We start from the raw sequence: 72,089 nt of genomic DNA, 5'->3' as shown, positions 1-72,089 counted from the left end.
CAACACACTGGGATGTCCCTGCTCTGAGCTGGCTCTTCTGGCTGAGCTTGCTCACTTAGCATTGCCTTGAATTATTCATCAGCTCTTGCTGGGGAACAAAAGGCATAGTTATTTCATCTCCAGGACTGCCTGTCCTACTCCTTGACCTCAGAAAAATCTTAAAATTCACCCCCAAAGGGGCCCTATCACCTTCCCTCCTCACACTGGCGGGGTCTTGTGGAGCAAGTACCTGGCTACACAGTAGTCTTTTCAGTTATACTTTGTCTTTTTTTTTTCTCATTGTTCATTAGAAGAACAATGGTAGTCAAGATTTCCCATTGGATGACTTTTATAATCTGGACAATTTCCTGTCTCCAACTAGGAGCCACCCTTAGCCTCCAAGGTGTCTTTGCAGAAAAGCTCCACACTCAGTCTGGGGCAGCTGCTTCATCAAATAACCCAAAATGAGAGAACTTTCTTCCCATTGTCATTGAATTTAAGCCTCTACCACCCACTTTGAATCCTACAGGGAAATCCACCAAGTGGCAGGTCTGTTTTCCTCTCTCTGCTTCTAAGCAGTCCTTTCCTCTTTCCATTCTTTGAGCCAAGGAAGAAAGTCTCCTTTTAAAGCCTGCTGTCTCTAACTATGCCCTAGATCTTCTTATACTGAAAACCCCCTCTCCTTGTTGATCCCTGGCTTCTGTTCAGTCTTCTTACAGAGAGGCAGTGTGGCATGAAAATTAGGGAGCCAGGGCCATGTTACCCACATCTGAGTGTTCTAGGACAGTTAACAGACTGCCCTAAATACTTAGTAGGTATGCATAACCTCTGACATCAACGGTAGAACAACCCCAACAATCTTCTTCATAGGTGTCTATTCCATGACTGTGAATGCGAGATCAAAAATACTTACATTTGTTTGTTTTCATACTGTGTTCCACCCTGCTGTCTTCTGGCATTTCAACAAGCACCTTGATATCAGAGCCACCTATCTGAGATTTCCACCAGCCATATAAGATTGCAAAGAAGGAGATTGATTGGTGGGTGTGCCACTTTGGGGTGTAGATTTCTGATTAGTGTAGATTTCTGATTAGTAGACTTCAAATAGTAACTGCCTACCCCAAGGGCTGAAATTAAATTATGTATACTGAGGCGACACTATGGTTTATGTAGAATTGTTTCAAAGTAAATTATCACTCAATGAGAATAGCAGCAAAGTCCTTAACTTCCCTAGGCTCAGTTTCCTTCTTCTGAAAAATGGCAATAGTACTGGCATCTTTCTTATAGATAAGTTGAGGAATTTAATGAGTTACTATATTACACATTTAAGAGAGAGCTCAGCACACTGGAAGCATTGTTATTTTCTTTCTCTAAACATACTCGTTCTATCACCTATAATAGTATCCCTTCAACTTCAGTTGCCTTTCCATTGTTTATCCCTCTTTACTGCTAAGTATCTTCAAAGATTAAACATTCACTCTATGTCACTACTTAAATCAGTTCACATATATATATACATATACATACATATATGCATACATATACATACACATATGCATATGTTACACATATGTATACATATGCATATACATATATGCTTCGCAGCTGTCATGTGGCAGGCAGCTTTGCTCCATCAAACCCTGTCCATACAAGCCACCCAGCCACCACAGACCCAAAAAGAAGAGGGACAGCTCATCACTGACTGAAATAAACCTTTCCTCTGTTATCTCAGATACTTTGTTACAGTAGCAGAATGCTAGATAATGCATCAGAAGAGCAAATATGTCATCATATATCATAAACTGCCCAAAAAAACCCTCCACAATGCAGCGGAGAGAGAGTGGAAAGAATGACCATGAATGTGCATCTCTGGTATAACCATACCAACAGCTTTGACCTTGCTGACCTCAGATGACCTTCAGAACTGATGGTCTCAAAGCCTGTTACTCACATAGATGGTTCCAGATTGCAGTGCAGAAGAATACATTACATTCACTCAAGATGCTATATCCAGTTCTCAGTTTTCTTCCTCTTCTCTCTAGCACCACAGGAGCCATGGCTGTAGAAGCTATGAACTCCCTTCGTTCCCATGTGTCCTGCTTGCTGCTGCCAACAGGGTGTCTCAAAGGACCTCAGATCATCCTCCCACCTGCCCCGTCCTTTCCAGGGCAGTCCTGGAGCCAACCCTCAAGGTACAGTCTGTCCTTGTGAGATCTGGGTACACCATGGAAAATAACTCTTGCCACAGCTTGGAACCTAACATTTGAAGGGCTACCTTTTTCTTAAGCCAGAGAGCCCAGTGTGCCTTTCTTCCAACAGAGTTTTCTGGCAACCATCCTATGCAAGTGTCTAGACCGTGGGAAGCTTCTGGGGAAGTAGAAGTGCACTTTGCAGGCAGCATTGGGTGGGAAGTGTGGAAGGGGGAGAAACAGTCACTACCTATGACAATATAGAAACAATTCTGTCTTGGAAGCTGAGCTACAGAGAAGCTGGATTGGGTGCTCAGCATCATCTTGGGCTCTAGACAATGAAGGATAAGATAGAATGATCCGTGTATCCTATACATTCCAACATCCTTTTTTAATGCTACATCTTTTTTGTTTGTTTGTTTGCTTTACCAAGATTTTAGCATTCTGGACAGGCGCAGATTATTCTGCCGCTGTAAGAGCATAGTATGGAGTCACGGAGACACCATTATTGGCCATTATAAGAGCAACTGGCACATTTCTCTCAGGGTCCATCTGCTTTGTTTTCTCTTGGAAAGCCAGACAAGACCTCCTGGCAGCAGGCAAAAAGAATTCAGAGATGGCATAATGCCACCCCCATGTAAAATTTCAGTGAGGCCCCGGGCCGCCTTCATCCCTTTCTCTTTCTGAACTTTATATCCTACCTCTTAGGGCAGAGAGCTATAAAAGGCTTACTTCTGAGACTCCCTAACATTTTTGAGAAAATTACATCTCCCTTCTACTTCACACATTTTTTAATTAATGTGTAGAATTTTATTGCAAGTTTGAATAATTAAAAAGGATAGATCTTCTGGCACACTGACTTATTCAATTAAGTGTATTGAAAAATCACCCTCATCTATCCCAAAAGCACCTGACAAGATCTTTTATTAACAGCCAGAAATTTTCCATCATTGCTTTCCTTCCTGAATTCATATCCCCATCCTTCATTACCCACAGAATTTTATCTTCTGTTACTATGAGATTTACATATTACTAAATAAATATTCTGAACTGATTTATCATTATAATTTGTATTGGTACATGATTGGATAAAATAAAATTAGAAAGGTTTAAATACCATTCGACATCAAAAGGCCTTTTATAAAAGATTAATTGATATATATGTGAATATATTATGTGTTTTGGGGTCTTTTTTGGTCAGTTGTGGGGCTTGAACTCTGGGCCTGAGTGCTGTCTCTCAGTTCTTCAGCTCAAGGCTAGCACTCAACCACTTGAGCCACAGTGCCACTTCCAGATGTTTGGTGGTTTATTGGAGATAAGAGTCTCGCAGACTTTCTTGCCCAGGCTGGCTTTGAACGGCAATCCTCAGATCTCAGCCTCCTGAGTAGTTAGGATTACAGGAGTGAGCCACTGGCACCCAACTTGATATGTTATTAATGAATATTACTTATTGCAAAAATGACATTGTTTTGATAAAGCAGAGAGGCTATTGGGCTACTAATACAGCAGAAAAGTTGAAGCCAATTGCACCCAAATTAAATAATAAATATGGATTTACAATAATCCTAATCTTTTGGCAAAAGCTCAAAGATATTGTTCCACTACCAGTTTGATTAAATATTTAAGAAAATACTGCATACTTTAACTTGACACAATAATCTTAATCTTTAACCTAAAGGCATCTGTCGTTCAGGTTGAGCCTTTCAGATAGCCTGAAGTCGCACCTCTGGTAGACTGTCTTTTCAAAAAGTACCACCACACTGTAGGCATTCACACAGTGGCGGGAAGAAAAGAAACGAAGCATGACGTTCAGCATGTCTCTACGGGGTGATCTGTTTTCAGAAAGACCACAGGGAGAAGCTAAAATCTAGATTGATTCTCTTAAAATGACTTACTTCTATATCCCCTTGGTTAGACTGGGCATCCCCCAACTCTCGGTTGTCTACAACACCCTCTGTCTGTCATCAGGTGACACTCCAATATCCATCGCCTTAGTGCCAAGGTCTAAAACTCTCATTTCAAAGGCCAATTAGAATGGTTTTCCTCCATGTTCCAGATCCTCATTTCCTTTTCCTCTCCTCCCACTTTTGATCTTCCAGATTCCTCCATCCTATTTCTGGTTGTTAGAAAGATGTTCATACTAATGCCTGTGTCTGTCTGGGTGTATCACTGACAAATAGGAGGTGGATCTTCTTTACAGGCCTTTTCTCTTGTTGGTGATGTCAGTGAGAACACTTGGTTCTCTTACTTCCTGCCTTCTTTCTGACTTCTTTCTAACCTATCAGATCGTTTCAGTATATTATGGTTACCATACACAATCAGCTATAAATACCTAAGGCAACTGAGCACTGGTGACTCACCCCTGTAATCCTAGCTACTGAGGAGATTGAGATCTGAGGACTGTGGTTCAAAGCCAGCCCCGGCAGAAAGTTCATGAGACTCTTATCTCCAATTAACCAGCAAAGAAGCCAGTATGGAGCCTAATGGCTCAAGTGGTAGAGTGTTAGCCTTGAGCGTAAAAAAGCCCAGGAAGAGTACACAGGTCCTAATTCAGGACCAGCACCAAATAAATAAATAAACATATACATAAATAAAATGACCAAGGCACCAGCCAGAAATGCATCTTAAATATATCTAAATTTGGTTTTCTGGTCAATTAGCCTGGTCCAGTATCTCTGAAGATTCTGCAAAGTCCAGTTTCTAGAGGGAGAGATGGAGGAACAGGAATGGAGTTTCCTAGATGTGTCTGGAATGAAAGTAGATATTGTACAATGTATGAGCGGCTGGGAGACAGAACAAAGGAGCCCGCTGTTTGCCTTCAACCCTCATTCTTACCTCCCACTTGCTCTTGCCACTTCCGAAGAGCCACAGCAAAATAGAACTAGACTGGTGACTGGACAGCCTTTAGCTCTGTGTCCCATGACAAGGCAAGAAGGAAAGACCCCATTCATCTCCGTGCAAAACAAGTTTTCCTTGGTACTAACATACCTTTCTGTCTCGGTTTCCCCAATCCATCCCATCTCCTCCATTGCTTCTTTCCTCCATCCCATGCAGGTTTTTTTTAAGTTGAGGGACCACCTGGCTGGCAAGCGGAACTCCCAAACACCTGGACCCCCTGCGGTTACCCAGCTCAGGAATCCAGGAGTTCCTTCTCCTTCATGCCTCAGCCTGATAATTGAAGAAGTGTCAAGAACTTTCTAGAAGTGAAGGCAGCTAACCTATTTGAATGAGTGGTGTGTTGAATAATTTTGCAGCTCTGAAAGAATCTATTCACCTATAATTTTATCAGGTTAGAGTTTATAGCCTGCTTAATAAGGCTGTTAGCTATATTAGAGCATGTTATGCTTACCAATATCTGTAATGACTCCTGTGAATTAACAAGACACACATTGAGTGTGATTTTGGCATTATCATTCTTTTTTTTTTCAGGTAAGGGATAGGTTTATTCAGTAGACCTGCTGGGACCAGGCAAGGTTGGCACTCCACCTGGCTGGGAAAGGCCTGGGAATGAGAGAGAGCTGGGAAAGAGAGGAAAGAGAGATGACAGAGCTAGAAAAGAGCAGAGAGAGTAGAGAGAGAGCAGAGACGCATTATTATTATTATGTTACATGTAAGAAATAAGTGATTTCCAAATTCACAGCCTAGAGGTTAAAAGGGGACCCTAGGAAAAAGCAAAGGCTGCTTTGAGCCACCTGAGTAAGGTCATCCTTCTGGTAATGGCTTTTCTTTCATCCTTCTAAAAGTTAAAGGAACAATTAAAAGATTGTATACCAACATTTATGTTTGTGTTTCTAACCTACAAGGCTATAAACTTCTGAATAGCAGAAGCCTGGTCTAGATGTATCCATCTTTGGATCTTTCACATTATCTGCACATTCTTCATAGGTAGCAGTCAGTCCATAGGACATTCTCAAAAATGGATCGTATCCTGAGTCACAAAGCAAATCTCAACAAATTCAAGAATCTCCATTATCTTCTATATCCTGTCAGACCACACCAGGTAAAATTAGAATTCACCGGCAAAACCATCACAGAAAATACTCAAATTCATGGAAACTGAATCACACATTGTGGATTGGGTCATCAAAAAGATGGGAAATTCAAAACTTTCTGGAATTCTATGTAAACAACCATATAATATACCAGAACTTCTGGGACCTAGGTAAGGCAGTACTTAGAGGAAAGTTTATAGCTATGATTAGAGAAATCACAAATCAATACTTTAATAATGCAATTCAAGCTTCTAGAAAAACAAGAGCAAGGTTTTGAGTTTTATAAGGTGGTTTCTAGTAGATAGCCAAGGGCTTCTAAGAATTGTAAGGTGTTTCACAGTTAAACATGTCCAAAACAGAGGAAGGCCAATCAGAAAGAACAACACTTGAAGATTGGAAGCATGTTGTAGGATTTAGTAAAAATAGAAACCCCCATGTTGAAGAGAGTTTTACTGAAAACAAAACAAAACTAAAGCAAGCTATATTACTTTGGGATTCCAAAAACACAAAACATTCTTTTGGGTCCCCAGCATTTTAAGTAAGAAGCAAGCTCAGAGCAGTTCACCTGCTAACAGGAGCTCTTTCTTCTAGAAGAGCAAGGCTGTCTGTCTGTCCTCAAACAACCTTTTCAGATGGCAAACCAAGAGACTCTTAGAAAAACCCAAGGCAGTGGAGAATGGAATGAAGAAGTTCCCCAGGGAGAAGAAATATATCTCAGAGTCTAGTTTGTGGAAACACATACCCACCAGGAGTCTAGAATTCTTATGAATTGCTGATTTTTCTCTTTCAAGTGGAAGTATTTACTGTCATTCTCCTGTCCTTGACTCACCACTATTGTTTGAATGTGCAAAGCTTTAGTTTAAAGGTTTCTGAATTCAGATGAACCATAGCAAAAGAAGGAGGAGGAGGAAGAGGAGGAGGAAGAGGAGGAGGAGCAGGAGGAGGAGGAGGAGGAGGAGGTTCATCTTAATTTGGACCTTTGAATGGAATGCTGTACTCAAATGTAAATTGTGAGGCTCCTGGAGGGAAGTAGTATATTTCTGTGTGAAAAGGCCATGAATATTTGGAATTAGAGGAAAGACAATAATCTACTTTTCTTTTAGTTTATCTCTTTCGTAGTTGTACATAGGGATTTTTTCATTAAACATGTCAGCTTATGAATACAATGCATTCTTGAGCCATAAACTACTTTTGTAGCAATTGTCACCAGGAAGGGAGGAAGAGAGAGAGAAAGAGAGGGAAGGAGAGGGGGAGAGGGAGGGAAATAAATAAGGGAGAGGGAGTTTATAGCCTACTGCAAAGCAATAAAGTCTCAATCTTTGAAAGTCAGATCTAGGTGTTTTTAAAGCCTTCCAAGATGATTGAATTATGGAGTGGGATTCTGGAAAAGATGGTACAATTCCTAAACTAAGAGCCCAACAGGTAGGTTTCTGAGAAATGGGAAATAAGTGCAGAAACTCTGAATGTCCTCATTTCCATTATTTACTGATTGATCTAACTTCTATTAACCTCCAAGATCATGTTAGGACTTGGTGACTAATGGCTGTTTCTGAGTCAAAATGAAATAGCACTTATTTTCATGATGTAATAAAAAGTCAAGTGAACATTAACTCAGACCCCATGAATCAGTGAATATGATCATTTGAACAGAGTCTGGTCTGGTTTTCTATATAAATACATTTTAAGTGATCATATAAGCCTTCAAGATTTTGTTAGAAATGCTTAAACTATGTTTACAAACAGAGAGAGAGAGAGAAAAGAAAGACAGAGAAATCTGATGATCAAATGAGTAATCCCAGGCTGGTATCTGAGACAATAAGGAATAATAGTGAGACATGACAAATTAGATTTGGTAGAATAGGGAAACCCTTATGCTAGCCAAACAGTAAAAAACAAAGAATGAGGGCATGGGTGACACTGTTCAGAAGGAAATGTACTCATTGCCTGACTTACATAACTATAACCCCTCTGTACATCATTTTTACAATAAATATTTACATAGCATGTATTCGCTATATTCATAAAAAAGAAACAAAAATTTGAAGGTAATATAGCCCATAAGTTGCCAATTTATGAACATTAGAAACATTATAATAGAGAACACTAGAAACCATTATAATAGAGAAATGATCCTAAGTACAGAATTACAACAGATAGAATTACAATGGTCAGGAAAGTTCTCAAAGCAGGGATGACCAAAGAAACATTTTAAAAGCTGAAGTTTTTTTTTCAACTTCTAATTTATGTCTAATTTTATTAACTTTTTAATTTGCAGTGATTTTGTATACAGACACAATATAAATATTGTTACAGACTTTATATTCTTTACTAAGGTTTTTCCAAATATTAACATCTACCATCACCTCTAGAGCAAAATGAAGAAATTTTCTGATACAATACTACTATCTGATCCATAGACCATACTCATGTATCATCAGTTGTCCTACCAGTGAGCTTTCTGTGGTTGAGGACCTAAAACAGGATCACCCTGACATTTGGTTCTTATGCTTCCTTAGCATCCTGTAATCTAGAATGGTTTTACATTGACTTTCATGACCTTGACATTTTCAAAGAGTGTTGGCCACTTGTTTTTATAAATTGGCCTTCAACCTGGGTTTGTCAGATGTTTACTCATGATTTACATTCAGGATTTACATTTTTTAAAACAAATTCTATGGAGTATTGTTGTATCCATTTTAGTGTATCCTAACCAAAGGTGTATTATGACAGTTAAGATCATTAGAGTTTAGGAAATTTGACCACTAAAATAGTGGGGGTGGGAGTCTGCCATATTTCTACATTATAATGTAACCAGTTTTCCTCTGTAATTAATAAAGAAGATAATTTTGAGATTACACTGGTATCCTGTTTCCTCTTATACTTTTTGTCCACTGGTTTTAACATTCACTGATAAATTCTGCCAGAAATAGTAACTGTGGTGGTTGCCAAATGACAATTCTTCTAATTTCATTATTTTCCATTTGTTAGTTGGAATTCTACAATTCTTTTCTTCAATTTTTGGCTATTTACTTGGTTTGTTTCAGTCCCATGGATTATATTTTATGGTTTATAATCCATTATTATGGGGGGGGGCATTGCTTAATTTGTCCCAGATTGGACTATTGAGTTCCCTCAAGTACATTTCTGTGTCCTTTTGAAATAGCCCTGTCATTTGTGCTTGCTTAGTTTTTTTTTTTTCAGTAATTCTCTGTTTCTGGCATCAGAAGACATTTCATAACCATTTGTATTTTCCCTTTCTCAAATCTAGAATCAGCCAATCCTCCAAGGAGCTTTTAACAACTTTTGTTGGGGGTATGGCCAGACACCAGGACCTGGGCAATTACTGTGCTTATTTATTTTTTTAATATATTTTTGTTGTGAAAATACTGTACAGAGGGGTTACAATTACATGAGTAAGATAATGAGCACATTTCTTATCAAGCATTGTAACCTCCTCCTTTGTTTCCCCTTCCCATCCCTTCGTATCCTCCCACCTCCCATCCCCCCATCCCCCCACCCAAGTTGTAAAGTTCGTTTTTCGACATAACAACTTGTACATCTCGTTGTTGCAATGGGTCCTCCTGTATCCCTGTTTTAACAATTGGTTTTTTCCCTTCCCCTCCACATATACCAACATCATATATAGTGAAAGCATGGGTCGTAGCATGGGGGAGGGACATACAAGGCATACTGTGTTTATTTTTAATGAACTCCTACTTCTGAGGTCTCTCTGCAGATAGAGCTAAGATGTGTGTGTGTGTGTGTGTGTGTGTGTGTGTGTGTGTGTGTGTGTGTGTGTATGCTAGGATATCTATATGAACATATACATATTTATTTCTATTTCTAAGTAGGTCTATAGATAAAAATTATCTATAGATATAATAGATATAATATAGACATATATAAAATGTATATAATGTCTAGGTCTATAGATAGGTAAAAATTACCTCCAATGCTACGCCAACATCACAAGATTTTTTCCAGCTTTCTCTTTTTTCTTGTAATTCTCTTCTCTGGTGAGAAATCTGGCTGTCATTGTCCATGACATATTAATTTATTTCCTCAAGCTTACAAACATGTGAAGCGATTTCAGTTTGCCCTTTCAGTTTTATACACTTATCTTCCCACACTTCATTTTCAAAAATATTCACAGAGTATACACACTTTATCCCTTGAAATAGATAAGCAAAGTATCATCTAAATATTACATTCCTTTCTCAGTCTGGATGTAGCTCTTCAAGTTTAAGCAAACTATGGCCAAAGCAAAACATAGTTATTATATAATAGATGAGAAAGAATAGGGCCAGTTACAGTAAAACAATTCCAGCTACAAAGAGAAGAACTGGGAAACACACACACTCACTCACTGGACACCACTATATACAAGACAATGCTGCTGGGATGGGTGTGGGATGAGAACATGACTTAGTCTAGTCAGGGTGAATTTGGAGACCAACTGGGAAACACTTATACTGAAGACATTCTTTCAGCATTATGGTCTGGTGATGCTTTCTTAGTGCTAGGTATATGAATCAATCTATCTGGCACCTTTAGGTTTCCTTCTCTAAAAAATTGTTCATTGACCTCCATAGTCATAACTGGAGAAGTTCCCACTTTTATGGGTTGCATACTGTAATTGCTTGAATATTGGGCAGCAAAGAGCATGATTGTCCAGGATTGTGATTTCTTCAGCAATAAAACTCCTTCACAGATGTACTTGCCATTAGAATATGTGATTAGTTATTCTTATGGGCTAGAAACTATAGCGAATACTTATCTCTGATCTTTGTTTTTGAGTCTAAGAATTTCTACTAACAACAGGCTCTTAGTTTATTGTCATCCCCATGGGACTTAATGTAATGACTACAACTTTTATCTTGGCCTCTGTTTCTGGGAAGTTCTGACAATCACTTAGAATAAATTTATTTCTGCTCTCATCTTCTCCCCCAGCTGCACTTATTTGCTTGGGTAGGCTAAGACTGCTCAGTAGAAAGCACTTGGGAATGGCTAAGGGGTTAGACTTATTTTCTCCCCCAATAAGTTTGCCTCTATACATCTTACCTTGGCAGTTGGTCTTTCCTTCTAGAGTCTAGTCATTCTAGATCTCAGACCATAACCAGAAAGAACCTGGCTAATCAAGGTCATACTTTCTCCTTCAAATGGGTCAAGCCATCCTAACACTGTTTATTATCAGACCTTCCTGTAGTCTAGAATCCTGCCTTTCTCTTTCATTTTCCCTGATATACCTTGTAGACTCATTGCCCAAGTCCCAACAGAGCACATCTCTTCACCCAACTTCACCTGTGTAGACAAGACCACATTTTAGACTTTATGTCGATTTCACCCACTCCTGGAGCCAAATTCTATAGATCAGCTAGAAGATTCTTTGGCTACAATATATAGAAGACTTGAATAAAATCAACTAAGTCATAAAGAGATGTATTAGCTTTTATCACTACAGTCACAGACCAGACAAGCTTCTTCTGAGTGGGATTCTTCAACTGCATCCTACTCTTACATCACCTTATCTATAAATTCAGTCCATCCTGCTGGCAACACGTTTCCAACAGCTCCTATATTTACATAATCACTCTCTGATTCTGAGAGACAAACAGCATGAAAAGGTTCTAACACAAACACTGAAATCCAGAGTTCTGATTGAACTCTAGGGTACTAGGCCAATTTGCATTAATGAGAAGTTGAATAGCTGTGGCCTGAGCCAGTGACAACTATCTCATTGGCAGTGTTTGGTCCACTTTTAATTGAAAAGAGGGTACTATTAGAAAGGGGAAAGGATATTCTGGTTGGCATTCAGTAATATTACTCATTGTTGTCAGGCATTTGAAAAAACAGGTTTCTATTCTATTACATTAATCTGCATCTGAATTGATCTTTCATGGCTTTGAAGAATCTCAATCTCCATGAGAACAGGAACCTTATGTGTAATTCTTAGTACAAGGCCTAGCATTCAAAAATATTTGCTCCATAAATGAATAAGTGAATGCTTCCTGTTTATTCTGAACAGAAACCTTGACACAGAATGTCTCAAACCTCCAGGGCATTAATACTTCATTTGAGATGTTTGGACTTCAAGCTTCGCAGCTGGGAAGTAGATGGCCAAAACCTGGACTTGGGCTTGCTGACTCCACATCTCTTCCACTTCCAGCTAGTCCAAGCTGCTCTAATGTGTTAAAATAAACCCACAGAATCTTAGCACAGCTGTGTTCAGAGAACATTTAGGGAATGCATAAAACATTCTAACAGCTAATACTCAAAATAGTCCTTTGAAATATTAACAAGAGTCTAAAACTGGCATGAATTTTTGATATTTGCTTTTCTGATCTGGAGCTATCAACAACTCCACGTTTAAAATCATCTACTGCCTAATAATAGATGAACAAATGGAAAGGACCTGTTGCTAGCATCGTTTCTCATTTTGTGTTGGCAGCATGATTGGGCATATTATTATTTTGCTTATTGTGTGTTATCTCTATTAAAACTAAGCCCTTTGTAAGTGACACTTGAAGAGAGACCATCAGTAAAGAAGGGAAATCACAGAAACTGATTGTCCACTATGAGCTTTATTCACTCCTTCATTCACTTATGGTTTTTTATTTGCCTCTATTCACTCATGTAAAATTTTCATTTGTATTGTTGCAAGGTGAATCATTCCAGAAGCCACATTTTAAAATGTAGAATATTGGAGTCTTATTATAGTTTACAGGCTGCAGACAGTCAGTTTATACAAAGGCCTGCAGCATGCAAATACACATAACACAGCTGGTAAACATGCTAAAGAGGAAAAAAAGAACAAAAACAATACTAACAAGCCAATTCAGCTCCAATGGAGAGCTGAATTGGGATGCCATGATGACTGGAGATAAGCCAGGAGACAGGACCAGATCACTGAGACATATATTTGGATGGCATCCTGGTGGTTAGGCTGGTCTGGGCCTAAATAGGTGGGTGCAGGGGGCAGATCCACAGGAAATTCCCAGTCCCAGGCACTAGACTGACAGATTCAGTAACCTATCGCCAAGTGCCTGCCCCTGCCTCCAGGGGTCTGAGCACACCCATTACTTGGGAGGCAGGTGATGGGGTGGGGGGGAGGGGTCCTTTCCCCCAGTATAAAGACAAGATGCCAGACCCATCCACCATGTGGCCAATATGGCGCTGGCACCGGCCTCCTTACTTCAGTGTTATATACCAGGGGCATTTAGCACAAACTGGAGAGACACAGTAGTACATTAATTAAGATAATGAACTCTGTACAAAGTGAAAGTTGGATAGCAGAAGAAAAAAAAGCGAATTGCCTACAGAAAAGAAATGATAGCCATCTAGCTCTAAGTGTAACTTCATGGCAAGAAGATTTCTTGTGTCTGTTTTCATCTTTGAGCCTGACAATAAAAGCATTTACTTAAGAGAAAAAGGAACTGTGGAGTCAGAAATACATAAATTCAATTCCTAGCTTTGCTATAGCCCATGAACTCCTGGCATACACAGTTAATTTACCTGCCCTTCCTCTCTTTGTCATGTACACTGTTGCTTTGTAAAGCTTAAGAGAGACAACATGTTGTTGTACTTGCAAAGTCTAGTACAGAGCCTGACATCTAGTAGTTACTCAGATCACTGGTTTTTTGTGTTAATAAGGTCCCTATCCTCGAGTTGCTTACAATAAAGTAGAGAAAACAGATGTAATTCTTGACATTTAATTCTCCCTCAAATGCTCTGAGATAAGTGTTATTTCTCCCATGTTGCAGGCAGGAAATTGAGAATGCCAATAGCTCATTCAAGGCTTTCATTAATGAGTAAATGAGCCAGCATTTAAGTCCCATGATATTCTGTCTGAAGCTTATGTTCTCATCAACATTGAGGATGAGAAACTGAGAGATAAGAGTTCCGGTCCTGACTTTAGACCAGTATCAAAGCTCTGGAGAGCTTTTATAAAACATCCAATGCCAGGGGTCTTTCTTAATTTACTTTAATCAGAATATAAAAATCAAGGCCTGGATATCAAGTTGTTGTTTTTTGTTTTTTTTTCTCCAAATATCCCCAAGATACTCCAATGGGCAGCCATTGCTCAAGACTCTTCCAACCTTCACAATCTGATCCCTGTATAGATGGCAGTGATGTCAGCATTAGACTGCAGCTGGCAGAAGCTGGGTTGCTCCAGGGTTTTTCTCCATGGCCACCACTGTGTGCTTTAGGAGAAAGGCCAACACAAATGGTGCTCTCTTTCCTGAAAGTCATTGTTATGGGGTTGTGAGCCAGTGGAGTACCCACATGCCCTCTGAGGACATGGCAGGAATCCATTCTCCCTGATCTCTGTTGGGTTGACAGAGCAAGAGCATCCATCACACATGGAGGAAGGAGCAGCTTGGGAAATGTCCCAAACAGATGCAGCTGTTCTTTGTTTCTGGAGAGGATGCCAATAACATTTTGTTCCTTAGGGTTCTTAAGAATGAAAATGCGTGCATAGCTATAAAAACAAACCAACCCATAGGGATAATTATCCTATTAACCAATATGTCATATTGACATTTAGTTAAGTTCATCTATAATAACATATATTTTGGCCTTTAACCTGACTTTATGTTGAAGTAAAGAAGACTCGTCCATGAGGCATTGGATGCTCTTAGGGACATTTCAGTTACTCGTAAGTCAAAGCTTTTACTGCTTCTTACGTGGAGCTCATTTCAGGCGCTCATCCCAAAGGTAGTTCACAACATTCTATATAACCTCATCTCTATTCTGCATGATGCATGCTGGGCATGACGATCTCCATTCATCAGAGTTGAAAACCATGGCTTAGGAAATTGTGCTCAAGACTGACACTCTAGTGTCTGCTTATAAATGCAATTTATTCATCTGAGTTCAGAAGAGATTATGCTATTCTGGCACATGGTAGACTAGAAACCAACCCAATGAAAGTAGAGATGGTCTAGAAAATTCACAGGTGTTAGATACTGATTTGAAATTACATATTTCTGACTCCATTGTTCATTTTCCCCCTAAGTATCTAATTTGCTACTGGTAACTTATGGCCATATTTATTTTCCCCCTTCCCTGAGATCCAGGAAGAATCTACATAGGTGTCAGCAATACTTCATTGCTTTTTCTCTGCATGTCAGCTTCAAGCAGCAGCAAGTATACTGCTGTGCCTCTGTGCCTCCAGCCTGCAGAACAGCCCCAATAACATGGTCACTTAAAAGACTCTGAAAAGCAAAAACAATCCTTAACAGAAAGAACAGTGCTGGAGGAATATCAATACCAAATTTCAAACTCTATTACAAAGCCATAGTAATCAAAACATCTTGGTACTGGCACAAGAACAGACCTCAGGACCAATGGAATAGAATTGAAAACCCAGAAATGAACCTACAGACCTATCGCCATCTAATCTTCTATAAGGGAGCTAAAAAAAAATAGAATGGAAAGAAAGACAGCCTCTTCAGTAAATGGTGCTGGCAAGATTGGTTAATTACTTGTAGAAAACTAAAGCTAGATCCTTATATATCACCCTGCACCAGAATCAACTCCAAATGGATCAAAGACCTCAGAGCAAAGCAGACACTCTGAAAACATTACAAGATGGAATAGGAGAAACCATAGGTCTCCTTGGCACACGCCCAGATTTTCTTCATAGAGACCCAGAAACACAACAAATCAAGGAAGGTTTGACAAATGGGATTGCATGAAGCTGCAGAGCTTCTGCATGGCAAAGGACATAGCTAGCAAGATCAATAGAAAGCCCACGGATTGGGAGAAGATCTTCACTAGCCATACAACAGACAACGGTCTCATATCTAAAATATACTTGGAACTCAAAAAATTAAATCCCCCAACAACAAATCCTCAAAGAAATAACTGCCCAATAAATAAGTGGGCTAAAAACTTAAAGAGAAACTTCACTGAAGAAGAAAGAAGGATGGCCACTAGACATATGAAGAAATGCTCAACCTCTCTAGACAGAAAAGAAATGCAAATCAAAACAACATTGAGATACCACTTCACCCCAGTTAGAATGGCTATAATCAAGAACTCTAATAAAAACAGATGCTGGAGAGGACTGGACAGAAGGGAACCTTACTGCATTGTTGGTGGGAGTGTAAACTTGTTCAACCACTTTGGAAAGTAATACGGAGGTTCCTCAAAAGACTCCACATAGAGCTCCCCTATGGCCCAGCAATCCCACTTTTGGGCATTTACCCAAATGTTCACAAACAAGACCATACTAAAGCTACCAACACGACTATGTTTATTGCAGCATTATTTACCATAGCTAAGATATGGGACCAACCCGGATGCCCCTCAGTAGATGAATGGATCAAGAAAATGTGGTATATATACACAATGGAATTCTCTGCCTCCATCAGAAAGAATGACAGTGCCCCATTTGTTAGGAAATGGAAAGACTTGGAAAAAATTATGTTAAGTGAAGTAAGCCAGGCCCAAAGAAACATAGGTCCCATGGTTTCCCTTATTTGCAATAACTAGCATATGTCTGAGTCAAGCAGAAAAGGTCAGATAAGTTGATGTTAGGGGAATGAATCCCAAGATAAGTATTCAAATGTTTTTTCCTCTTTCATGCAATTTTTTCTAACATATTTATAAGATGATTTCTATGTTGCTTTGTATGTCCCTCCCCCATGGTATAACCCCTGCTTTGATGTTGGTATAATTTGTGGAGGGGAAGGGCAAAAACAAATCGTTCAACTAGGGATACAGGTGGACCCATTACAACAATGAGATGTACAAGTCATTATGTCGAAAAATGAACTTTACAACTTTGGTGGGGGGGGGGAGGATCGGGCGGGAGGAGGTGGGATGGGAAGAGGAAACAAAGGAGGAGGCAACAATGCTTGATAAGAAATGTACTCATTATCTTGCCCATGTAATTGTAACTCCTCTGTACGGTATTCTCACAATAATAAAAAAAATGGTCACCTATGAAAAACGGTTTCAACAGGGACTTCTTAGAAACAGGTTCAAGAATTCCTCAGACCAGTACAGGGTACTGGTAATGTAATACAAGCCACATGTACATTTTTTAATATTCTGATAGTTTTCATAGAATATTTTAATTGGCCCAACATAGATAAAATATATAAAAGTATCATTAAAATAGTGCTCATGTACTAAATCTTTGAAATCAAGCATACACTTTATACTTCTAGCATATATCAATTCTGACTGCTACATTTCAGGAATGACATGTACTTAATTAATACCGTATTGGATAGCACAGATATAAACTAGCTCTATAATTATTAGACTACTATACTTAATATAAATAGACAATATATACTTTTTTCTGATGCTTTCTTATTTGAGGTTTAATTTACAGCAAGCTGCTCTCTGATTTTCCATGAAAAATAACTCTTCACTTGGTAAAGCAGTAGAGTTTTGCTGTTGTTGTTTTAATTGTGAAAGTACCATACAGAGGGGTAACAATTACATGGGCAAGGTAATGAGTACATTTCTTATCAAGCATTGTTGCCTCCTCCCTTGTTTCCCCTTCCCATCCCTTCCCATCTCCCCCCCCACACTCCCTCCTCCATCACCCCCCACATTCCCCCCTTTATCCACCCCTCCCCACCAGCAGTAGAGTTTTTGTTGAATAATATTATTACCAGACACTGTGTTTGCCTCTGGGAGTATGGAGGTGATCAAAAATGGAGTGGGGAATTCTCTAAATGGAGATACTTAAGAAAGGAGGAACTGTTCATCCATCTGAAATACTAGGAGTACATGTATCTTCATAAAAGATCATGGTATGCAAGAAGAGATATTTAAACAAATGAAGAGGATCTGAAGTTAAAAATCAGCGTGTATTTGAGATGATTTTCTGAGCTCCATAACTCCTTTGTTTTATGGATGACAAAAAATAAATAAGGTAGAATCCCAGTGTTGTTTTGGCTTTCATTTCCTTTTTGGCCAGAGATGTCGAAAATTTCTTCATATATCTATTGCCATTCTGTTTTTTTTTTTTTTTTGGGTCCGGTCGTGGGGCCTGGGCTCTGGGCCTGGGCGCTGTCCCACAGCTCTTCAGCTCAAGGCTAGTGCTCTACCACTTGACCACAGCACCACTTCCGGCTTTATTTTTTCTTCTTGTTTATGTGGTGCTGAGGAATCGAACCCAGGGCCTCAGGCATGCAAGGCAAGTGCTCTACCACTGAGCCACCTTCCCAGCCCTCTATTGCCATTCTTACTTCTTCTGAGAAGTCTCTCTTTAAGTCATTAGCCCATTTGTTAATGGGGTTGTTGTTCCTTTGAGGGTTTGTTTTTTAGGGTTAAGCTCTATGTATACTTTGAATATTAGACTACTGTCTGATGTACAGCCGATAAAAATCTTCTCTCATTCTGTGGGCTTCCTATTTTAGCTTGTTGGCTTTGTCCTTTTCCATGCAGACACTTTAAGTTTGATGTGATCCTATTTATCTTTCTTCGCTCTGTTGTGATTCTGGGTCTTTGCTTAGCATGTATTGACTTGTGCCTAGGAGCTCTAGTATTTCCACTACTCCTTTGTGTATATTTTCATGGTTTCAGGCCTCAAATTGAGGTCTTTGATCCATTTTGAATCGTTCTGGTCCAAGGTGATATACAAGGATCTGGCTTCAGTTTTCTGCATATAGATAGCCAAGTCTGCCAGCACCATTTGCTGAAGATGTTGTCTTTCTTCCCAACTATGTTTTCAGCTCCCTTATCAAATGGCTTCAGGTCTGTGGGTTCATTTCTGGGTATTCTGATCTATTCCATTGGACCTCAGGCCTATTCTTGTGTCAGTATAAAAGTGTTTGTTTGTTTTTTTATTACTATGGCTTTGTAATGAGTTTGAAGTTTGGTATTGATATTCTTCCAACACTGTTCTCTAAGGGTTGTTTTTGCTTTTCAGGGTCTTTTGTTATTCTATAAGAACTTTTGGATTGCTTTCTCTATATCATTGAAGAGTGTTGTTGGGATTTTGATGGGTATTGTATTTGTAAATTGCTTTGGGCAGTATTGTCATTTTCATGATAGTAATCCTTCCAATCTAGGAGCATGGAAGATCTTCCTAATTCCTTAAATATCCTTCAATTTCCTTCTACCTCACAACTACTGGCATGGATGTGGCCAAAAGGGAACTCTATTATACTGTTGATAGGAATACAAACTTGTTCAACCAGTTTGGGAAGTAGTATACAAGGTCCTCAAAAAAACTAAACATAGAACTACCTATGATCTAGCAATTCCACTCTTGAGCACTTATCCATCGAGCATAATCAGGGCCACACTTAACACTACCAATACAGCCATGTTCATTACAGCACTGTTCACCATCGTCAAGATATGGAATCAACCTCGTATGGATTGCCTCTCAATGGATGAAGAAAATGTGGTATTTGTACACAATGGAATTCTATTCATCCATCAGAAAGAAGACATTGTCCCATTTGTAGGGAAATGGAAAGACTTAGAGAAAATTATATTCAGTGAAGTAAGCCAGAGTCAGAGAAACATGGTTTCCCTAATTTGTGGTAGCCAGAATGTGCCTATAAATCTACAAGTAAACACTCTGGGTGGTATGTAAGTGGTTACAAATGAACTAAATGAAATTATGCTATAGTTGAAGTAGAATAGACTCTATGGAGAGTGCAAATAGTTTAATTCTTAAAAAAAAAAGTATGTCAAAGCCCAACAAAATAAGTAGCATTAGGAAATTAGTGATTGCAAGACGGTAGTATGGGGCCAAGGAGAGAAGGATGGAAGAATGGTGGGGGTTAGGGTGGAGAATGCAGGCAGGGATCCATTGTATATATCACAGAATTGAGAAATATAAGTGAAGGTGTGGGTCAAAGGAGGGGGTGAAGAATTGGAAGTGATGACACAGATCAAGGTGCCTTGTCCCATAAACTCATTTGTTAAAAGGTGAAACAAATTAAATACAAATACAAATTAAGTAAGGGAAGGGGTGGTTTGGAGGGACGGGTGAGCAGGTTGAGAGGGGTGACAGCAGTCAAGACGCACTGTATCCATAAACTGCTCTGGTGAATAGAAACTCTTTTATACAACTACTTAATGATAATAAAAGCATTCAGAAATAAATGAGGTAGAATTTCAAGAATCTATGTAGTAAGGTTTGGGTCCCTCAAACTTCCTTACTAAGATAAGAATTTGGAGTTATTTATTTGGGAAATGATTTCATAAAATATGATAAGGGAGTTGAGAAATGACATGGCAAGGGCAGGCAGGCCAACGTGTACCTGAACGAATGAGTTAGCAACCCCAACTGAAGGTCCCCTGGGAGATCCAGTAGAATGTGCCTTGGAATTTACTCACTGGCAGGGGAGGGTGAGGGAGATAGGGTATTCATTTTCCTCACCCCTCATTGATTGGAGTACCCTTCTGAGGTGTTAACTTCCAGCAAGTTGCTGCTCCTTTCTGCAGTGTTGTGGTTATTCTGGGAGCAACATGGGCTGAGCTCACTCCTGGTAGCAGAGAGCCCCCTCAGGAAGACAAGAGACAGAATACCTACAGACACCACAGGAAGTATCACAAGCTTTCATGGGGTAGGCCAAAACGATATGACCTATGTTCCTGCCATGTATACAACAATTCCTCAGTTCTTAGGTAAGACCAGGCACATTGTCTTAAGCACTAGTTACATAATAATTCATCGATTCCTCATGCCAAATTTTTAAGGTAGGTATGTATAACTAAATAGGAAGACATTGATATAGGGAGAGATTATGAAATTTGCTCAAGTTCATACAATTACAAAGAGACAATGACAGACTTGGTTTGAATTTTTTCTTTTCTTTTCAAATAACACCGATTCTACTGAAATCAGAATCTGCCCTACTGAGAAAGGCTTCCCAGTCTATTCTACCACTACTAAGTCTTAAATTGCAAACAACAACAAAAGTCTTTGCCTTTCCAAGTCTCAGCTTTATATTGTAGACTATGTATGCAGTCTTTACATCAGATTTTCTAGAGGGTACATGGAAAGGAAAAACTATGAATCCAGAAACAGATCGGGTAGAGTTATATAAGAGATAGAAGCTTGCCAATGAAGAGGTAAATATCACTGAAACGGAAGGAGTGTTTTGACATAGTAAGTACCAAGACTTCTTATTCTTCCAAGGTACCAAAGATCTCTCTCCTTGAAATCTTTGTTCAGGCAAATGAAACTCTGAATAACTCTAGTTGGGCATAGGGTAGGGGTGGTAACAAAACAGAATTTCTTCTCACCCACTGACGTCTGGCTGCCATTTCCCACTACATCTCTCATCTGCACCATGTCCTGGCATGCAGACAGACCCCTTACCTTTCTTGTTACTGTCACATATCATAAATGCCTCATTTTCAGGTATGAAAGGACCAGTTTGTCTTAACCCCAAACTTCAATCTCACCTGCATTTCACCGCTCCTGTTTCTTCACATCAGGCCAGACAAGGGCTCAAATATTTCTATCAGGGAAGGGGCAGGGAATATTGGCTGGCTTTTTATTCAACTCTTCTAATTCTGCTCTGTAATTCCCTTTATGGCTTCTTAAAGCCAGAGCCAAGGGAAGGGAGAGAGGCAAAGGGATAAAAATACTTAGTTGACAAACCCTGTTTGGCCTGTGTGGAAAATCTTGATCTTTTCTTTTATCCTTCCCTTGTTGGTCCTTTGGAGACTACTATGCAGGAAGAGGACTAGCTGCTGGCTGCTGGCCCAGGATGCCCCTCAATTTCTACAGAGAGTTTATCCACCCACCTCTCTGCTGGTGTGTCCAGTGCCTGACATGGAGTCTGGTAAGGGGGAGTCCAGTCAAAGCAGGTAGAGCCTAGCTTTCCCTTCAGGGTGGCCCCTGTCCCTTGGAGACCCTCCAGCTTCTCCTGCTTCAAGTGGAGATGCTATCTACCTCCCCTTCAGTGCCCTCGCAGCAATACTGGCTGCCATTAGTTCTGTGAGATTCCTGCTTTGGAAGTTTGCAGGCTCTGTGTCTTCCCTAGGGAACATTGATTGAACTGTCCTAAGAAAACTCTGCTCCCAGACAACCCAGGGTTTCTGCTATTCTTCAAGTAAGTCCATGTGGAGTACATGGGCAAGGTTCCTATTTATTCTCCCTTTCTGGCCAGTAGTTTCACATCTCTTCAGTCTGAAGCTTATCCATCAGACCTAAGCAGGGAAAAGGAGCAGTTTCCTAGGTTATGAAACTCTTCTGTCTTCTTATCAAGTCCTCACTTTTGTGGCCCTCACATTGGCTCTCCAGTTAAGACCATTGCTCATCCTATATACCTATAATAGCAATTGTGATGTGACACCAAGTCCTCTCTCCCTTTCTCTCTTGACTGTCTTCGGTGCAGTCCTGCTTACACACTCTGAGAGTTATCAAATTCTCTCAAGTTCTCTTCTGACATTTGGCTTTTCTTTTCACAAGCCTCTGTTTTCTTCAGAAAGAAAAATAGGACAATTCTTTTTTAAAAAGAAAAACAAAACACTTTTAGGTTTTATGGGAGGGAAAAAAGCCAGGTGCAATGCAGAAAAGCAATTCATCCAAGCATGCTTTGTTCCACCAATATCCAAGTTATTTCATAATAAAGAAGTCTTAACAAAAGTATGATCAGAATATATGCACTAGAAAACAGCCCTTCCTTCCTCCAATAGTGCTTAGCTGCAAGCAACTTGGAATAAATTAAGTCAAATTCCCATACTAAATGATTTCCATTTCCACCCCTGGGAGGGAGAAGGAGGGCAGTACCAGCATGAAAACATATATTCAAATACCAGTGAAGCTTCAAATTCAAAGCTTTCTTTATCTCTTTGATGTATAGCAGAGAATGCATATGCTATTCCTGGATCATTCCTCCCCCCCATTCACAGAGAATCTGTGTGAGTCATCAAAGCCATAAAACTATATGACTGAACACTGATAATTACACAACTTTTAACTGGAAGAGAACAATGACTTAAGTTTCCCGATGGAGCCGTCTTCCGCAGAGTTTCTGTCAATGTGCAGACAAGAGGGTCCAATTTCCTACCTTTATAGAAGACTCAGGCCTCGTTACTAGTGACTCAGGAGAGCTGGCTTCAGCCTTTCTGGGATGCCTTTTCAAACCAGCTGCTATCCTGGTAAGGGGGTCATCCTTGGTAAAGCTGCCATCACCTGATTTCTGCACCCCCAGGACTCTCAGCCCACCCAGACTCATCTCTTTTTAAGCTGGTATGGTGGCAGGATGCCCAGCTGTGGAAGGGCAAATCTTCTCTTTGCTTTCATATTACATCAGTTGGTACAACTAGTGCCAAAGTACAGGAGATTGGCTTAATAACTGTGATTTAGTCTTTACCTCAAAATAAAAATAATGTGCCTTCAAATTACAACATGTTCCTCCAATAATGTTAAGCAGCTTATTTACAGACTAGCAGATCCAATTGTGAAGCCCGGCTCAGTATCCTCTGTCCCAATGCATTCCCATGCCTTAGCCAGAAGTTCAGCGGTTGACACTCACCGGATAGCTCACACTAACATGACCCCAGTTTAAATTCATGGCTGGGAAGAGCTGTGTGAGACCTGCATTCAGTCACATAGCCAGTTGCTTTTGGGATCAGGACTAAACACCAATTTTCCTTACCATCAGAGTGGCCATCTGCCTTCATCAAAGCATTTCAGATCACTGCTGGATATCACTTTTTAAAAGAATAGTATTTTTATGATTATAGAAAGATTATAGAATGGTGATGATGAGTTCATTCATCATAGGAAATTCATCATGGAAGTTTGGAAAAACTCAGAAAACACGAGGAAAAAAAAAAAAAAAGAAATAGCCGGGTGATGGTAGCTCAAACCAGTAATCCTAGCTCCTCAGTGTGCCTAAGATCTGAAGGATCAAGGTTCAAAACTATCTTGGGTGGAAAAGTCCATCTAAATGATCCATCTCCAATTTACCAGCAAAAAAATGGGGTTCAAGTGGTATAACACTAGCCAAGCAAGCTGAATGAGTCCACAGATGGTACCTAGCACTTTGCTGGTATTCTAGGTAGAAGAAAAAGAAAAAAAGAAAGGGAAGGGAAGGGAAGGGAAGGGAAGGGAAAGGAAGGGAAGGGAAGGGAAGGGAAGGGAAGGGAAGGGAAGGGAAGGGGGAAGGAGAAGGGAAAAGGGAAAGGGAAGGGGAAGAGGAAGGGAAACCCATATGCCCAGACAGACACGGTGACAATCTCACATACTTGCTTCTTTTAAAAAGTTCTCATGCTATGCATATTGCTTTTACAAAGGTTTTCTTCACCATCATCTCAATTATAAAATTAATAAGTGCTTAATAATACAGAAAAAACAAAAAACACAATCATAAGGAATGTCAAAGCATCCCATAGTCCCAACCCGCAAGACGTAAACATGATAGAGAGCAATTTCATGGGTCAGACATTTAGAAAGCCCATAAAGTCGCAACAGGCCTCGAAGACCAGGGTAAGAAAACAATACTCTGCCATTATCCTCATTTGAGATCCGGGCTGATTTGTCTGGAATGTCTCTTTGTTTTAGCTTCTTTGTTCATAAATATAGGCAAGACCTTCCAATTAACTTCACAAGAATATTTTTGGGATCAATAATATGACATAGGTTGGGAATCTTAAAGGATCTGAAAGAAAAAACCTGCAATCTCCAGGCCACGGACTGCCCTCATTCGATTTGAATTCCTCTTTGCCAGGCCAGACCACAAAGAATTGGGGCCACATGAAAACAGTAGGAGGTGGTTTGGCCAGAAATGCATAATCTGGCTTTATGTAGGCCAGAAAATAAAAGGAGCTGACAAAGCAGAGCAGATTGTTGAAATTCATTGTTTTTCTGATTGATAAAATTGTCCAAGCCATAGCCAAGCCAAGGTGCTAAAGGCTTTGGGAAGTAGATAGTTTGCTTTTCTTGGGAATACGTGTTGCTTTTCTATTCAATCTTCTGTTCTTGTTGTTGTTGTTGGCTAGATCTCTAGGCTTCTTTAAATAGTGGGCAAGAATAGTCTACCATCTGACTTAACTATCTTGCTGGTAAAGTTGTATCTACGTAAACTGAGAAGATGCTGTGACTCCATTGGCCAAATGAGCAGCATTAAGTTTGGAAGGTGACCTAATGCTACAGAAGAGAAAGTCTCAATGTTAACTCATAAGACAGGCAGATTTATTTTTAAATCATGGACTTGTGGACCACATAGAGGACCATTAGGATATGTGCCTAAATAAAACAGGATAAGCCAAACAGATGAAAACATTAGGTTTACTCCTACTGTGCCTAATCCACTACTGTCTCTTGCCATCCATGTGTCTAGTCCTTCCCAAAGCTGCCTTCTGCATTGTCCCAAGTATACACAGCAGATGGGATCATGGCCAACCGAGTTGCCCTTAAGTCTCACTTCTCAGCGTTATAGGGACGCCTCCCTCTAAATCATATCCCATCTCTAACTGTCCCATCTCTTATTCATCTCTAGGACTTCCCACATACCAAGAAATGCTTAGGCATTTCTCGCCTTTGCCTTAACAATCTTTTTTAACCTGAACAACTCATTTGCTTAAAATTCTTTGCCAGCAAGGTTTCGCCAAACCTGTAGTAGATCTCCCCTTGTGTTTTCCACATTCACTCATTCATTTGGAAAATGTTTGATCAATAACAACCAGGATGTAAGTTCTGTTCTAAGCATTGAAAATATGGCAATGAACAAAAGACACAAAAATCTGGAAGTCTGGGCTCATGAGATTTACACCCTAATGGGAGAGATAGACAATGCACAACAGCACCAGCAGGGCAGGGGATGTCATTCAGTGTAGAAGATTTGTCTTGAATGCACAAGGTTCTGATTTCAATCCCTAACACTCTAAAAAGCAAAACAAACATATGTTAGAATGTCAGAGGACAGCAAGTTTAATAATAGTAATATAATAATAATAGCAGAGTCATGGGCAAGAATACAGGGGCTTCTGTTTTAGCTGAAGGACACCATAAGTGGGTAACCCCACAAATATCTGGGAGAAAATTATTCTAGGCAGCATGAGCAGCAAAGACAAAAACTGTTGACATAGAAAAGAAGTGGCAGGAAGAGGTTGGCATGTTCAAGAAGTAGCATAGAGGCCAATGTGGCAAGAAGCCAGCAAGCCCAGGAAGAAGTGAGGAATTCAAGAGCAGACAGGGGCAAAGGGCCAAGATCACAAGTGGCTTCTTTAGTACTCAGCGTACCATCAGGGCCCTTATCACAGCCTTGCTACTGCTCTCTGCATTTTTATCTTTCCCTCTCATCTAAGTGCTGTTGGAGACCCGGTCTATGTTTGTTCTGCTCATGACTGACTTCAAGCCTTTGGCATGGTGTCTACTACATAGCAGATTCCTAAATTTCTGAATGAGTGAATGACTGAATGGAGCAACTTAAGGTCATCTACTCCTCTGAATGACAAAGCCCCATGATGGCACTAGCCCATGTGATTACCAGGGAGAAAAGGAATCTCAGATTGTTTCAGTGACTTTCCCGAAGGGAGAGGTGAGTGGCCTTCTCTATAGCAGTACTGTCATTCTTGAGCCCAGAACTTAAGACAACAGATGGAATTTCCAAACATCCTTCAGCCAGCCTCATGCTCTAGAACTCTGTTGATCTTGAATTTGGAATAGATCTGTTATGGACCAATGCCATGTCTATCTCCACAAATTCATAAGGTGAGCCCTTACCTCCAGATGTGATATTAGGAAATGGGGGTTCAGGGTTGTAATTAGGACTAGAAGAGGTCAAGAGGGAGGAGTCTTCACAATTGGGATGTTTTGAAGGATTCCTGAGAGAAGGGCACAGAAGTCAACAGTCTGCAACCAGAAGAAGAGCCTCACCCGAACCCACAAGGCCAGCCCCCGAAGTGTGGAGCGTAGATTGCTCTAGCCTGATTTAAGCTAAAACAAAATAAGATATCTCTCTCAGGCCATCCTTTGGCACAGGGAAGTTAGGGGACGCAACCCATGATCCCACAGTTCATGATTTTTAAAAAATGGACTACAGGATGATTTAGAAAGGTATGGCATATCATATTTTAAATCTAAAAACATATTGCATATCTGAAATATCTGAGGATGTGGCAATGCCAATCTGTCATCTCTCCGGAAAAGCTGCTGAGTGATGACTGTCCCTTTGTAGAAGAGACACTCTCTCCTATTACCATAGCTCCCAGTAGTCTTTGTTTGTTTTTTAACCTGATCCACATCACCAGTCTAAATCACCTCTCTATGAGGCTGTAAGGTACGACCCTATAGCAACTGAGTTCACCTTCCTGTGATACTCTACTGGTATGAACATTCTTTCACTGTAACATCCTAAACTCAGTTGCTTAAATGTGATGTAGAATGAAAGGTTGTATCCCCTCCACTCAGCACAGGATGCAGGCCTCAGGGTCCTACCTGTGTATAAGCCCAGTGTGGCTTGTAATGCCAGCTAGCTAGACCCTCACCTTTCCTTTGATGATTTTTTTTGGTCAGTCATGGGGCTTGAACTCTGGGCCTGGGCACTGTCCCTCAACTCTTCAGCTCAAGGCTAGCACTCTACCACTTGAGCTACAGCACCACTTCTGGCTTTTTCTGCTTATGTGGTGCTGAGGAATCGAGCCCAGGGCCTCATGCATGCAAGGCAAGCACTCTACCACTGAGCCACTTTCCCAGCCTTCCTTTGATGATTTAACTTAGCACTCCAGCCCTAGGGCATGTCTAGATAATCATTCTATTCACGTGGCTTATTGAAGACATTTATGCATATTAGGCAGTACTGATTTGAGTAGTCTGGCTTGGGAGACTTCTGGGAGAGAGTTAAAAATTTTCCATGCCAGGTTACATAATCCAGGGTCTACCACAACTCCTGGAACACAGGAAAAATAGTTTCTGAAGAAGAATGAACTTTGTACAAGTTACTTCTCCTCTTACTTCAAGGGAGAAAGGGCTACGCTTAGTTAATCTTTAAGACTCCATAGTGCTCCAAAATTCCATGGTGCTATGGGTTGTGAGGTAGTTAAGTGCAGAGTTAATGATAAATGCCAGAGGTCCAGCCATTTCCAGGAGAGTGCTCAAAGGAGCAGAATAAAACCAACTTTAATGATAGTAGAAAATAGTCAGGAAGGCTCCAATCTTTCATTGCTGAACTGAGATAATGCTACTATTACTCACGGTTGTGTTTCTCAGCATTGATGTTACAGTGATAGATCAAGAGTTTATATTTTGCATGAGTGAAGTTTACTTGCTAAAAAATGAATTCATCAAAAATTCGCCTCGAGGACTCAAGGAACAACATGGCTGTAATGGGTATAAATTACAGTAGAGACTGGACTTCAAAACGGACCAGAAAATGGAGGCTGTATGGCTGGTGTCATTCAAAAATCACCCACAGACCCTTGCCCATTAATTTTCTGCTGTGCATCTATCTTAGTGCTGGAAATCCCCACCATGAGTCACACCTTCGAGTTAAAGCCTGAAAGAACTGTCAGCACATGCTCCAATATGCAAAGAGGGATTCTAAATCAAGGCAGTTGCAGTCATTACCATGTTTGGAGACTAACATTCTCCAATAATAATGATGCTTGCAATCTACTGTTGAGCTGTAAGTACAGCAAACCTGCTGAAGTACTGTGTACTCACCTCATCTACACACACACACATACAGCAGGTACTACATCCGCTTCTCTTTACAGAGACCATGCAACCCTAAGGACATTCTATCTGCCAAGACTAGATCTTTACTCAGTTTTTAAAGGAATAAATTATGCTAGGAAAGGCACAATCTTAAATACATGTTACCTTATACCTTATATGCCCTAAAACAACCTCCAGCGCAATTACTGCAATCAGGGAAAATAATGCAAGGGATGACATGGACCAAGATTCTTTGTGTTCATACTACTTCATTGAATGGCAGCTTCTTTGTAAAACTACTTGAAGATAAAAATAAATTCTAAAAAAAAGAGATAGACCATTTCCATCATCCCAGGAGAATCCTCACGTCCCCTCCAAATTGTCCTCCCCCCTGTGGACCAGAAATGGAATGGTTAACTGTGTGGCTATGCAAAGGGGAAAAGTAGCTCAGTCAAGCTTAAGAAGAGAGACTATGGTGCAAGATAAAGCATATTGGGTCTATGCAGGGTAGGAAGGCATCATAAGGCACTTGTCTCTTGGCTGAGACAAGGACTTTTACTCAGGTGCTACCAGCCTCCAACACATTCAGCTACCGTCCTAGTTGAAAGAGTTTGGACAGCTCTTTACATCTCCAGCCACAGCATCACTATGAGCGGGAGGGTCCCGTCTTGCCAACAGCCATGCAGAAGCGGGTCCTGCATGTCAAGCAGTGCTGGTCTCTCCCACTGCCGGGAATCCCGGTCTCTAACAAGAAACAGAATGCTGACAAATGAAAAGGAGATGTGTTTGCTGGCACAGAGACCAGAGAGTGGGAAGAGAGGCCAAGCCTGGGAGCCCACAGGAAGTTTTGAACCCACTCTCCGATTCTTAGTTTAGCTATCATCAACTCTTCCCAGATCCAGTGTCATGATTTTACTTTGCCAAGTTTAAACAGAGCTTCGCCGATTGTCTCTTTCTTCTGCCTTGCTGCTCAGGCTGCAGGTCTGGAATTTTATGCGCTCCTTTGGCACTGCTTTATGTTCATCGTGTCCTCTTCAAGAGCACTCTCCTGCCAGCTGTCAGTGTTGCCTGGCAGCCTGCATTGGATGATTTTTATCACGTCTTCTGTCTCCAGATCTCAAGTCATAAATCGTTGGCAGGCTTAAGAGATGCACCTCAGGGAAGCCCTGTGAGTTAAGGTGCAGAACAATTAAAGGGAAGATCAAAAGCCAAAAGCGGCATGTGCAGCTTTCTGCTGGGGCAAAAGGAGAGGAGTGATACTGGAAAGGGAGGAAAGGCTGGAGAAAAAGGGAAGAAGGAGTAAGGGAAAAAGGAGCAAAAGGAGACAGTGAGGAGACATCAAGTATAAACTGAAAGGGAGACTGGCAAGATAAGAGAACTCAGAGAGGGAGAGAAGATAAATCTAATAAGCCATCTAGGAAAAACTTTCAGAGCACAACAGAAAAATCTACAAGAAAGTCAAAATGGATTTTTGGAAATGTTAATTACTAACAACAACTAAATAGCTATGCTGTCAAATGTCTAAGACAGGTGCCTGTAGAAAACTAGAAAGATCACAACTGTTAAGTATTCTGATGTATATAACTGCTATAGACTTAGCAGGAAGAGGATCCTAATTTGGTGTTTATTTAGGGTAACTGTACCTATAGATTCAAAAACATATGTACTCAATGTTAGTCATTATATATGGGAAAAATAGGAACAAAGAGAAAAAAGTCAGAGGAGTCCATTTCCTGCTATGCAATGCCAGCTGTAGAAATAGTTTTAGCTATATCCGTTATGCTAGATCTGCACACTACCTGTTAGAACATTTTATCAAAGACAATCAGGGAAGCAAAAGGCCCAGTAAAGCTGAGCTACTCCTCATGGCTCATTTCCTCCAGGAGTTCCCAAGTCTTCCAGAATGTGTCTGCCATTTTGATTCCTCACTTAATCACTAAGTGGCTATTATTCTGTGAGCAACTCATTCTGTGGGCAACTTATTCATTCTTGGGAAATTTTATATTCATTAATTCTAGAAATTCTTTGTTGAACAATTAGTTTACTCCAGACTCTGTAGTAATCTCTCAGAATATGAAGAAAGGTAGCTCCTTGCAACCACCCTGAAATCCCCCAGAAGATATAATTAAATTGCAACTAAGTACTTGAAAATGTGCTTGTGTAATACCTGTCCTCACACCAGGCTAGAAATGACACATACAGAGAGATGGCTAGGATATTATGTGTCTTTTTCCAATCATTGGGCACAACAAGAATATATGGTGTCTACTCAGCCTGTCATTGTGGTAAGTTAACATTTACGTAGCACTTCCACCCATTATTCTCTTTCTTCACAACAATCACAGGAGGTAGGATCTATTCTCGTTTTACAGCTGAGGAAACAGAAAAGAGGAATTGAGAAACTTGCCAGGGTCACACAGCATAACTGGAATTCAAACCCAGGCACCCAAATGTCTGAGCAATGATGCGTGCCTGTGACCCCCAGCTCTTAGAGGCAATGGCGGAAGGATGGAGAGCTTGAAGTCAATCTGAGCTACATAATGAGCTGCAAGCCAATGGGGATTATAGCAAGACTGTCTCGGAAAACAAACAAAAAGTAATTCACATTCTTAGATTCTATTTTATCCGCCTGTGAATATATCCAAGCAAAAGTGAATAAATAAATAGGTTGATGATGAACTTAGTTTGCAGGCACTGGGTTTAAGGATTATCAATTGAAGTATGAGATGTTGGATGAGACTTGGTGCTCATGAAGTTTTCCATCAATGTTTTTTTTTTGGGGGGGGTCCAGTCATGGGGCCTGAACTCTGGGCCTGGGCGCTGTCCCTCAGCTCTTCAGCTCAAGGATAGTGCTCTACCACTTGAGCCACAGCACCACTTCTGGCTTTTTTTCTTTTTGCTTATGTGGTGCTGAGGAATCGAACCCAGGGCCTCATGGCATGCAAGGCAAGCGCTCTACCACTGAGCCACCTTCCCAGCCCCTCCATCAAAGTTTAATGCAAGCTCCTTTCATTCAGTAGCTTCAACACATTATATGTTCCTCATTCCCTAATTATCAAAAATCATCTCAGATATAGGAATAGTTGAAACTAGGAGCCATATACTGTCCAGTATGTTCTTACATTTCTGTACCTTCAATTTTTTTTTTTTTTGGGTCCGGTCATGGGGCCTGAACTCTGGGCCTGGGCACTGTCCCTCAGCTCTTCAGCTCAAAGCTAGCGCTCTACCACTTGAGCCACAGAGCCACTTCCGGCTTTTTTCTTTTTGCTTATGTGGTGCTGAGGAATCGAACCCAGGGCCTCAGGCATGCAAGGCAAGCGCTCTACCACTGAGCCACCTTCCCAGCCCCTCCATCAAAGTTTAATGCAAGCTCCTTTCATTCAGTAGCTTCAACACATTATATGTTCCTCATTCCCTAATTATCAAAAATCATCTCAGATATAGGAATAGTTGAAACTAGGAGCCATATACTGTCCAGTATGTTCTTACATTTCTGTACCTTCAATTTTTTTTTTTTTTGGGTCCGGTCATGGGGCCTGAACTCTGGGCCTGGGCACTGTCCCTCAGCTCTTCAGCTCAAAGCTAGCGCTCTACCACTTGAGCCACAGAGCCACTTCCGGCTTTTTTCTTTTTGCTTATGTGGTGCTAAGGAATCGAACCCAAGGCCTTGAGCATGCAAAGTAAGTGCTCTACCACTGAGCCACCTTCCCAGCCCCCTGTACCTTCAATTTTGAGTTATTCTTAAACTTGTTTGCTTTGTACTTATTATAATAACCTGATTTGATTGAATATTTAAATGTGTAGAAAGTGAATGTAAAAAGAGATACAGCTTTTTTTTTAAGTTTCCATGAAAACTAAAGTAATAAGTTATAAAGGAAAGATTTGGTAGAATCTAGTGGCTCAGAAAATAGAAGAGAGAGCTGGGTACCAGTGCTCACACCTGTCATTCTAGCTACTGAGGAGGCTGAGATTTGAGGATCGCAGTTTAAAGCCAGCCCAGGCAGGAAAGTCCGTGAGACTCTTAGCTCCAATAAACCACTAGAAAGCTAGAAGTGGCACTGTGGCTCAAGTGGCAGAGCACTCGCCTTGAGCTGAGGAGCACAGGGTCAGCGCCCAAGCCCAGAATTCAAGCCCCACAACTGACCAAAAAAAGAAAGAAAGAAAGAAAATAGAAGAGAGAATTGACAATGGGATTGCATCAAGCTAAAAAGTTTCCACACAGCAAAGTTAGTTACTGAGCTAAAAAGTCAGTCTACAGGATAGAAGATTATTTTGCCAGCTACAAGTTTGACAAGGATCTAATATCCAGAATATACAAGGAGAAACTAAACTCCCAACAACTTAATAACTCAATTAATAAATGGGCAATAGAGACTTCTCAGAAAAAAGTAAAAATGTCCAATAAACACATAAAGAAATGCTCAATATCTCTGGCCATAAAGAAAATGCAAATCAAAACAGCATGGAGAATCCATCTCAACCCAGTAAGAATGCCCATCAAGAAGAACACAAACAGGTGCTGGAATACATAGATGCTGGGGAAAAGAAACCTTAATATACTTTTAGTGGGAATGAAAACTAGTATAGCTACTATAGAAGACAATTTGGAGATTGCTCAAAAAATGAACATAGACAGATCTACCTTATGATCTAGCAAAACCACTCTTGGACATTTATCCAAAAGATTACAAGTCAAGATACAGTAAAGTCACTGTACAACCATGTTTATTGATGCACTATTTACCATAGCCAAACTATGGAAACCGCCCAGATGCCCTACAGTGGGTGAGTGGATCAAAAAACTGTGCCATGTCTATCTATATTAGACAGACAGACAGACAGAAATCTAGATAGATGATAGATAGATAGATAGATAGATAGATAGATAGATAGATAGATAGATAGATAGATAATAGATGGATAGATAGATAGATTAAAATTTTACTAATCCATCAGGTACAATAATGACTTTTTTCAAGGAAATAGATATACCTGAAAAAAATTATATTAAGTGAGGTAAGTCAGGCCCAGAGAAACAAACAACACATGAGTTCTCTCATATGTATAAGATAGATCTAAATTATAAACATATATAGAAATATTTTTAAAATTAAATTGGCTCTATTTCTAGGAATTTTGGTATATTGAATTGGTAAATTGTGCTACAGCTGATGGTTATTCTAATTAAAGTCAGAATGAGACTGCATGAAATTATTGATCTTCTGTAGTATTAAATAAATGCCCTACCAAGAACAGCAGGCTTCCAAAAGAAAAAAAAAGAGAAGTTCTTGGCTGTGTGTTAAATGTTTTAAAAAGATGATGAGTGCTAAAAAAAAAAAACTAAATTAAGTGCTTTGGAAATACTCAATTAATTAAAGTCATTAGAGCTGGAGTATTGGAAATTTGATGTTGAACCTAACCTAGGAAGAAAAGTCCAACTTTCATAACTAATTACTTATCAAAAAGCTGGGCTTGAGGCATATTTCAAGTGGTGGAGCACTAGTCATGAGCAACCTGAGCAAGGATAGAAGCACTGAATTCAAACCCTGGAAAAGGAAGAAAAGAAGGAAGGGAGGAAGGAGAGAAATCATTAGAAAATTGTTTCCAATAATGTATAATAATACAATCACAAAAGAATTGGATATGTTTCTGAAGGACTTTTCACTCCATTGGGATTTCCAGTGGCTAGAGTTTCTCATACAGAAAGACAATGAGAAAGTCCAATGGATAACCCCATTCTCACACAAATCCCAGACTGATAGCAAAAGATAAAGGAATGAATGGATTTTACATATCTTAAAAAAATAACACTCAGGCAGGAATGCTTTTTTTTTCTGATTCCTCTATTTAATTGGTACTTTGGTGATTGCATGTGGGTTGCAAGGAATTTTTTTTGAGGTCTTTTTTGTCATAGTCTTATTTTTCACAGTATAGTTTATAACTTCTCATCCTACTCTGTGTAGACGTTAATATGATTCACTGAATATGTATTCTGAACATATAGTAGAGCTGTGATTACTGACCTTTGAAGACAGTCAAGTCTCATTGCCATGCTTTGATGCATGAAGTATGCACAGAAATGGCAGGAGCTCCCCTCTGATGGATATATCGAAAACTAGTCCAGGATTTATTCGAGTTATCATTGTCCCCTCTGAAGCAATAGGCAAGGTCTTAGAGTTCTATGATGTTTCCATCTGGATCATAGAATGAGGACAACTTGGGACCCAGATCGCAAATGACTCTGATGGTCACAAAGCATGAATGGGAAGTAAACTTTGTTATTGTAAGTCACTGAGATTGGGATGTTTTGGTTATTAGGTCAAACATAATCCATGTAATATTTGTGCTTGATTACATATAAAAAACATAACATCCTCCCAAGACTTTAAGGTTCTTAACACTTTAGAATGATCTACCATATGGAAATACCACAAGAAAACCCCTTTGTACAATTAATTTATGCTGATTAAACACACACACACACACACACACACACACACACACTACATTTACGTGGGACATTACAGTCTGTCACCACTTTTTTTCCCACCATGAGATGTATGGGAACAGATAATATGTCAAGGAGATAACAGGCATCTAGAAGGTCATACCTATATCCCTTGCCTAAATCAAACTCCATCAATTTGATGCATTGGGCATTAGAGCTGATTGTGGAACAATTGATTAGATTTACAGGGTCAATTTAGTTCTATTGTTGTTTCCGTTGTCAAAATGAGGGACTCAGATTGTCTAGGATCCAGGTGATTATTTTGGTTATTGGCCTATCAGCTGTTAACTTTTTAGCCAAAGGCACAGTTTGACCCTAGGACAGGATGTAAAATGAATTTGCATGCTTGTTTCAAGCTTTTTTTCTCTAAGCTATTATGTGTCAAATACTGTCATACATGAATAATACTTAGCAGCTGTAAACATTTAAAATTCACAATCTTCCTGTATACACACCACACCAAGAGGTCTAAATATTTTATGATGCTATAAACTTTGGGTCAAGTTTAAATTTTAAACATTATGCAGATGTCTACTTTGCATGAAGAGATTCATTTTAGCATTCATTTAAAAGTGGATCATTCCCTGCTGGCAATGACATCTTACTCTTGTCTTGTTATTCAAAATGTATATACTTATCAAAGAAAGGATTGTGGGCTCCAGAAGACCAATAATTTGTATTCTACTCACTGTTGCTGTCCATTCAAAGAATACCTGGGTTTGTTGAAATTACGGGAAACTTGAGGACTGGTTGATAGTAGATGGATAAATGAACAAGTATGTAGCAAACAAGAAATACCAATATTCCTTCATGTCAGCTATTTTCTAGAAATAAAGGAAGTTTCTTCTTGAACATATAAAGCATTAGCATTTCTTGATTAATTGTTTTTGCTTTGGAGTTAGTTGAGTCCAACTTTGATTCCTGTTTTTGCTGTTGTTGAAGATGGTGTTTACCAAAGATGTTGCTTAGTGTTATCTTGCATTCCACATCTTCTTTTACAACATATACGTGTCTCTTCTATCATAAGATCATCATTCCTCCACTATCATGAGTCAAGGTGACTAGTTTACAATGGAATTCAAAAATGAAAATGCACTAGTTACACACATAGACATTCACAGATCTGGCAAGTTCTGCTTTCTGCATCTTAAAAGATAACTAGCAGGTTAAAAAGAAAAAAAATCAGATGAGGGTATTTTTACTACTCAACATCAAAATTCTACTTGGATTACTAGATGGGTGCTGAAAACATGTTTTGAGGGGGACTAGGATGGGTTCATTACAGAACACATTGAATTTGCTTTGTGTTTGGGACATACAACTTTAATAAAGAGTTGACTAGGCAGATCTGAAACTCAGAAGAGAATATGTACGGCTATGAAGCTTTGGGAATCCCCAGGAAATGAATGATAACTACAGACACAAACACAGGTGAAATTACCTAGGAAAAGCACATAGGGTGAGAAAGAAAGTTGGTCTGGGGCATAAATACAAGGAACATCAATGTCTAAGAAAAAAGTGGAGGGAGAAGAACCAGAAGAGAAATTGACAAGAGAGAATCCAAAAGCTGAGAGAGTTGTATATCTCAGAGTTCAAGAAGGGGGGCCTCGAGCAAGGGGGTGTGGTCAGTTCTGCCTAAAGTTGTTGAAATGACAAAAGACTTGAGGATGAATTTACTCGAGAAGATCTAAAAGCTCAAGTCTCACTTTCCAGACACATCTACAGATTGTGTATGAAGTTTTATAGTTAGGTGCAAACATTTGAGATTTGCAAAATGAAACTGCACAATCTTTCTAGAGATTTTGGCTATCTACATGCTCGTTGAATCATTAGCATAATTGTCTGAATGGTAATTCAGTTCTACTTCTATTTCTCCAGAAAATAATGTTCTGATTTTTAGGAATATCAATAGCCAAATGAAAAAATCTGATAAACACAAATGGTTAAGTAATCCTTAGAGTGTCTCCTGAAGTGTCACGTATCACTTCACAACGAGGACACTTTCTGAGAAGTTGTTAGTTGATTTCATTATGTTAACATCACAGTGTATTTACACAATCCTACTTAGTTCAAATCAGTCTCTCCATGGTGCCTCTTGCTGCATACCCATGTGAAGCTGCTGATCATGTATCACATATACTTTCTTAGTGAACAGTTATTATAAGTAAACAGAGTATATACTAAAGTAATGGTAACTAGTGTAATAAATACATAATCAGTAACAGTCTCTTTTTATGTCCATAAAGGTATGTGTTAAGTCTCATATGGCCAATGCTTGATAAGAAATATACTCATTACCTTGCTCATGTAACTGTAACCCCTCCTCTGTACAGTATTTTCACAATTAAAAACTTATTTTTAAAAAAGTCTCATAGTGCAAGTTTGTTTATACCAGCAACACCACCAACACTGAGTAATGGGTTGCTATGATGTTTAGATATTATCATGTCACTAGGTGCTAGTAATTTTTCATTGTATCATTATTATTGATCAGAATGTCCTGAGGTGTCCTATGACGATCATCATGAGGTGTCCTATGACTATCATGAGTACTAAAGGACTCCTATTTCATTTTAGTTTTGTCACACTTTGTAAGGAGAACAGGCGAAGTGTTTGCTTCCATTTCCATATTACATATGACACAATGGAGAGTCAGAAAGTTTGACTTAAGTGGTCAAAGTAACAGAGCCCAAGTAGGATCCTGGTCTTCTCTCTCACCTGGACTTTTGGTAGATTCTGGAAGCTAAGATTAAGAAGACTATAGCTTGACCTTCAAAAATTAGAGTTTACTTCATTACCATACAACTCATAATTTATACATCAAGAGATAGCATTGTGCGGAGAGGACTATACCATGCCTGTCTGATAAGGCTAGTAACAGCTAATTTGAAATGCTATCAAAAAATGATAGTACGTAACTAATTCAGGTTTCCTAGTCTGGTAGCTGATGGCCTGTCAACTCAAACAGATTACAAGTACGCACAAGAAAATGACCATAGCATTCATGTCTTCCTACTTTCCACTTCCTACTCTGAAACTCAACTAGGAGATGGCTCAGCTATACACAGTACAATCACATTCATTACTTTTCTTTTTTACCTCTCCCAGAGCCCAGAGTTTTGGCATCTGTATTATGTCATTAATACTAGTTAGACTGAGGCTCTGGGTGACTGACAGTGTTTAGACAAGTCCAATTAAGTTTCTCATGTTTGGAGGATCTTAGGAAGATAAATAAATCACTGAGACTTTCATTATGAAAACCACCATTTGGCAGTGGCGAGTTTTCTCCTGGGAAAGCGAGGAAGATTTATGTCAGGAGGAAGTGTACAGCTAGTTGATTAGATACTGCCAGAGGAGCATTCGAGTCACGGAAGGAAGAGGACCAAGGTCCAGTCCAATGTTCTCTGTGCATGTCAGTGTTCTTCCCGTCCCTGTCACATCACTGAGGGGTTTGTTTTGTTTTGTTTTCCTGGATTAAGATGTGAACTGAAGATGCTTCCCTCACTCATGCTCCTAAAGCTCGAATATAGTGAGAAAGCAGCCTGCTCATCTCAATCAACATGTTGGTACCCAGGGCCATTCACCTTGCTCTGGACCATTCTCCATTACAGCATGAGGCTTCTCCCAGGACTCTTTTCTGCTCTAAGTGCAGCCAGAATACAAATGAAAATTCTGGAGATTTTCTGATTCTTTCAGAATTCTCATCTGGAGCAATAATTCCCTCCCAACCTTAGTCTTTGTTGTCCAATCTCCCTACATATCAAGAACAAATGTGAATGATGTTTGTGAGGATCACAGAACTCAATAGATTAAGGGAACCCGTATGCACTCTGTTTATCTAAATGCATACGGAGTTACTGTTAATCTTGTTCAGTTTTTTAATGCCATAGTGGTTATATAATTGTAAAAAATTCATAAAAGTTCCTTGGACATTTAAAAATAGAGCAACATCATGTCTGAATGTACTTTTAAAAAAGTAATAGTATGGTAATAGAATAGTAATGATTTGAAGAGTTCTGATGCTAGGCTGGAGAGAATGAATTAAAGAGGAACAATACTGGGGGCAAGGAGAAAAGTCAAGATTCTAAACAATAAGCGAGGCACAAGTTGATGATGACCTGAAATAAGATAATGATAGAGAACACAAACAATTGAAAAGAGTGGGAGAGATATTAAGGAGATAGAAGCAGTAATGAGTTTATCGTGGACTGGAGGTGGAGAAGTACAGAAGGAAGGAAACTCAAACACAACTCCCATAGTCCCTTTTGGTACTCTCACACAGAGGGATGTTGTCATTATAGTAGGAAGAGAGAAGTGAGTAGATCTTGAGGTGGCTTTGGTGACACTTGAATAGGAAGATTCTGAAGAGAATACCAATAGAAAGTATGCAGTAGGCAGTTGAATATGTTTTCTTGAGGACCACAGTCTTTGAAGGATCTAGAATGAAGATGTAGAGTGAGAGTTATCTTTAAATTTTCTTAACTGTATTTGTGTTTATTTCCACCAGCATATTTAGAATTCTAACAAGCTTGAGTAGTTCATACATGTTAGCCTATTTCTTGAATGACTTCTCTCGCTAGTTCAGTTTCGATTGGAGAAGTCCTCAAGAGGGTCATGTGTTGCAGTCTTAGTCCTCAAAGCAGCAATGTTCAGGTGAGGCTTTTAGGAGCTGATTGAATCATGAGGACTCTGATCGTATCAATGGGTTACCCATTCATAACAGATAGGTTATTGGAAGGTGATAGAAACTTAGGAGTTAGAGATTCATTAAAGCGAATAGATCTTGACATATATTCCTGGGGACTACATTCTGCTCCTGGGCCCCTCCCCTCTCTGTTTACTTGGGAAGTGAGTACTTATCCTACACCTTGACCTTCTGCCATGATGCTTCTACTTTGTCCCAGGGTTAGTTCACAGACTAGCAGACCATGGACTGAAACCTCTGCAGATATGGAACCTTTCAAACCTCTGAAACCAAAGTAAATCCTTCATCCTTTGTTTTTCTTGAATGTTTTGTCACAGGGATGGAAAGATAACATACCCATTCTTCTTCTCCCCTAATAGTAACTGCTATTTTTGCTCTATTTGTCCTCATTGTTCTACAGAGTATTCCTATGCCTTTTCATAGAGCCTACTAATCCTTGCTCTGCTTGTGGAATCTTTGCTGGTTTATTCCAAGGATCTTAGACTGTCTTTGGTCAAGTCCCCTAGAAAATGGATGCTAAGATAGGATCTGTAAACAGATTTACTTGGGGGGGGGACAAGGATGCATAGGCACAACAACTGGGAAAGGAGTAAGGGAAGCAGGTGGGAGAGACAGATGATGTAAAACAGCAACATAGCAAATAACCTGGCAAATCTCACAAGACACTAGAACTACGATAGGTTTCAGCCATAAGACCATGCACTTGTATCCCTGCCTCTACCAGTTCTTGAATGGAAGAAGAGCACACTTTAGAACATGTGGTTTCCTTCAGTTAATGGTACTTCCTACAGAAAGACCATGCTGTGGTCCTTCATCAGCCAGTGCTCCTGGTAGCTGGAAAAATAAGGCCATGATCCTGGAGGGAGGAACGTGGCAGGCACACCACCTCCTCCACTGTGCAGATGGAGCCCCATTTCTAAAGCTTGCATTTAAACCTAAAAATAGGTCCTGGAGATCTGTTCTGTTTAGTACTTAGAATGATCTGGTTCTTCTAGACTGCTACATAGTATCACAAAGCGTGATGAACCGCAGACTTTCTAATTATTCTCTTCTCCAGACTCATAAAAGTTGTTTCCAACATTTCACTGTTACTAACAATACTACAGATCACAGAACTTGCAGATCTGGTGGAGATGGCACAAGCCCTCCTATTGATGTTCTTTTCCTCCTCCCCCAGAAACAATGATAAAACCTGGATACAAGACAGCAGCAACTACTTCATTCACATCATTGGAAGACAGGATGAAGCGGACTTCTGCTAAGAGGGAATGCTTAAAGAAGAGGAACAGTGTGTATAAGGTTCCCATATCTACAATGCTAGTCCAGTTAGCATTTAGCAGCTGAAGTGTGAGGACACAGAAGGAAAAATATCCACACTTATTCTAGTTAAAACAATCAGAAAAGTCAAGCTAGGAAAAAAAAAACCCCTTCTGATATAATCAGAGAAAGCCTGGAAAGGAAGAGAGAGGAAACAGAAAGGATCCTTAAATTCTAACCATCCACTTCTCAGACTGACCGCTGAACCATACAAATACACAACAGAAGAAACAGCTCAGTTCACAAAATCAAGATCAGAGCTGCCACCCTGAGAAAAGAACATTTTGAATCCAACTAGGCAAATTGCTGGCTAAAGTAAAAAAACAATTAGTACTTATAGAAAAATGTGAATAGAAATCAGCATCTTTATGATTTCACACTCATAATATATAGGATTCTACTCAAAAGAACTTGACATAGGAAGAAGCAGAAAGATGAAACACATTCTCAAGAGAAAAGAAAATCTATTGCAAGTAACCCTGAGATGAACTAGATGTTGAAAATAACAAAGAAAAAACTCAAAGTAGCTATTTTAACTGTTCATGACAAATTAAAGGAAATAAGCACGAAGAGAAGCTATGGCTGGACATGATAGAGCACTAGCCTTGAGCAAAAAAGCTCAGGGATGGTCCCCAAGCCTTGAGTTCAAGCCCCCATGACCAATAAAACAAAAAGAAAGAAAGAAAAGAAGCTCTTTTGATTTGGAGGTACTAGGGTTTGAACTCTGGCCTTCTGGTAGCTACACAGGTGCTGTCCCATTTGAGCCACTCTCCTAACAAATGTCTTTAGCTTTATTGCTTTCATTGTTTTTCTATTTTATTTTTATTTGTTTGTTTATTTGTTTATTGCTGGTCCTCGAGATTGAACTCAGGCCTGGGTGCTGTCCCTGAGCTTTTTACTCAAGTATAGTGTTCTACCACTTGAGCCACAGCACCACTTCTGACTTTTTTGAGTAATTGATTGGAGATAGGAGCCTCATGAGGACTTTTCTGTCTGGCTTTGAACTGTGATTCTCAGACCTCGGCCTCCTGAGTAGCTAAGCTTACAGGCATGAGCCACCAATGTCTGCCTTCAATATTGTTTAGTAGGATTTCTCATTTATGGCCAGGCCTGCCTGAACTGCACTTTTCCCATTTATAATTCTTACACATCTTGGATGACAGGTTCTTGCCTGAGGATCCACCATTTTATTGGTTGAGATCCTGTCTTAAGAACTTTTTGTCCCTGTTGGCATCAAACTATAATCCTCTAGATAGTCTAGCTCCATAGTAGATAGGATTACAGATATGAGCCACTATGCCTGGCTCAAATATGCTCTTGATTAATAAGAATATGAGACCCAAAGAAACATAGGTCCCACGGTTTCCCTTATTTGCAATAACTAGTCTATGTCTAGGACAAGCAGAAAAGGCCAAAAGCTTACATACATATGACCATGTAAGATGATGCTAAGCGAAATGAACTTCAAGATAGGGACACAAGAGGTTTTATCTTTGTTGTTGTTGTTTTTTAATGTACTTATAATGTACCATGTGATTTTTTTTGTTTCTAGTACAACCCCTGTTTTCACTGTATTTGATTCTGGTGCTCTACATCTTGTATATACATTTTTCTAGTTTGGGGAGGGAAAGGGAAATAACAAAAGGCTGAAATAAGGATACAGACTAATCTATGAGATGTATAAGACACTATGTTGAAAGCGAACTTTACGACTTTGGGGCTAGGGCCGGGGGAAGGAAGGAGTTGGGGTGGTGGGGAGGGATGGATGGTAGGGGAAAAACAAAGGAGAGGGTAACAATGCTGGATAGGAAATGTATTCATTACCTTACTCATGTAACTGTAACCCCTCTGTATAGTATCTTTACAATAAAAATATACATTAAAAAAAGAATATAAGAAAACTCAGAAGAGATATTTCAACAATACAAAAGAACCAAATCGAAATTCTATGAATAAAAAACACACTATCTAGTGAAACTAAGCACCGCCACAATAAAAAAGTACAAATTATTTAAAAAAATAAAGCCACAGTATCTTTAATTTTTTTAATTCTTGGATAAACTTAATTATCAAATGGAGATGTGGACAGTGAATTCATCTAAGTGATGAGCAAAGAGGGAAAAATAATAGAAAAAAATGAGCAAGGAATCTCTCAGATAATTTCAAATGGTCCACATGCAAGAAGTCCCAAGAATATAGAAAAAAATAGTGGCCAAAAAGTTTCCAGATTTGTTGACAGAAAAAAATTTTACAGATTCAAGATATCAACTAGAAGTAGTATGAAGACACCTTGAAACATATCATAATTCAGCTGGTAAGCCGAGAGTAAGGAATACAACTTGAAAGTAGTGTTAAAAACTGACTAGGGATGGGAATGCAAAGTACTTTCCTAGCACGTGTGAAGAAGCCATGGCTTCCATCTTCAGCATTGTCATAACAAGATACACTAAATCAAAATAACATAATGTCATTAAGAACTGAATTTATGACAGGCATCCTTGACTTACTTCTGCAATGCTAGCTTCCCAGGAGGCAAAAGTTGGAAGGATCATACTTCAAGTTAGGCATACATATCAGACACTATCTCAACCAATAGCTGGGCACAGCGGCACGTGTGGGAGTCAGAAATCAGGAGGATTGAGGTTTCAGGTCAGCCTAGGAAATAAAGGTCATGAGACCCCCATCTCAACAGAAAAAACTGGGCTCGATAGTTGCCACCTGTTAATCCAGCTCTGTCAGGGAGGATCATTGTCCAGGGCAGTCCAAGGGAAAAGTGAGGCCCTATTCCAAACATAATTAGAGCCAGAGGCATGGCTCAAGCAGTAGAATTCTTGTTTTGTTTTTTGTTTTTGTTTTTCTTTTTTTTTTTTTGTCTGCCGTGGGGCTTGAACTCTGGGCTTGGGCGCTGTCCCTGCGCTCTTCAGCTCAAGGTGAGTGCTCTACTGCTTGAGCCACAGTGCCACTTGCAAGCAGTAGAATTCTTGACTAGCAAAAGCCCCAGTGCCACCAAAGGAAGGAAGGAAGGAAAGAAGGAAGGAAGGTAGGAAGGAAGGAAGGAAGGAAGGAAGGAAGGAAGGAAGGAAGGAAGGAAGGAAGGAAGGAAGGAAGGAAGGGAGGGAGGAAGGAAGGAAGGAAGGGAGGGAGGAAGGAAGGAAGGGAGGAAGGAAGGAAGGAAGGGAACTGAATCTATACTAATGACCATGGAAACCAGAAAAATATGAGAAAAGACAAACAACCTAGAATACTTAATCTAGAAACAAATATCCTTCGAAGATGAAAGCAACATAGAAATAATTTCAGATAACAGAGAACTAGGAGAATTAATTCTCAGCAGGTCAATACTGAACAAAAAGACCAGGGGGAGTTTTTCAGGATGAAGGGAAAGAGTCTGCATGGAAATGTGAACCTTAGGAAAGAAAAAGAGAGAATCTGAAATGGTAAAGATTGCTGAAGAAATGTAAAGAATTTCTTTCCTTTTCCCCTTAATTTTAAAATAAATCTGTTTCAAGCAAACAATATAGCATTGTCTTGAGGGATTTACAATTCAGTGTATAGAATAACTACAACTCAATGATGGAGCAGGAGATAAGACTCTATGTTTGCACACTTTCCATATGTTTGTGTAGGTACTTACATATATATGCATATGTAAGTATGTATGTATGTATATATATATATATACATATAAAATCACTAGTCAGCCATTAATAGAAAGTACAAAAGTTGACTGAAAAGCCAATAAAACTTTAAATGGAATAGAAAATCTTCAGATACTTTTGAAGGTAATAAAGGACATGGGGCTAAAACATTAGAGAGTTAAGTAACAAGGAAATTACCAAATGATAGATATATCCGAATATATCAATAATTACATGAAACAGAAATAGGCTTAATAATTCAAATGCAGAGATTATCAGAAAGAAGTTAAAGAAACTACTGTATCCAAGAGCCTATCTTTAAATCTGAAGACACATATAAATAAATAACAAAAACAACATGATAAACAGAAATCATAAAAAGGCTGGAGTAACCAGACAACATGCACTTCAAGATGTCATAGGTACACTGATTAAGATGCATTGTACTCATGAGTTGAACGTTGGATTAACTGATAATAATTATTATTAATAAATAAAGATGTTGCACTTGAATTTGGCCCTCCAAAGATGCATATCTTCTAATAATAACTCTCAGTACCAATGAATGGCCTTTGTTCAGAAACAGAATCTTTGCTGATGTAACCAAACAAAGAAGTCATGGTGCATTAGATTCAACCTAAATCCAATGACCTCTGTCCTTATAAGAAGAGGGAAATTTGAAAGCCAGGAAGGGAAGGGAGCCTATATCTGTATTCCCAGCTTCTTTGGAGGCAAGAGGCAGGAATATTATAAGGTCAAACTCAGGCCAAATGAAGTTAGTGAGACTCTACCTCAAAAAAAAAATTTATATTAAAAAAAAAGGGCTGGGCTGAAGTCATGGCTCAAGTGATAGGGTGCTTGCATAGCATATGAGGAGAGGGAGAAAAAGGAGGAAAACAAGGAAGAGAAAGAGGATGAGGAAGAAGAAAAGAAGGAAAAGAAGTAAGGGAATGAGAAGAAGTGGAAGAGAAGGAAGGAGAGGAAGAGAAAGAAGAAGAGAAAGAGGAGGAGAAAGAGGAAGAGGATGATTTTTTTTTAATTCTGTACTCCAAAAGTACAAAAGATTTCATTCAGTCAGTCAGGATTTTACTCTTCAGTCTTGCCTTAATTTCAAGGATCCTCTCAAATGCTGTGATTATCACACTCAGGTCCAGTTTTTACCATTTTTAATGGGTAGGCTTAAAAACTTCTGCACAATACCAAAGGACTATCAGGGATAAATAAAGGGCAAACATTTCTTTATAATAAAAGGGTTGATTAACTAAAAATGTAATAATCATGTGTCTACAATTAATAAGAGTTTCAAATACATAATCTCAGAGATTTTTAACAATCTTCTCTTGGCAACAAATATAATAACTAGACTAAAAATTAAAAAAAATTAAAAAGCAAAGACATGGAAGAAGAAAAACACATTACCAGCCACATAAATGCATCAAAGAAAGAATAGTTGTTGCTCTTGGAACACTCCGTTCTGCTCTCTGCAACTTTCCTGATGTCTTCCATTACAGTCTTGGTCTTTCTTTTGATATACACATAGTTACCCTATTTCCCTTTCAAATTTGTGGTCACAAATGTTTTTAATTTGCTTTAAAATACTATTTAACTTACACCATTAATGCATTTATTTAAAAAAAAACTGTTTCTGAGGATCATTTAAAGTCTCCTTTTCTTATCAATATATATCCTCTGTTTCTTTTTTCTGTTCGCAAAATGTATACCCTTCTTTGATAATTTTCTGGTTTTCTTCAAATAATAACAGCAAACACTTCTGAGTGCTCTAAATTTGTTCATTCTTTTTTAAATTTAATTTAATTTTATTTGTGAACATACTGTACAGAGGGGTTACAATTACATGGGCGGGATAATGCGTACATTTCTTACCAAGAATTGCAGCCTCCTCCTTTGTTTACCCTTCACATCCTTTCAAGCATTAACTACATCCCTATGACTTAAGTCCTAGCATTATTATTAATGTATTAAGGAGGAGGACTTTAAAGAACAGAGAAGTTAAGCAACTTTCCAAAGTTACTGAGACAATAAATGACGAAGCCAGATTCTAACCAAGAAGGTGGCCCCCAATACCTGTACTCTTCTTAACTGTTAAGTTGTAGACTCTTCCTTCCTGTACCAACAAATGAAATATGTTGGCTCATTTCTTACATTTTTCCTTTTATTTCCTTTTTCTCAACTTCCTCGCTTTCAAACAATTTTGATCATTCCACCAACTATTTATTATTCTTCACCAGATTTCCTGTTTTTACTGACTATATCCTGACTGCAAAATTTCTTCCTTTCTGAGTCCCTGTAGTAGACTGAAAAACATTTGCCCCAACAAGACATTCATGTCCCAATCCCAGAACCTATAAATGTGATTTGATAGGGAAAGGGTTTTACAGATGGGGCTAAGCATCTTGAGAAGGGAAGGTAATTCTGAATTAACTGGGTGGTCTGTAAATATAATTATATAGATTTATCTAATAATAATAATATCTTGAATATACAAAGGAGCTTCAAATCAATGTGTCAATTTATGGGCATAATGCATCTGGATCTTAAAAATGAAGGAGATTTGACTCATAGAGACTTAAAAGCAATGTGACAACGAACAGAAAGATTTGTAGATGCTGACCTGAAATCTGGAATGATTCACCCACAAGCCAAGGAATGTTGGCAGCTACCAGAAACTGTAAAGGGCAAGGGACAAATGCTTCCGCAGAACCTACAGAGGATACCACCAGTGTGTATTTCTACCCAGACTCCTGGGCTCTATAACTGATGGTTTAAAAAAATGTTTCTGTTCTTTTAAACCACAGAAATTTGTTACAATAGACACAGAAAATGAATGCACCCCACCTCTCAGCTATATGTGGCATGTTTTCCTCTCACTTTTATGTGAGAGGAAATCACTTTGGTCATTTAGATAAACCTGCTGTGTGCACAGTGATAGATTAGTGTCTTTCCTCTGAGAAAGCTTGCCCAGTGATGGGCAGTGTTAAGAAGAGTGATTTCAATCAAAATAAAATAAACATATGGGACAGGCTATTGGATTATAACAGGGGCAGGGGAGCCAGAACCTGAGAGTATAGGTCTGGCTTTCTCACGATGTTATTTAAGCTAAGACATGCCAGGCAGTAATGAACCAGACAGAGTATGTTCTAGGGAAAGGGAACAGCATGTGCAAAGGCTTTTCATCCCTCAGGCTCTTCTCATTGTCGGGCATCCTGTTTCCTCCAATTACTTTATAATAGTGGCAAAGTGCATTTTCTTCTAGACTATGTTCATTGTCGTTCCTTATACATGTTTAGTAGTGCCAGCAGATCAAGGAAAGTTTTAATATAAGCATTTTCCTCACTTTCTCTTCTTAAAAGATCCTTCTGTAGAAGATTCCCAGCAAGAAGTTGGGGATAGGAGATCTAGCTCTCATTCCCTCTTCACACATGACCCTATCCATAAAGGGACTTCCCTCATACAATGCATGACTTTCCTTAAAGATTACATGGGACATAATGAACGTAAACATACTTGCAAAAATATGAAACACGACCAAAACAGATGCTGCTCTTCCTCTCATCCAATCCCTAAATATGGCTTTCAGTAACTAATTTCATCTTCAACATTCCCAAAGAACCAGAAAAGATTTAGGAGTATTGTTGAGCTTCCACTGAAAATCTTTTAGCTCTCTCTAAACCTGATAGAATCGCATCATTTGGCTGGAATGTTAACTCACCGAAGGCAGGAATAGACTTTTTCATTTACTTTATGTTTAGCCCTGGCTTTCAGAGCAGAAACTGCACATAGACTACATAGATACAAAGAAAAATGTGTATCACGTGCTGTCTTTTTTTCCCTGGCCTTTCTCAATAGAGAGCCATGTTTAGACCCATATAATGCTCATTCCTTAGTTCACAAGGTCCTCTCTCAGTGTCCAGTACAATATTTTCATTACAGTGATGTGATTTGTATTATTTAAAAACCATAGAACTTTGAACGTGCCAACCAGTTTTGAAAGTCAGAACATTTTGATGATAAGGGCATCAAGAGTTAGATTGTATTTATAAACTTCCTTTCAGAATTGGAGGCAGTAAGGGACGGATGCCAAAGTTCAGGAAAGGGCTGGCTGCGTAGACATGATGGTGTCTCTTCAGAGTGTAGCTGAATATACAGAGCAAACCCCTGTCCTTCTCCACGTAACATTGAGTTGGCTGAGTTATCCAGCCCCATCTCTGCTTCAGAAGGTCTTTGTTTATCTTTACAAGGACAATTAAGTCGCAGGAATGTGTAATATAGTGAAGCATTGCCAAAATAAACATCACTCTTAACTCATGGTGTAGAAGTGGCTATTGTTGCTGGTGCTTCCACAAGAGTCAGAAACCACTCACTAAAAGCTTAATTTCATTTCTCTGCAGACAGGATGATCCCATTGCAGAACAAGGACTGTGTGGTCGGCTTCTTAGTGAGGAGTCCTGGAAACATGAATGGGCCCCTACTTTACAACATAGCTGAGCAACTGACTCACTCCAAAACCAAAGGTTACATCGCTTAACCTCATGGGGTTTGCTATCCATCCAGCTGGAAAATTTGGTAAGATGTGAAGCTGGACTGAAAATAATTCATGGTACAGCTGAATTGCTCATCCACAGGGTACATGGGGAGACTGACAGTCTTGACTGAGTCAAATAGCCTGTGGACTCTGGCTGGTAAAGGTCAGTACCACAAATGCAAAGGGAGTTTGTTCAAGTTAGTGAATAATGGCACCAGGAAAAGACCAAGCCTTTAATAATGGGCCTATATTGGACATACCATATCCAAACCATAATAATTGAGTTAATTTTGTCCCAGGTATGAGTCAGAAAAATAATATTGTCTTCAGGGTATTTTAGGATTAAACAAATACATAGGTTGAGGCTAACTGGGACAGATTTCTTTCAAGGAGAGTTATATTGCTTTACAATTGGAGATATTAATTGGAGATATTAATTTGGACTAATGGTTTGTTTTATAGCCATACAGTTAGATAGATATGACTTTTGGGGTTTTCTAACTACAAAAAAGGAGAAACATTTGTGTGTGTGTGTGTGTGTGTGTGTGTGTTGTGTGATGTATACTACATAGTGTCACTACAGGTATATGTATGCATTTCTGTATTTCTGTGGTTTGCATGCCCATTGAGAAGGCTTACCCCAGTAGCAATGAATATATATCAGATTTTGGTTTCTACATACCAGAGCATTCTCCCTCAAAGAAACCAAGAGCATTTAGAGAATCGTTTGCTTCGTGGTCAAAGCAGGAAAAGTTTAAGATGCTTAGAATATCTTCTTGTACAATGACTTGTAGAAACTCTCAACGAAAAGAAGTTTGAAGTGTCTCCTGCTGCCAAACGTGGAATAGTTTAAAACATCAAAAAATAACAGATTGCCTAATGAATAAAATGATAATCTGTATGTCATGACATTGTATAGTGGAGAGTTTTCTCCTTCATTTATGCAATAACCCATTCTTGTTTTCAGGAAGTAATTCTGGAAAACCCAGAGTAGATGCTTCATCACACTTTTTGGGCTATACCAGGGCCACATGCCTTTTTTTTTTAGCCAGTCAACAAAAAAATGAAGGGAAATGAGCATCGCTAATTTGGCTTAATCACTGAGAGTAGTATGGATGTGGGAGATGGACAGATGGATGGATGGATAGATGGATGGATGGATGGATGGATGGATGGATAGATGGGTGGATGGATAGATGGATAACTCCTAACCTGTAGTCCAGGTTACTGCTACAGGGTAGGTTAAGAGGTTTCAATGAGGTTTAGTTAAGTGTGGTAAAAACAGAATTTTTTTTTAAAAAAAACATGATAATTTAGAGAAGAGAATGTTATTAATTAAAAATTGAATGGGAACCAAATAAAAAGAAGGCAAATTGTAGAGTTGAATTTCTTTTAAATTTATCTATAGCAACAACAGAAAGACGGGAGCCACTTAGTTACTATTTCCAGAAACTTGGAAACAATTCCCAGACTTAAAGTTCAGTTGTGGTTAACAATGAACAAACAAACAAAACTCAAAGTAACCAGCAGAATGCAGGACTCACAGCATTTTATTATGCGGTAAGGTCAGCTAAGAACAACCTATGCAATAAATACTTTATGTGGCTTACAATTACTGCAGCTCCCAGAAGTTTGAAAACTAATGAGGAAAAGAGTTATCTAACTCCTAATTCTGATTAATTAGAACTAACTAGTTAATAAAGTGGCAACTAAGAAGAAAGTGGCCACATAAGCTTTTGAGAAGTAGTTCAGTTGGACATGAGCTTGCAACTTTAGGGGGAAATCTCCTCCTCCTCCTCCTCATCCTCCTCCCCCTCTTCCCCCCCTCCTTCTCCTTCATCTTCTTCTTCCTTTTTCATACCCTCCTCTTTTCTTGCTCTCCTTCCTTTTTCTACCTTCTTTTCTCCCTCCTCCTATTCTGATTTTTATAGTTCTAAGGATCAAACCCAGGGCCTTCTACCTGCAGGCTATTATTTTAACACTAAGATAAATCCTCACCTAAAGAACAATATTAAGTTCAGAAAAAATAATTGGAAGTCTGGCAGACCTGCATCCCAGATAATTCTCTGGACCAACAGTGGAAGAGGTAGCAATAAGAAGTTAGGTACCGGGCTGGGAAGGTGGCTCAGTGGTAGAGCGCTTGCCTTGCATGCCTGAGGCCCTGGGTTCGATTCCTCAGCACCACATAAGCAAAAGAAAAAAAAAGCCGGAAGTGGTGCTATGGCTCAAGTGGTAGAGCGCTAGCCTTGAGCTGAAGAGCAAGGGACAGTGCCCAGGCCCAGAGTTCAGGCCCCACGACCGGACCCAAAAAAAAAGAAGTTAGGTACCTATCTGAAAGTGCTCTTGGATGATCTAGATTTTATAAAGGTTCATTAAATGACATTCCTAGTGGATATAATCTTGACAGTTATTGTAAAACCTCACTTGGCAATGTTAGGCCAGTTGCATAACAGCTCTGTTCCTTTATTCTCTCACCTTTAAACTAAATGTAGAAAGTTCTACTCCTCTTCCGTACTGCAGAACAAATGGGCAGTGTAGGCATAGTGTGTCAGCATGATACCCTGCACAAAGGGCTCCGTACATATATCTTTGCTGCTGGTGTAGAGACAAGCACAAATACATGGATAATTGTCACCTTTTAAAGTAGCTTTTTAGGAAGAAGAATTAGGGAATGCTATATCTTAGTGGTAGAGTGCTTACTAAGTGTGTGTGAGGAACTGGATTCAATTCTGAGACACCACAAAAAGGAGGAGGGCAGGCAGGCAGGCAAAGGAGGAGGAAAGAGAGACAGAAAGAGGAAGGGAGGGCAAAAGAGAGTAAAAGAGAGAAAGACAAAGAGGAAAAGGAAAAGGAACAATTGGTAGGGGGAGAGAAAAAATGCTCCACAATTTCACTTTCAGGTAATCTCCTTGGCATGCTTAGAGAATTGAACTAGGAGAGAAAAACAAGGAAAATCTGCAGGCTGCCCCCCCCCAGCCTCCCCTGGTTCCTGCTCCTAATGTAACCTCTGCTAACAGTTCTCAGAATTACCTTCTAGAAAGACATTCCAAAAAGTTTTACTTTTAAAGTTAACTTTTTAAAGTTAAATGCTAAGTAATATGCACAGAAAGTCTGGAGGTGTGTCAAATAGAATTTGTGGTACAATATAAATTGATGACAAAATTTGAAAGAATAAACACTTAGTTCTCTTCACACTTTCACTTCCCTGACTCATCCTCCTCTTCCTCTTCCTTCTTATTCTTATTTTTCATCTCCTCTTCCTCTCTCTCTTTTCTCCCTTCTTCCATTCCTTTTCTCCTTTCCTCTTCCATCATCCTCCCTTTTTGCTTTCCTCCCTTCTTCTCCAGTTCTTCCTTTCAGTTTCTCTTTAACTTCTCAGTGATCCCAGAGAAGTAGGAGGACCCCAGAGATGAAATAGCAGAAACACTGTCCACTGTTTAAGGACCTTTAGCGATAGAAGAAAACCAGAATCCAACTTACAGAAGTTAGATCAGTATGGATGCCTAAATAATAGGCATCTTCCTGCCACTTAAGCAACCTTCTACACTGAGTTATTAAAGAAGATAGGAGTTGTGGGAAAGGGAGATTTACAGAACCAGTTCAACTTGGTTCTCTAAATCTCCAACCCCATTCTCTTTTCGACAGGCTTACAAGGCCAGAATCAACAATGAGTGTCTTCGATGCTGTGGGTGTAGATCTCAGGAGGTAGTTTCAGTGTTCCTTACAAGAGCCCAGTAAAGAGGTGGAGAACATGATCTGAGGGGCTGAGAGTCATGTCTCTTTCTAGCTGACCCAGCAGAGGCAAAAGATGCTGAAGAATTTGTCACATCAACATCTGGCAGTGTCTGGAAGATGATATCCAGGGCCAGGTCTTCTGCCACATCCCATACAACAAATACAGCAGAGCATGGAGCCTGATCAGCCACAATTTCAAAAAGGACAAATGGGGGGAGGGGGTTGTTTTGTTTTTGTCAGTCACGGGGCTTGAACTGTGGGCCTGGGTGTTGCCCCTCAGCTCTTCAGCTCAAGGCTAATACTCTTCCACTTGTGCCACAGCACCACTTCCAGTTTATTAGATTTAAGAGCCTCATGGACTTTCCTGTCCGGGCTGGCTTTGAAACATAATCCTTATATCTCAGCCTCCTGAGTAGCTAGGATTACAGGTGTGTGCCACTGGTACCTGGCCAAAGAATGTGTTTAAATGTTCCATATGTAAGTGAAAAATAACTTTAAAATTTTTCATCTCATTTTATTCTCTCCCCACTGTCAAGATGGAGTCATGTAAGGTCCTTGGGCTTTGTTGATGGCAGGAATGTCTGTAATCAATTACTCACCCCTTCCTATACATGTATCATTAAAACAAGCTCTTGGAGTACATCCTATTAAAGGTGACCTATGTCTCTGTCATTTGAATCTGAAGTGGCCTTGTGACTTACAAAGATCAGCAAACTGTGGCAAAAGGGATGATATATCACCTCCAGACCTTGATCTTACATGGCCATGTGGGATTCTACTCTGTCTCTGGCAGCATCATATGAACAAGCCCAGGCTAGACCACTGTACAATGGGGCACACATTGCCTCTCGCCCACTACCAGCCAGCTGACTGCTAGCTGTAAGTGAGGCCATCCAAGACCAGCCAGTCCCCACCTGACACAGAGCAAGCCCAGTGTAACTAGACAGGTCTGGGCCAGTTCCACAGAACTCTCTGTCACTGACCGATTGAGTCATGAGCAGTAATAAAAGTTTGCTGTATAAAGGCACTTTTCGTAGGTTGTTTGTTATATAGCAAAAAGCTTCTCATTAAATCTTATACACATTAGTTGTGTGTAATTTCTGGGCTTGCTATTCTGGTGCTTATTCAATACTTTAGCCATGCTGGGGACAACTCGTGTTAGTTCCTCCATAGCTTCAAAAATGCAAAACTTCTTCATGTCTACCTATCCTCCTTCCTATTCATCTTTTTCCACTGAGCTAGTTCCTCCTCATCCATCACAGGTACCACTTGAGAATTCATTCCCTGAACAGCCTCTCCTTCTATGTCTGAGACAATCTTTGGGAGGTGGGGGCAGTCATGGGGCTTGAACGCTGGGCCTGGGCACTATCCCTCAGAACTTCAGCTCAAGGCAAGTGCTCTACCACTTGAGCCAGAGCACCACTTCCAGATTTCTGGTGATTAATTGGAGATAAGAATCTCATAGACTTTCCTGTCTGGGCTGGCTTTGAACCATGATCCTCAGATCTCAGCCTTCTGAGTAGCTAGGATTACAGGTGTGAGCCACCGGCACCTGTTTCTGAGACAGTCTTTAATGCTAACTTTGTGCTAGCACTTGCCTAGGTTACAACCATCTATTTATTTGCTTTCTATTCCATTCTAACATGAATTCTTTGTTATTCCAGCAAGTAGCACAATTAGTCACAGAGTTCTCTAAATGTTTAAGTGGTATGATGAAGTGCTTTTTTAAAAAATAAAAAATATATTTAGCCTTTAAAAGAGAAGATAAATAGGACTAAACCTTTAATAAAGATACCATTCACTTGAGAACAGTCATGGGTTGCCCATTAAATGTTTTTTGGTCCCCAGTAATAAGCTCCTTCAGTGATTTTCCCAGAAGACATTACTGTTCATGAAAACTGCTTTGTCTGTAAAAGGTAGTTGGAAAGACTCCGAGCTCCGTGTCGTGATCTGTGTTTGTTGCCAGGAAGCTAAGGCAAGACAATCATGAACTTCAAATTGTGGGCTACATAGTAAGACCCTGTCTTGAAAATAAAACAAAACAATGACCCCCTGAACACTCGCTTTAAGTCTTCCTTTTGGGTAGAGAGGAAGATCATTCAATACAAAATCAGAGAGGTCAATCTTCCATTGCAATTGACTGTTGATGCTAATATTTTTAAGGGCTTAGGAAGAGGCAATGCTGGACACATTTATTAGTTTCCACAAGAAAAACGCTCCAGAAAAACATAACCTAATTATTTTAAGGGTTATGATATAGAAGAAAAAACTTAATTCTTTTTTTTTCCCCAGGGCTGAGGACCAAATCCAGGGCCTTGCGCGCACCGGGCGGGCACCCTTTCGCTGGGCTAAACCCCCAGCCCCCAAAACTTAATTCTTTGATTCCAAGTGGCAGAGCTCAGATCAATGCAACAGAACTCAAAACCATTAAATAGGTAGGTTTCCTATTCATATCCTAATTAACAAATTTCTTATGAATTAATTCAATGTTTAAAAAATAGAGCAAATGGCTAAGGAACAATCATGCTTTTGTTGGCCCTGGAGATATGGGACAAGGGACAGGCTAATAACATATTAGCAAAATTACAAGAAAGTTTCATTCTATAAGAACAGATAGAGGCCCTGTGGCTTTGCTCTCTATCAGAAAGTGACCCATTTAGGAATTACCATGGACCTCTTCTCACAAGCTGTCTGTACCTACCACATCTATCAGGTAATGGCATCTGCCTAGCTCCAAAGACTTTTTCTACGAGCACCTCTGGTTTAACGTATTTGCTAGGAAGCCCTACCCCTTGTCTAGAATTGGCTGATAGGGAATGGATACTGGACATGGCCTGAATAATCTTAAAGATGGCAGTTTGGGTACTGTGCAGGATTGTCTTTGACACACATGGAGCTGCTGCTCTGCAGGAAAATACAACAGTCAGTGCTGCTTGATCATCTACTGCATGCCAGGCATAGCTTTGAGCATGGGCCAGGCACAGTGTTGAGCATGTGTGAGCCTGCAGGAAACAAGGCAAACAAGAACCTCACATTCATGAGACATATATTGAGTAAGGGCCAGAAAGGAAAGATGAAAGGCAGAAAGAGCGCGATGGAGCACAGTTCCTGAAGCTGCCTCTGGCATCTGTAAGAAACTCTTAGGATCTGCTGGGGAAGACCCTGTCTTGCGGATGTCTTCAGGTGGCTCCTATTATTTGCAACTCTTAGCTTGTCAGCCACATATGAAGTACGTGGACTCTATCCATTCTCCTGAGCCCCATGTTGAAAAAGGGGAAGAGGAATCTTTGTAAGATCAATAGGTCAGAAGCTAGTGGACAAGAATCAGAAAATGTTATCATCATTCTATATATCACTGCTTTGACTTAGAGTCTCCTGATGTTTTATTGTGTGTGTGTGTGTGTGTGTGTGTGTGTGTGTGTGTGTGTGTGTGTGTGTGCTAGTCCTGAGGCTTTCACTCAGGACCTGGGGGCTTTCCCTGAGCTGTTTTTCCTTAAAGATAGTGCTTTATCACTTGAGCAACAGCTTCACTTCCGGCTTTTTGTTGGCTAATTGGAGATAAGAGTCTAACCGACTTTCCTGCTTAGGCTGGCTGTAAACTATGGTCCTCAGATCTCAGCCTCCCGAATAGCCAGGATTACAAGCCTAAACTCCCAGAGCCCAGCCTGGCTCTCCTGAGTTTTAGTTACCAAGGAAGACTGAGAGAAGCTGTTTCCCCAGATTTTCTGTCTGGCAGAGCAAAGGTTACATGATAGGCACTGTTTCGTGTTCTCTACTGCACCCAGGTATTATTATTATTTAATATTCTACTTCATTTTGTGATAAGCAAGGAAGTACATTCTCTACCCTGGCTTATAATAATAAATAAAATCATTCCAAAACAAGGGAGTGGGGAGACTTCCCTCAAGAGCGCCAAGGAGAGAGGCAAGTGAAACAATGCAAGACACAGATGGCCTGAGGTGAATCCAGGAAGTTTTACATAGACCGTGTCAGCACACGGCCAGGCTTCTGGGGGCTTTTCAGTGTCGTTGTTTGGTTGGTGATGGAGTACAGTCTGAGGACAGTGTGTATCTGATCCTCTACCCCACCCTCCTTTCTCAGGCTTTTAGTTTAGGAAACTACAACTTACTAAGTAGGGTGTAGGAAAGAAATAACAATTTTTAAAACCTAGCATCTTTTTTTTTTTGCCAGATCCACTTTTATTTTAATGGTTCCTACAGTGAGATTCAGATCTTCTTCCAATTTTGTACTTGCTGATTAATTTCCTGTTGACTTGGAAGGTAATTGGAAACCCTTTGGATGAAACGAAAATAGCTTGAATGCAAAATGATTCTTGCTAATGGGATTGAATCACTTGGGACCTGTCACAGTGGACAAGGCTCTTTCCAGTCCCCCAGTCCCAGAGAGGTGGTGGGTGGTCTGGGATTACCATGAATTTTCAGTGTTTTATTTGCAAATGGGTTCAACATAGAGTCATTTTTCTTTCTTTCCTGGGCGGATCTACTTCAGGATGGTCTGTGTATAATAGATTTGGAGGGATAGTTTAGTGCTAATCAAGAATTTTTGAACAGCCTTGGCATCAACGTAGGATCAAATATCAGACATCACCATCTTAAAAATCCAACAGCCATAAATATTGCAGTCACATGGAGTTGTTTTTTTGGGGGGGTGGTCACATCTACTCAACAGATTGTATTGTCCTGTCTCTAGCTGTTAGATTCTGTGCCTCCAAATACTTGATCATGGTATGATATCTGGGATATCTGGCTTTCCATATCCAAGCCTAAACTAGCCGTTAGCTGACTTTAGCACATTCCTCTGTCATTTGCTTGACTAACAAAGTTTAAAAGCATAGAGGGAAACGAGGTGGTTAATGTTATGTGACCTCTTTGACCTGGCTATCTTCGCAATCACAGCCAACTCCTGGGTCATGGCTGCCATTTGACTTCCCTCCTTGTCTTTGTGTTTCAAGTCTAGTCTGAGATCCATTCTTGAATGCTTACACATGAGCCTGAGTACTAGAGGTCTGCACTTAAGGTGGTACAAGAGTGCAAACTAGCTAATTGCATTATCTGCTTACATGCCTTGTAAAGTTGTGTGACTTCACAAAATCTCCCAACACTGAGCCCTTCAGGTATGGTACATCAATTTCACAACAGTTGAAAAAAGTTGGGATCCAAAGCACAAGTGACTCCCTCCATCAGGGTGGGGCATGGCTATAGCTGTTGAGTGGGTTTCTGGACCATGGAGCATCTAAGGGCAAATGTTAACCAAGGCAGGTGAGAGAAGAGGCCACCAGGGAGGTATCATGGGAAAGGTTGGCCTGTCTGTCTACCCAAGCAAGAACCTCACAGCTTAGGGTTAAGCCAGCTTCTGTCAGGTATCCTCATGTAATCTCATCCATCTCCAACTCTCCTTACATGTATTCATCTTCTTTGAACTCCTTTTCATTCTCTATAGACCTAAGCTGATGTAGATCATTGCCATCATTGTCTTTTCTGTTAGATAACTACCTACCAGGTACATCCCAAATACCAAGACCAAGATTGCATCATTAGACATGTAGATCTTACCAGAAGGCATCTAAATACTATGCTATAATAACTTTCTTGTTCTGTACATGATAGGGAGAGATCTGGGGAAAACGAATTTATTACTCTCCTATAGTAGAAGAAACTTAGAAGACTTTGTAAGATAGTTGAGCATTGAGTGAGCTTGCCCTGATTAAATAAGAACTAAGGAACAATGTGATTTCTCCAAGCCTCAGTAGCTAGCTGGTTGTGAAGCTGAGATTTTTAATGTGCTTTGAACTCCTATGATACCTTATAAGCATTACTCAAGTTTTCTTGGCATCTATGTCCATTCAGTAAAGCCATGGTTTTCACAAAAACAATATCACATGCACGTGGGACTTTCCAGTGTTTGTGGATGGATTGGCAGACAAAGCTTAGAGCCTCACTGATTTTCTACTCATCACATCTCTGATGGGATCACCTTCGCCTTTGCCAGACACACAACAGGGATTCTGCTAATGCTTCCAGACTCCTTGGGGTCATCCCAAATTGCCCAACCTTTAGGGATCTGCAATCACTGCCATTTTATTGAATTATACAGTAGTCATCCCTTCTCTTCCCTAATTCCCAACCCCCATCAAATGCATTAAGGCAAAATCCCTTCAACAAGAAGCTGAGTATGCCTTCTGGAGACAAAGAAAGCCATGCCTCTGATGTTGCCAACCATCAAAGGCCCTCAGAGCCCCCTCCCTCCAGGAAGATTAATAATACATGAGGATTTTCAGGAATTACTAGAAGTAGGACACCCACTCCGTGCAGATTTCCTGGAAGAATGCTGATTTCTTTATGACAAATAAGTTCATTAAGCATGTAATGAAAAAAAATTGATTTGATTTTTAGACCTTTGCAAATGTCTCCAATTCATCAAACCATCCATAAGGGGATAAAAACATTCTGTGTTGCCTCTTGTGTCTGGCTGGTTTGAGTGGACATGGCAGGGGCTATAACTGGAGTAGAGTGGTCTGGAGGAGGAGAGTAGTCTGTGTGTGTCACACAGGCCTGGTCTTGTACTCCTCCCACCTCTGCCCCAGAGCCCCAGGACAGGGACGGATAGCAGGTCACGTCTATACTGCACATTCACACACACACACACACACACACACTCATACACACACACACGCACACACACACTCACACACACACACACACACAGCCGCCTTTGTTGTTTCAAAAAGCAAACTTTATTGTGCCTTGGTTCAAAAGAAATCTGACTCATTTTTCCTTCAGATGATTGGGAAATGACTTGCTATCAGCTGTAAATTCAACTGAGTCATGTAAGCTGGATGGCCAGTTTTGCCTGCTCAATCACATTTAATGTTCAGATGAATGGAACCATGAACCCACCAGCCACAGCAGCTTGACTGCAGGACCCAGTCCCGACCAGTAGCAGAGGGGCCTTGTGCTGCTCCCTTGCCCTTTCCCCCTCTTTATTCCCTAGCCCACCATCCCGTGCCTCCCTTCATTTTTCTCTCTTTTCCATCCTTCTGACTCCAGCCTTTCCGGTCTGGTCAAATCTGTGTTTAGCTGTTCAGCGTGACTGCGGGTCTTTCTCAGGGCTGCGTTCTGTTGCTGGCTGCCACACTGATTAGTCTGAGCACTCCATGGTTCCCACCCTTTCTTCCTGTCACCTTCCCATTCATTTCCTGTAAGTTGGGACCCTTTCTGGGGAACATTAATCAACATGATGCTTCTTTATCAGAATTCTAGGAACGTGATTTCGATATGACTCATGCTTCTGCTGTTTAAAACTGGATTTAGGATATTTGAGTAAGGCATATGAGATTCTTCCTGGATGCTCACTCTGCAAATTTACAACCTTCTCTAGAGATTCTGGGAAAGAGAGCAAGAGAGAGCAAGAGAGAGAGAGAGAGAGAGAGCAGAGAGGGAGGGAGAGAGAGCAGAGAGGGAGGGAGAGAAAGCAGAGCCAGAGAGACAGAAAGACAGGGAGACAGAGAGAGACAGATAGAAAGAGACAGAGAGAGACAGAGACAGAGAAGAGAAATACCACAGGCCACGAGCTCACTTGAAAACAGGCTTGTAATATCAATAAGGGTGAAAAATATCACTAAAAGTGAACAATATATGGCATATAGTATCTCCCCCTGTTCTTCTGTCTTTATTCAAGAATACAACAGATGGCTCTTATGACACTAGCTCAAGATTAAAGTTACCATCACTATTAGAAGTTATTTTCTACCCTTCTGCTAATAAAAGAGGATTTTAAAAATAATATATATATTACATCCATCCAAAGAACTGAATAATCTATACAAGTACACGTTGTATTAAATAAACTATGTAAATTTATGTGGAGCAAGGTCTAAATTAATCTGGGCTAGAATAAATCAAACTCCAGCTAGACTGGGATTTAATTAAAAATTGAAAATATGACTCATGGCACTTAAGTTTACTGATGTTTACTGCCAAAAGAAATATAATTGCTAGAACAGAGATAAAGGTAGGAAGGGCTAGTAGATTTTTCCTGCTTGGAGTCGCTTATTGGTAGGGATAGGACATTGTTGCCATCCCTACAAGAGCATCAGTAAATGTCTTTAGGGCAGTTTCAAAAGAAAGGAAGTCACAAGGTAGTCATAAAAGCCCACAGGCACACATTATTATCCTCTACTTCTTTCCTCTCTCATTTTGAGTTTTTCCTGCTTCTCCTTACTTTCTTGCGACTATAGGTCTATCAAAGTGTATATATGTATTGTTTCACTGATTTTCTTGTTTTGTGTTTGTTTGTTTGTTTTCTTGTTATGTGTTTTTGTCGGTCGTGGGACCTGAACTTTCGTCTGGGTGCTGTCCCTCAGCTCTTCAGCTTAAGGCTAACACTCTACCACTTGAGCCACAGCACCACTTCCGGCTTTTTCTGCTTATGTGGTGTTGAGGAATCAAACCCAGGGCCTCATGCATTCAAGGCAAGCACTCTACCACTGAGCCACCTTCCCAGCCCCTATTTCACTGATGTTTAAAATCTCTAGCCTTTCCGTTTGTCCTTGTATATATTTCTTGTACGGCGCGTTTCCTCTCTTCTACCCATTTTCGGGAATGTCTTCTGTAGCCTACAATGCTGAGGCATTCCTAGTCTATCTCCAGTGCCTTCTTCATGCTATGTTGCCAAGTCTTCTTCTGGGTCTGAATGGAGATGATCTTTTCCCTGCCCTGAGCTCGTCCTCACAGTATCCACCGCCATGCCCAGGCATGAAGTGAATTTGAGGGCAGAGTGGGTGGAGGCAGCAAAGTGCTGGAACCCAAGCCGGGACGCACCTGCTAATACCTGTGTGATTACAGACACACCGTCCAGCACACTGCTTCCACACTCGCAGATCTGGATCTGACCTACAGCTTCTAAACACAGCAAGCAGAAAGGAAGCCATGGCCCCGCCCAGGTGCCAAACCTTCATTCTACTGTAGCCTCCTGCTCACCCAACACATCCAGAACTGACCGTTCCATGGAGTTTTCCTTGCGCTGTATCATTTTGCAATAGGCCTCACCTCCAACTATTCCTATGAAAACCTTTCCATCTCATCTATAGTATAAGGATCCTTAATGCCTTACGGCAAGGAAGTCAGTAATTTGGAGACCCCAGCCAGGATAGATAGGATAGACAGTCCATCCGCCTCTAGGTGTCCTCCAGCCTATGTCTCCTACAGGATGCGGGTGCCTGCTCTGAGAACTTTGGGGGTTAAAGAAGGGGCATCCTGGTCCTCAGGGAGGCTGGGCTGGGAACCAGGGGCTCAGGGCTGGAATTCCCGTCGCTACCTTGTTCTGGAGATGGGGAACTGAGGAAACCTCTGGATCATTTCCCCTCCCTTTCATTCTCAGGCCTTCTTTCCCACATTCTTGGAACACCTTTCAGGAGACCCAGATAGAAACCCAATATTCAGGATCCAGTTTCAGATCCTCCAGAATTTCCCTCAAGAATAACTAACGCATGAGAACAGCAGAAGCCAGTCTTGGCAAATGGACGTCCTCGCCTGTGGGTTGATGTAATGTCCTAACTTTGGAAGGAAGCAGCAGAAGGGGGTCTTCCTACTTTCTCAACCCTGTCCTCCTGTAGGTGGCCACAGGGCGGCCATCACCCGTGCATTAGCCTGTAGCGCCACCTAGCAACCCCAGAGGGAACTTAGGAAATAAGGAGTAAACTGGGTGGGTGGGTAGGTAGGTGGGAGGGGAGGGGAGGGGGGATTGTTTTGTTTGCACATCAGAAAAGGGAGTTTCCATTTCATTCACAAGAGTTCTGGGAAATGGAATTTGTATAAAACCTTTTATACTCCTGATGCAAAACATTTATTTCAACCTAACGAGAGAATTTGGCCCTAAAGCACTAGTAACCAAAACTCACAAGATAAGCATCTAGTTCTCTAAACTTGCTTCCCCCCACTTCCCAACCCCCAAGAACTGACTATGCAGTTTTTGCTTCCAAAGGAAGGAGAGTCTCCCTTAAGTTAAAGATGTGGACACTGACAACAGAGGTACCTGGACTCTATGTTTCTTTCTCCTTTTCTTCTCCAGGGAGGATTTACCTCTGAATGATGATGTTTTCCAGTCCAGAAAGGATCAGAGGCTGACCAAGAACCCAATGGCTCGTGACACATTCAGGGAGCTGAGTGAATTGAGGGACATTTTGATAATGTTGTGATACGGCGTTGTCCTTTTGTACCAGGTAGTTTCCCTTTTCTGAAAACTCAACCTGTGAAGAGACCCTGGTGCACCTGCCATACCTGCAGCACAACTTGCACAGTACAAAGGCTTTGCTCCCAAAGCTAGCTCAGCCCTTCCCTCTTGGAATGGACTCCAGGTTGCTTCTAAGCTTGGGAGTGGGGGAGGAATGCATTTGAAAGTCACATTGGGAAGAAATAGTCTCTGCCTTCAAAGGATCTAGAGAAGGCAGAGGTTGTGGGCGTGGAGCCCCATGCCTGTTTTTTATGCCGCTTTGATATTACTCAAACCCCTGGGACCTCAGTTCTCCATGTATTAAGAATAAGCTTAGTAGCTATGTCATGCATTGTTGTGAAGATTAAATTATATAATTGCTTGCTTAGGGTAAGGTCTGGTATATGGCAAGCAAATCACATAAATTAACTAGTCATTACTCGTCCTAGAGCTTGAAGAAACATATCCAAATTCCTCACATCCTAATACACCAGTTGTCTCATCAAAACCATCTTACTTAATTTGTAGAGGAAATCATGCCTGTGTTACAGCCCTCAATGACACCTTTTGCCACTCCAGTGTTGGCAAGCAGAAACAGAAACTTAGGAATTGTTTTAGTTGGAAGACTACTGTTCTATCTTGACCAGATAGATACTCAGTTAATGAACTGACTACCTGACAATCGGGGCACGCTCACCAATTGGCAATCCAGGTTATTTCTTGTTATTTGCCATTGTGATCATTTCTGGAAGCTCAGTGCCATCCTGGGTTGACGCAATGACCTTGCCAGAATGGTTCCATGACAAAAGCAGGTTGGAAATGGGGGAAGAAAATTTAGAGAACGTAATGCTTGTTTTGATTACTAGTGCTGTTGGGCCAAAGTCTCTCATTAGGTCAAATGAAAGTTTATTAGATTTAATTTTTTTATTGTAAAGATCTTTTTTGTCCCTCCATTCCACCAAACAACTAGCTACTGTTAATGTAAGTTTTAAAGTTAACATTTAGATAATTTGAAAAGTAGTGTTTTTTCTGAACCCGAGCAATACAATCAAAAGTAAGCTGTTATTCATCAACTCAATTGACTGACATTCAAATGGAAACAAGTCTTCATTGGTAGAACATCTCTTCAGGGTCTTCCTCTGAGCACAAATATTGACTATGGAAGTCACAAATGATGCCTTTTCCCATCAGGCAAATGTCTGATGAATTTACCAGAAAGCCTCTGACACTGAATAATGCCACTAAAACCGCACTTTACCCTCAGAAGACATAGGAGATGTATCATTGTGCCAGACTGCTAAAGTGAAGCCAAACTGCAAGCCTTTCTGGGGCCTCCTGGCCCAAGACAAATGAGGTTGTTTTCAGGCACTGGCGTGGAAAAATGGCTTGACACATTTCATATGATTAGGATCTTCAGATGTCCCATAGTATTTTCAGTTAGACCTAATTAATGTGTGAAGCACATTGTGAATAATAAATTGATCTAAGAGCAGAGGATGCTACATAATTTCAAGTTTTTAATGTTCATCCTGCACTCATATTTGTACAATAACACGTGTTCATCTGAATTGGATCAAGAATCATTGTTTGGAAAATGCTTTTAAAAATCATATAGGGCTGGGGGCTGGGATCACACCTGTAATCCTAGCTACTCAAGAGGCTGAGCTCTGAGGATAGCAGTTCAAAGCCAGCCCAGGCAGGAAAGTCCATGAGTCTCTTATCTCCAATAAACCACCAGAAAACCAGAAGTGGCACTGTGGCTCAAGTGGTAGAGCTTTTGCCTTGAGCTGAAGAGCTGAGGGAAAGAGCCCAGGCCTAGACTTCAAGCCCACAACTGACAAAAAAAGAAAAAAGAAGAAAAATCATATAGGAAGACACAGATAGGTTATACTAAGGATGCTAAAAGTTATGCTTTCCTGGCTACCATATAGTATTGGCTTCCAGGTATAGTTGTGATGTTTCTAACTTGGCATATACAGACTATAGCCTTCATGAGTTTACATTACTTGTGCAATAGCAATAGCAACCCCCTGAGATCTTTTGACTTCAAGAACAAATTAAAAGTTCCATGATGATTTGAACATACCATTAGCAGATAGTTATGTGTGGTAGCTGGGGAAGAACATTGTCTTCCTACACTTCCACACCAAACCAACTTCCTGTGTCATCTAACATAGTGACCTAGTTAAGTGTCATGCTCTCTGAATGGTTGGCTTGGTGGTAAAATGTAGTTAAATATAAGCAAGCACACTTAGATATACACAATGTCATGTATCCAACCAAAGTTCATAAGGGCTTTGAGGGAAAATTGACAAGTTAATCCCAAAATGTATAAGAAACAGCAGAAGACCAAGAATAGATACCCAAAGATAAAAATCACATGTTAAAACTTCTTTTTCAGATGTTATTCTAGAGCCTAGTTATGGCAGCATGGTACTGGGTGAGAAAACATGTAGATATACCAGTGTAAGAGATAACAAAGACCAGAACTAAACGTGCATATGCACAGCAATGTGACTGTTTTCTAGAACTGACATTGTAAATACTTGGGGAAATATGAACTTTTCCAATATGTGGATTTTAGGAAAATGGATGGAAATTGGCTCTCTCACCACACAAAAATAGCCAACTGGTATCTTAAATACTTAAATATAAAAGTAGAATTATAAATTTTATTAAAGCTTAATATAGAAGAAATTATTTTATGCTTTATAGCTTAACATTTCTTTGAAAAAAACTATGCTATCCATGAATCTATTAAAATTAAGAGTTTATATATTCCTTAAAAGATACAAGTATAGTCGGGCACTGGTGGCTCACGCCTGTAATCCTAGCTACTCAGGAGGCTGAGATCTGAGGATCACGGTTCAAAGCCAGCCCGGGCAGGAAAGTCTGTGAGACTCTTATCTCCAATAAACCACTAGAAAACTAGAAGTAGCCCTGTGGCTCAAGTGGTAGAGTGCTCGCCTTTAGCTGAAGAGCACAGGGACAGAGTTCAAGCCCCACAAATGACAAAAAAAAAAAAGATACAAGTATAAAAGTAGAAAAATAAGTCATAAACTGGGAGGAGATACTTGCAACATAAAGGATTAATTTCCAAAATATACAAAAATACCCTCCAATACATTTGAAATAAATGAGTAATTCTGCTTATGATCAAACTAGATAATAAGCAAAAATGTCAAATGCATATTTCACAGAATAGGAGAAAATGATGGCCAAAATAAACACTAAAACACCATGGGAAATGCTCACTCTTATTCAAAATTAGGCGGAAAACACTACAACCACAATGACTAAATACTATGTTACCTTTATCCTAGCCCGGAAATGAGAGTCCTGATACTACCTGGTGTGACTGGTTGTGAACCATGGTAATTACACCACTGCTTTGGAAAATAATTTGGTATCTAATAAGTTCAAAAAGTAGCTGATGGCTCTGCCACTAGGTTTATTCTCTAGGGAAACTCTTGTGCTGGACTCTTAATAGGAGACATATAAAAGAATGTTTATAGTAGCACTGTTTATAATGAAAAACAGTAATCACTGAAAACTGACCAATGTTGATAAACAATAGAATGGATGGATAAATTGTGGTCTATTCACAATGAAAACAACAGTGAATAAATCAAATAGGCTGCACACAACATGGAGAAATTCAGAAAGGAAGCATTAAGTGAAAAATGCAAGAGGTCATAGAATGAATGTAGAATGATTCCATTTATATAACACTCAAGAGCCTGAAACCAAGCCCCATGCATTCCTTGGGTATATGAATTCCAAAGGGGTGATGATTACTAGAATCCAGGTAGTTCTCTGGTGAGAGGACATGGAAGGGGTTTATGAAGAATACTGCAAGCCAGACACTGGTGGCTCGCGCCTGTAATCCTAGCTACTCAGGAGGCTGAGATCTAAGGATCACGGTTCAAAGTCAACCCACACAGGAAAGTCCATGAGATTCTTACCTCCAATTAACCACCAGTAAACCAGAAGGTGTGGCTCAAAGTTGGTAGAATGCTAGCTTTGAGCACAAAAGCTCAGGGACAACACCGAGGCCATGAATTCAAGCCCCACAACCCCAAAAACAAACAAACAAGCACTCCAGAAGCCTCTGCCAGGAATCCCTAGGGCCTTGGTGGTAGCCAGAGGTGAAGCATCAGGATAGGGAATGGTGGGAGAGACTCAGAACTGAAACTCATATACACGGGACGGGCATCAGGGAGAAAAGTCAATCAGCAGCCACCTGGAAAAGAATCCAAAAGAAGGGGAAAAAAGGAAAGGAGAAAAACAGCACGCCAAAGCTTTAAGATGCTCATTCTCCAAGTAGGTGGTTTACAAAGACGTGTGTTGTGTTTATTAAATCCTTCAGAAATTTTAAGCTCATTCTTTTGAAGTAAATTCATATTCACATAGAAACTTGAAAAAAGAAAACCAACAACTACAACAACAATAACAAAAAAAAGCCGCAATAAATTATATGCCCGGAATCTAATTTCCCCAAATTGTAACATCTTTCATAGGAAAGTTTAATTATCAAAGCCATGAAATTGCCAACAATCCTTATCACTGGCTCTTGCCTTACCCTTTGTAGGATGCTACCTGAGGTATTTTATCGCATAAACAGATTTGCATAATTGCACCATTGCCACCAATCACCATCAGAATAAGTACCGGCTGTATCATCATACATCGCGGCACCCTTCCCCCTTGAGCCACACCCTTCTCCCAACCCCAACCCCAGACACATCCACTCATCAGATTTTAGCACACAATGTTGTTATTCTCTTTGTATTTTTAAGTGTCCTCTCACATGTTACTTAATGTTTCTTTAAAAGAGCTTCGTTTCAGAAGGAAAATACAGAGTCCATGTAAACATTATCAACTCTTATGGTGACATTTCCCCAGGCTGAGTTGCTGAGAAGTTCATGTTCACCCAACATCACCTACCATCCTCCCTCCTAAGGGACTGAAGGTTACTGTGTACATAATTTCCTCCTCCTGGCAGAATCACCTTAGAATAAGACCATTGTGTCTCCCTCTACCTTCCTCCCCTAGCCTATGGAATGGGGGACTTTACTCCCAACCTGTTACTGCTTATTGTGGCCTTTGTTCAGAGGCTACAGACAGCTCAGCATGGGCAAATCTTACCAAACACACTAGACACACAGACACACAGAGAGGCACTTGACCTTGACTGACCAAGCCCAACACACAAGCCAGGCCTTGTCCTTTTCGGCTCTTCTTCCCTGGGCTTGTTGGCTCCTGTAGCCCCCCTGGCAGGTCTCAGCCCCGGACGTCTGCCTGCTCCAGGTACAGCCAGTTTAGTTTGAAAGCAAATGATCTAATCCACCTGAACAGTCTCAGAGCCCGCCTGTTCTCTAATGAGCTCCTTTGGCTCCTGCCAGTCTCCTGGGGATAAAGCCTTCCCTTCAACTAAGCTTTTTTATTTATTTAACAGCAAACAAAACTCTTTCCCAGGTGGGCCCCTGTGATTCCCTTTGATGGTGCTTGCAGCAATCCAACCTGAACTCAAGACAGCCTCCACCCACTTGCCCTATTTTTCCCCTGGTCTGGCCTCTTCCCTGGCTGAGATCTGTTTCATTTAGTTCCCATTTCACAGTGCCCAACTGGGCAGGTATAGACAAAAACGGCTCCTGCCATAATCAATTTTTGGAATCTTCTTCATGAAGGGAATCATGTTTCCTTCTTTAAAAAAAAAAAAAAGCAGCCAGGTGCTGATGGCTCACGCCTGTCATCCTAGCTACTCAGGAGGCTGAGAGCTGAGGATCACGGTTCAAAGCCAGCCCAGGCCTTAAGATAGAATACTGTGGTGACAGAAGGATCTCTAGATAGTTGTCAGAGTACCAATGGACTTAACAAGGTTAACTCCTAAATCCTGCCATGGCATGAAACCGTATCTTCTTGTTATGTGAGACACACAGCATCTGGCTTGGGAAGGAGACATCTATGGCCCAGACAGCCCACATACATTTATGTATTATGCTGGACATGTTCTGTTAAATCCAACCTCCAACTCACTCCATCTGCTTCCAGGGGACCAGAAGGAGCAGGCTCCCTTGCTCTTCTCAAGCCATGAGCCCCATGGGCCTCTTTGATCTATCTCAGCTCTGCTCTTCAGAGAACTCACTCTGAAGTCATAGGCAAATACCCATATGCTTCCTAAGAAAAGGGGCCGTCTCCTTCTTTCCTCTTATTTCCAGACTATCAGAGACAACTGGTTTTGAGACTATTTGCAATAAGACAATATTACTTCTTTGCTGATTTGAATTTTTTTTATTTCATTCTTTTCCCTAATTGCCCTACTAGACCTCTAGTCTATTTATGTGGATTGTTTTTGCTAATTTTCAGAAAGTTACGTAGAAATGGTGAGGTGAGCATTCTTTTCTTGTTTCTAATCCTAAAGGAAATGTTTCAGCTTTTTCCCATTGAACATAGTGCTCTCTGTGAGCTTGTCATAAATTGCCTTTATGGAATTAAAAGTGATGCTTTCCTCATTTTATTTCCTTTGTGGTAGCAAACTCACCACTATTTCATCCTCTTGGGCATCAAATTCAATAGAGCTAAATATTTAGTGCTTGTCTTTTTTCAGGCATTATGTTAAGCAATTCACATGCAAAACTCCTGTCAAAATGCCTTGAGATTTTAGACATGTTGCTACCTCAGTTCTTGAGACAGTAAGGTCATATTTATACTCTGTGTGTGTGGGGGGGGGGGGGCTTGAAATCAGGGCATAGGCACTGTCTTTGAGATTTTGTTCAAGACTAGCACTTTACCATTTGAATCACAGTTTCACATCTAGGTTTTTTGAGGGTGTGTGTGTGTGTGTGTGTGTGTGTGTGTGTGTGTGTGTGTGTGTGTGTGTGTGTGTGTGTGTGTGTGTGTGATTTTCTACAGTTTATTGAAGAGTCTCACAGACTTTCCTGCCTGGTCTGGCTTCTAACTACAATCCTCAGATCTCAGCTTCCTGAGTAGCTAGAATTACAGGCATAAGCCTTCAGCACCCAGCATGTTTATGCATCTTAAAATTCAGAAATACTGCATAGGATTGACAAGGATTTAAAAGCTCAAGACTATGTATTTTATATTGTCTAGGATGGGGAGATACAGGGAACTTTGTATGGTTTGGTTGTGAGAAAACAACAGCTCAATATCCTTGATGATCACAGATGCAAAAAAAATCAACAAAATATAAGCTGCCTGAATTCAACAATACATTCGTTACAATGATCATATATCATGATCATATACCACATGAGGATGCCGTTGTGTTTTTACATACCCAGATTTGTAATTGTAACACACCACAACAGAATGATCCCCTCAAGAGATTCAAAGAAAACATCGAACAAAATTCAGTATCCTTTCACAATAAGGGTGAATATTGATCCTATGTGTAGTAGTATAATCCATGCTGGCATGGGGGGAAAAAAACCCACAAGATCCTACCTGAAAAATAGGAGATGTGGTTCAAGTGCTGGAGTACTTACCTAACAAGTAAGTATGAGGCCTTGAGCTCAAACTCTAGTTCCATTGCCCCTAAGAAATGGTTAAAACTTGCAAGCAATTTTGATACAGATAAGAAATTAAAATACAAAAATTGATTTCATCCCTACGTAGTATTAATAAACTATCCGAAAAAGAAATTTTACAAAATAATACCACTCAGTATAGCATCAGAAAGACTTGAATACAAATACAATAAAAATAAATAAATAAATAAATAAAAAGGAATAAAAAGAAAGACTTGAATACCTATAAATAGGAGACAGAATGTCTGTCGCATAAAATCGAACTCTTCCAATTAAAGTGAGCAGCTCAATGCCAGGTTTTATAACTCAGTTCTGCGGTAGCTATCCAGATGATCTGAAACTGTTACAAATATTGCCTCATCAAAGAAACAGCTAAGTTTCCTTATTTTAATTTTATTTTATTGCCAAGGTGATGTACAAGGGGTTACAATTACCTAAGTAAGGTAGTGATTACATTTCTTGTCTAACTTGTTATCCCTTCCCTCATTTTTCTCCATCTTTCTCTCCTCCCATCCCCTCCCAAGTTGTACAGATCATTTCCAACATAGTGTCTTGTGAGTATCACTGTTGCATAGGTTCCCACTTTGTGCTTGATCTCACCATTTTGTTGTTCCCTTTCACTTCCTTAGTTCTGATAAACATATATACAATACCCAGGGTACCAAAATTGAATGCAGTGACCCTCTTTTATATATTACTTATTTAATACATAATGTTGATCCTGATGATTACAATGGATTTTTTAAAAGGAATCTTTGTCTTTAGAAATATAAATGGAGGTAGGGGAAAATGGTCAAAATAATGTATATCTATGTATGAAAAAGGAGCAATTCCCCAAATTGGCTCGGGAAGGGAGGAAAGGGGACAGTAGGGGAGTGATGGAGGGAGGGAGTCTGACTAAGGTATGCATATATGAACATGTCAGAATAAAGTCCCCTTGTACAACCAATTGGTGATAACAAAAAATGGGGAAAAGGAAATGCAAACTGAAACAAAAGGATGTTTCACATTTGCTTCTCAATCATCCAGAAGTACAGGGAAATAGACATTAGGACGAGAGGATCATTGTTTGTGCTTAGTGAGAAACACGGGGTTCCTTGTTC

The sequence above is a fragment of the Dipodomys ordii genome, unplaced genomic scaffold (genome assembly GCF_000151885.1).
Source record: "Dipodomys ordii isolate 6190 unplaced genomic scaffold, Dord_2.0 Scaffold41, whole genome shotgun sequence".
In the NCBI taxonomy this organism is placed as follows: Eukaryota; Metazoa; Chordata; class Mammalia; order Rodentia; family Heteromyidae; genus Dipodomys; species Dipodomys ordii.
This window is presented reverse-complemented; position numbering follows the sequence as displayed.